General features: G+C 41.3%; 2 protein-coding genes across 12 annotated transcripts; both read left to right on the top strand.

Annotated features, from left to right (window-relative positions):
• The first annotated feature begins 2,859 nt into the window (after positions 1 to 2,859).
• On the top strand, positions 2,860 to 22,691 carry LOC112242985 (NACHT, LRR and PYD domains-containing protein 12). Of its 5 annotated transcripts, none has more exons than XM_042314299.1 (12): positions 2,860 to 3,134; positions 10,521 to 10,699; positions 10,809 to 10,972; positions 11,112 to 11,153; positions 12,130 to 13,957; positions 16,031 to 16,204; positions 16,764 to 16,955; positions 17,118 to 17,291; positions 17,951 to 18,124; positions 21,346 to 21,516; positions 21,605 to 21,679; positions 21,799 to 21,924. In XM_042314299.1, coding segments are annotated over exons 2-12 (3,153 nt in total). In that variant the 5' UTR covers positions 2,860 to 3,134; positions 10,521 to 10,541; the 3' UTR covers positions 21,800 to 21,924. The 5 variants fall into 5 exon arrangements, with proteins under 5 accessions (XP_042170233.1, XP_042170231.1, XP_042170230.1 ...); XM_042314297.1 differs by having other exon boundaries at positions 2,865 to 3,134; positions 16,764 to 16,940; positions 21,605 to 21,654; positions 21,799 to 22,691; XM_042314296.1 differs by having other exon boundaries at positions 2,865 to 3,134; positions 21,605 to 21,654; positions 21,799 to 22,691.
• A 6,970-nt stretch (positions 22,692 to 29,661) lies between these two features.
• LOC112238547 (B-cell receptor CD22-like) lies at positions 29,662 to 50,796 on the top strand. 7 transcript variants are annotated; one of them, XR_002951635.2, is made up of 8 exons: positions 29,829 to 30,796; positions 31,362 to 31,413; positions 35,209 to 35,489; positions 39,908 to 39,991; positions 40,379 to 40,554; positions 40,660 to 40,771; positions 45,500 to 45,637; positions 45,838 to 46,004. XR_002951635.2 is itself a non-coding variant. In XM_042314300.1 (5 exons), the coding sequence occupies exons 1-5, from the start codon at positions 29,689 to 29,691 to the stop codon at positions 50,629 to 50,631; spliced, it is 699 nt and encodes a 232-aa protein (XP_042170234.1). In that variant the 5' UTR covers positions 29,662 to 29,688; the 3' UTR covers positions 50,632 to 50,796. The 7 variants fall into 7 exon arrangements, 2 of the variants coding, with proteins under 2 accessions (XP_042170234.1, XP_042170235.1); XR_002951636.2 differs by lacking the exon at positions 45,500 to 45,637 and having other exon boundaries at positions 29,833 to 30,796; positions 40,422 to 40,554; XR_002951634.2 differs by lacking the exon at positions 45,500 to 45,637 and having other exon boundaries at positions 29,833 to 30,796.
• Positions 50,797 to 72,089: the final 21,293 nt, after the last annotated feature.

The raw sequence follows: 72,089 nt of genomic DNA, 5'->3' as shown, positions 1-72,089 counted from the left end.
AAATCCATGATTATCGGAAACTTCAACAAGCATTTCTCAACGGCTGGCCATGCCTTCCGCCTGGCTACTCCAACCTCGGCCAACAGCTCCGCCCCCCCCGCAGCTACTCGCCCAAGCCTCTCCAGGTTCTCCTTTACCCAAATCCAGATAGCAGATGTTCTGAAAGAGCTGCAAACCCTGGACCCGTACAAATCAGCTGGGCTCGACAATCTGGACCCTCTATTTCTGAAACTATCCGCCGCCATTGTCGCAACCCCTATTACCAGCCTGTTCAACCTCTCTTTCATATCGTCTGAGATCCCCAAGGATTGGAAAGCTGCCGCAGTCATCCCCCTCTTCAAAGGGGGAGACACCCTGGACCCAAACTGTTACAGACCTATATCCATCCTGCCCTGCCTATCTAAGGTCTTCGAAAGCCAAGTCAACAAACAGGTCACTGACCATCTCAAATCCCACCGTACCTTCTCCGCTGTGCAATCTGGTTTCCGAGCCGGTCAAGGGTGCACCTCAGCCACGCTCAAGGTACTAAACGATATCATAACCGCCATCGATAAAAGACAGTACTGTGCAGCCGTCTTCATCGACCTTGCCAAGGCTTTCGACTCTGTCAATCGTCATATTCTTATCGGCAGACTCAGTAGCCTCGGTTTTTCGGATGACTGCCTTGCCTGGTTCACCAATTACTTTGCAGACAGAGTTCAGTGTGTCAAATCGGAGCGCATGCTGTTCGGTCCTCTGGCAGTCTCTATGGGGGTGCCACAGGGTTCCATCCTCGGGCTGACTCTTTTCTCTGTATATATCAATGATGTTGCTCTTGCTGCGGGCGATTCCCTGATCCACCTCTACGCAGACGACACCATTCTATACACTTCCGGCCCGTCCTTGGACACTGTGCTATCTAACCTCCAAACGAGTTTCAATGCCATACAACACTCCTTCCGTGGCCTCCAACTGCTCTTAAACGCTAGTAAAACCAAATGCATGCTTTTCAACCGTTCGCTGCCTGCACCCGCACGCCTGACCAGCATCACCACCCTGGATGGTTCCGACCTTGAATATGTGGACATCTATAAGTACCTAGGTGTCTGGCTAGACTGTAAACTCTCCTTCCAGACTCATATCAAACATCTCCAATCGAAAATCAAATCAAGAGTCGGCTTTCTATTCCGCAACAAAGCCTCCTTCTCTCACGCCGCCAAACTTACCCTAGTAAAACTGACTATCCTACCGATCCTCGACTTCGGCGATGTCATCTACAAAATTGCTTCCAACACTCTACTCAGCAAACTCTACTCAGCAAGCACCTTATACCACCCACCACTGCGACTTGTATGCTCTAGTCGGCTGGCCCTCGCTACATATTCGTCGCCAGACCCACTGGCTCCAGGTCATCTACAAGTCCATGCTAGGTAAAGCTCCGCCTTATCTCAGTTCACTGGTCACGATGGCAACACCCACCCGTAGCACGCGCTCCAGCAGGTGTATCTCACTGATCATCCCTAAAGCCAACACCTCATTTGGCCGCCTTTCGTTCCAGTTCTCTGCTGCCTGTGACTGGAACGAATTGCAAAAATCGCTGAAGTTGGAGACTTTTATCTCCCTCACCAACTTCAAACATCTGCTATCTGAGCAGCTAACCGATCGCTGCAGCTGTACATAGTCCATCGGTAAATAGCCCACCCAATTTACCTACCTCATCCCCATACTGTTTTTATTTATTTACTTTTCTGCTCTTTTACACACCAGTATCTCTACCTGCACATGACCATCTGATCATTTATCACTCCAGTGTTAATCTGCTAAATTGTAATTATTCACCTACCTCCTCATGCCTTTTGCACACAATGTATATAGACTCTCTTTTTTTTCTTTTTTTCTACTGTGTTATTGACTTGTTTATTGTTTACTCCATGTGTAACTCTGTGTTGTCTGTTCACACTGCTATGCTTTATCTTGGCCAGGTCGCAGTTGTAAATGAGAACTTGTTCTCAACTAGCCTACCTGGTTAAATAAAGGTGAAATAAAAAAATAAAAAATAAAGTGGGTCTTAGGAATTGCTTTTAAGATCAATTGGATAAAACATGTCTAACAAATCAAAGTTTATTTGTCACGTGCGCCGAATACAACAGGTGTAGACCTTACAGTGAAATGCTTACTTACAGGCTCTAACCAATGGTGCGGGGAAAAAAGGTGTGTGTGTGTAGGTAAGTAAAGAAATAAAACAACAGTAAAAAGACATTTGAAAAAAAGAGTATCAAGTTTATATACAGACACCAGTTAGTCAGGCTTATTGAGGTAGTATGTACATGTAGGTATCATTAAAGTGACTATGCATATATGATGAACAGAGAGTAGCAGAAGCGTGAAAAGAGGGTTTGGCGGGTGGTGGGACACAATGCAGATAGTCCGGTTAGCCAATCATGTTCATTGATTGTGTTAAGACGAACTGTCACTCCAAAACTAGTGGACCAATGGACTCATTGTCTAGGCCTCTCTCTCAACTCCGCCCTTCACGGAAAAATAATGTCAAAACTCACAATCCAAAACATAACTGTTTATTAGTATTTCACACTGAGAAATGATCTTGCCCTAAATATTTTTACATGTTTTATTTTAGTGTGCGAGTGCGTGCTGTTGGAAAATGTGATAAAACTATCATTTGATTAGATATTTGAAATGTTAATTAGACGTTGAGTTAGAGGAAATATGAATACTGCTTATGTAAGAGAGCTTTTGGGGAAAGAAGAGAGTAGGTCTGTTGTTGCAACAGGAAATAACACTTAGGGGTATACTGAGAAAATGTATGTTGTACACTTAGAAAAACAGTGAATCAGTGTTTTCTACCCAGAGAAATAGTATGTGCACACTTAAAAGATATCTAATAGAATATAAAGTGCACTAGCCAAACAATGGACCATCTGGAACTCTGTACTGTTGGAGACTTTTTGAGAACGGCGCTTATCTTCGTAGAGATTGTTTGCTGACAGTCCTGCTGTGCCCTGATCTAAGATAACAACCTGCCAAGACAGGGTTTCTCTTTCTCTTTCATTCTCGCTCTCTCTGTCTTTCTTTCTCTCTCCCACACACACAATAACATGACATTCACACCGCAGTAAATTTCTATTACCAGAAAGGTAAGGGTCTTCTTTTAATAATTACAATATGTTCGATTTGTTTTGGAGTAACTTCTGAAGTAAATCTTTGTTGAACCGAATATTTAGATTCACCTTAAGGAGGAATGGAAACACTAGGATTTCCAACACCAGCTAACTGTAAATCGCCATATTGGCATTGTTGCGTCACTGGCAGGAGAGAACATGATGGAACTCCCAAAAATGGCTGAATTTACCAAGTAGCTCTGAGTCTGAGAATTAGTTTATTACAGAGAATGAAATTATGTTAGTTAGGGAGCCAATAAACCTACTGAAGCCGTTTGTTTGAGCCGACCATTGCCCGAGATCAGAGTTCGTTTTCGTAGCAGTAACAACACAGATATGCCGACTGAAACACCTCAGCTAGAGGGTATGCGTAGCAAAACGAACAGGTGTGAGTGGGGATGCTGCCAGATAGATGGTGGCTGCAGTCAGAGGTTCCAGTCAGTCTGTCTGGATGGTGGCTGTAGAGAGATGGTGTCTGTCTGGATGGTGGCAGCACAAAGTCAGAGGTTCCAGTCAGTCTGGGATGGTGGCTGTATTACATCCAGTCAGAGGTTCCAGTCAGTCTGTCTGGATGGTGACTGCATCCAGTCAGAGGTTCCAGTCATCCAGTCAGAGGTTCCAGTCAGTCTGTCTGGTGATGGTGACTTCCAGTCAGTCTGTCTGGATGGTACATCCAGTCAGAGGTTCCAGTCAGTCTGTCTGGATGGTGGCTGAATTACATCCAGTCAGAGGTTCCAGTCAGTCTGTCTGGATGGTGACTGAATTACATCCAGTCAGAGGTTCCAGTCAGTCTGTCTGGATGGTGACTGTATTACATCCAGTCAGAGGTTCCAGTCAGTCTGTCTGGATGGTGGCTGAATTACATCCAGTCAGAGGTTCCAGTCAGTCTGTCTGGATGGTGGCTGAATTACATCCAGTCAGAGGTTCCAGTCAGTCTGTCTGGATGGTGACTGTATTACATCCAGTCAGAGGTTCCAGTCAGTCTGTCTGGATGGTGGCTGTATTACATCCAGTCAGAGGTTCCAGTCAGTCTGTCTGGATGGTGGCTGAATTACATCCAGTCAGAGGTTCCAGTCAGTCTGTCTGGATGGTGGCTGAATTCAGAGGTTCCAGTCAGAGTTCCAGTCAGTCTGTCTGGATGGTGGCTGAATTACATCCAGTCAGAGGTTCCAGTCAGTCTGTCTGGATGGTGGCTGAATTACATCCAGTCAGAGGTTCCAGTCAGTGACTGTATTACATCCAGTCAGAGGTTCCAGTCAGTCTGTCTGGATGGTGGCTGTATTACATCCAGTCAGAGGTTCCAGTCAGTCTGTCTGGATGGTGGCTGTATTACATCCAGTCAGAGGTTCCAGTCAGTCTGTCTGGATGGTGGCTGTATTACATCCAGTCAGAGGTTCCAGTCAGTCTGTCTGGATGGTGGCTGTATTACATCCAGTCAGAGGTTCCAGTCAGTCTGTCTGGCGATGTATTTATTGGACGTGTCACTAATCGTTATGAAGGACTTCCTGGCTGAAGAGGTTTCTCGACCAGTCTGCAGCCGATATGCCAGTTAAATAATTGGTGACATTTTGCTTGATTATAAATTGTTTAAGGTTAATATCTGTAGTGGGTAGGTGCTCAATATATATAATCAGTATCCTATAAAGATGTTTAATCATCAGCGCTATGGTAACACATTTACCTTTAGATTAGACGACCGGAGTTGGAATCGCAAACATCATGATTCATGAAATCTCTTTCTAACCAAATATGGGACGTGCTCATTATGTGATTTAGTTTCGATATCAGACTAACTTTTCTTATCATTTTTCCAGTTCACCCTATGGGCACAGGGGAGAATTGGACGAGGTGTACGGAATCTCATCCCTGAGTGTGTCATTTCTTCTATTTGTAAAAATAGTATTAGTTAGCTTGTCCGGTATAAACAACAGGTTCAAGCGTAACCAGATAAAACTACTTTCAGTACATACTGATCCCATGTCCCTGCCGCTAGAGTGACTTCAACCAGCTTCCACTGCCATCTATTGGAAAGGAATGGTAACTACGCTGGGCAGCTAGTTGACAGAGTTAACTTCTTGGATATAGGGGGCGCTCTTTTAATTTATGGATAAAAAAAACGTGCCCGTTTTAAGCGCAATATTTTGTCACGAAAAGATGCTCGACTATGCATATAATTGACAGCTTTGGAAAGAAAACACTCTGACGTTTCCAAAACTGCAAAGATATTATCTGTGAGTGCCACAGAACTCATGCTACAGGCGAAACCAAGATGAAACTTCAAACAGGAAATGAGCAGAATTTTTGAGGCTCTGTTTTCCATTGTCTCCTTATATGGCTGTGAGTGCGCCAGGAATGAGCCTGCCCTTTCTGTCGTTTCCCCAAGTTGTCTGCAGCATTGTGACGTATTTGTAGGCATATCATTGGAAGATTGGCCATAAGAGACTACATTTACCAGGGGTCCGCCCGGTGTCCTTTGTCTAAATTGGTGCGTAATCTTCAACTGGAGGCATTTTCCCATGAGATTCAGAAGAGAACGCACACTTCCACGAACGATATATCATCGAAGAGATATGTGAAAAACACCTTGAGGATTGATTCTAATCAACGTTTACCATGTTTCAGTCGATATTATGGAGTTCATTTGGAAAAAAGTTTGGCGTTTTGATGACTGAATTTTCGTTTTTCTTTGGTAGCCAAACGTGACGCACCAAACGGAGCGATTTCTCCTAAACAAATAATCTTTCAGGAAAAACTGAACATTTGCTATCTAACTGAGAGTCTCCTCATTGAAAACATCCGAAGTTCTTCAAAGGTAAATGATTTTATTTGAACGATTTTCTGGTTTTTGTGAAAATGTTGCCTGCTGATGCTAACGCTAAATGCTACGCTAGCTATCAATACTGTTATGCTTGTTTTGCTATGGTTGAGAAGCATATTTTGAAAATCTGAGATGACAGTGTTGTTAACAAAAGGCTAAGCTTGAGAGCTAGCATATTAATTTCATTTCATTTGCGATTTTCATGAATAGTTAACGTTGTTATGCTAATGAGCTGCGGGGATAATTACACTCCTGGATACAGGTTTTTTTCGTAGCTAAACGTGATGAACAAAACAGAGCGATTTGTCCTAAACAAATAATCTTTTTGGAAAAACTGAACATTTGCTATCTAACTGAGAGCCTCCTCATTGAAAACATCTGAAGTTCTTCAAAGGTAAATGATTTTATTTGAATGCTTTTCTTGTTTTTGTGAAAATGTTGCATGCTGAATGCTACGCTAAATGCTATGCTAGTTATCAATAATCTTACACAAATGCTTGTTTTGCTATGGTTGAAAAGCATATTTTGAAAATCTGAGATGACAGTGTTGTTAACAAAAGGCTAAGCTTGAGAGGTAGCATATTTATTTCATTTCATTTGCGATTTTCATGAATAGTTAACGTTGCGTTATGGTAATGAGCTTGAGGCTGTATTCACGATCCCGGATCCGGGATGGCTACAATCAAGAGGTTAAAGTAGACTTCAACCAGCTTCCACTGCCATCTATTGGAAAGGAATGGTAACTACGCTGGGCAGCTAGTTGGCAGAGTTAAAGTAGACTTCAATAATATATGCCATTTAGCAGACTCCTTTATCCAAAGCGAACAGGGTACATGGTAGTGGAAACAGATCAGAAACAGGATTACAATTTTGATATCATGGATGGTCAGTCCTTGCATCTATAGCTCTGTCTATGAATTTGTGAGTGGTTACATTTCTCCAGCCCCGTCCCTCAGCTTTTTACCGAATAAGGAGCAGGGAGACACTTATTGTTCCTCCTGATGATTCCCACTTTAAGAAAATAAGATGCAGATTAAATACACATCAAAATATGTTACAGATACTATAAATGTCCCATCACTCAGACAGTTAGTGAATACACAGCATCCAGCACAGCAAACAATCATTCAAACGTATTTTACAAAAGCCCTTTTTACATCAAAATAATAACCACAGTGGTTATAGAGGGTGCAACAGTTCAACACCTCAGGAGCAAATGTCAGTTGGCTTTTCATAGCTGAGCATTCATAGGTTGAGAGAGAGTCGAAACAGCAGGACCGGGACAAAGTAGCACATCCATTGAAACGGGTAAAAAAAATCTGTGGAAAAACAATTCCACTCCGATTCCCTTTATGGATGGGTGTATCTTTGAATTTGCTGTTGAATGGCCTGCTCCTTCTCAGAACACCAGCCCGCTCCTCCAAAGTGATTGATAGTATATATTGGCTCGCTCTGTGATGATTGTGATTCTGAGCTCTCAGGTTCACACAGCGAGTTCTGGTCTTCAATGATCTCACTCTCCGTCAACTCCATCTGTGGCGTATAGGGGACTCAGTATACAGGACTTGGTTGTATACTGATGGTTGTGAGCGCAATCTAGCTGGGCCCTGAGTTCTTTAGTGATGGTCCCAGGGGACCTCTTCTCCACCGCAGCACAGGAACACTCTGGCACCCAGGGGTCAGTTTGGCATGCTGTACTAACCGTTCTTTCCTGTTGGTAGATAACAAATAAGGCATCTATTAGGCTATAGTTAGTTGAAGTCGGAAGTTTACATACACTTTAGCCAAATACATTTAAACTCAAGTTTTTCACAATTCCTGACATTTAATCCAAGTAAAAATCCCCTGTTTTAGGACAGTTAGGAACACCATTTCATTTTAAGAATGTGAAATGTCAGAATAATAGTAGAGAGGATTTTTATTTAAGCTTTCATTTATTTCATCACATTCCCAGTGGGTCAGAAGTTTACATACACTCAATTAGTATTTGGTAGCATTGCCTTTAAATTGTTTAACTTGGGTCAAACATTTTGGGTAGCCTTCCACAAGCTTCCCACAATAAGTTGGGTGAATTTTTGCCCATTCCTCCTGACAGAGCTGGTGTAATTGAGTCAGGTTTGTAGGCCTCCTTGCTCGCACACACTTTTTCAGTTCTGCCCACACATTTTCTATAGGATTGAGGTCATGGCTTTGTGATGGCCACTCCAATACCTTGACTTTGTTGTCCTTAAGCCATTTTGCTACAACTTTGGAAGTATGCTTGGGGTCATTGTCCATTTGGAAGACCCATTTGCGACCAAGCTTTAACTTCCTGACTGATGTCTTGAGATATTGCTTCAATATATCCATCTATTTTTTGAAGTGCACCAGTCCCTTCTGTAGAAAAGTACCCCCACAACATGATGCTGCCACCCCCGTGCTTCACGGTTGGGATGGTGTTCTTCAGCTTGCAAGCCTCCCCCTTTTTCCTCCAAACATAAAGATGGTCATTACGGCCACACAGTTCTATTTTTGTTTCATTAGACCAGAGGACATTTCTCAAAAAAGTACGATCTTTGTCCCCGTGTGCAGTTGCAAACCGTAGTCTGGCTTTTTTATGGTGGTTTTGTAGCAGTGGCTTCTTCCTTTCTGAGCGGCCTTTCAGGTTATGTCGATATCGGACTCGTTTTACTGTGGATATAGATACTTTTGTACCTGTTTCCTCCAGCATCTTCACAAGGTCCATTGCTGTTGTTCTGGGATTGATTTGCACTTTTCGCACAAAAGTACACTCATCTCTAGGAGACTGAACGCATCTCCTTCCTGAGCAGTATGATAGCTGCGCGGTCCCATGGTGTTTATACTTGCGTAGTATTGTTTGTTCAGCTGAACGTGGTACAAAATTGCTCCCAAGAATGAACCAGACTTGTGGAGGTCTACAGTTTTTTTCTGAGGTCTTGGCTGATTTCTTTTGATTTTCCCATGATGTCAAGCAAAGAGGCACTGAGTTTGAAGGTATGCCTTGAAATACATCGCAAAAACTATAGTTCGTTAACAAGACATTTGTGGTGATTGGAAAAACAAGTTTTAATGACTCCAACCTAAGTGTATGTAAACTTCTGACTTCAACTGTATATTCAAAAATCACTACATAAACTTGAAATAAACAATAGCCTTAGAGATTTGCATGTACCTCCTCTGCCTCCTGCAGTCTCCTCCAGGATGAAAACATGTTCGGGAATGAAGATGTCATCCTGTAAAACAAACGTTTTGTTCAGACAACTGAACCCCAACTTCAGTTGGTATCAACAAGCTACCTGTTATGTATGCTTTGTCAACAGACAGACAGACAGACAGAGACAGAGAAATGTATTTTTCATCAAACATTAGCTATGTCAACTTCAGTCTAGCTAAATGAGGTGGAGCTAACAAAACATTACAACAACAAAAAATCTGTCAACAAAAATATATTACAGTAACGTTACTTGGCCTATCAACTCCTGAGATTAGGCTGGTGTAACCGATGTGAAATGGCTAGCTAGTTAGCGGTGGTGCGCGCTAATAGCGTTTCAATCGGTGACGTCACTCGCTTTGAGACCTTGAAGTAGTGGTTCCCCTTGCTCTGCAAGGGCCGCGGCTTTTGTGGAGCGATGGGTAACGATGCTTCGTGGGTGTCAGTTGTTGATGTGTGCAGAGGGTCCCTGGTTCGAGCCCGGGAATGGGCGAGGGGGCGAGGTAAAGTTTTACTGTTACATTGATGCTGTTGACCCGGATCACTGGTTGCTGCGGAAAAGGAGGAGGTCAAAAGGGGGGTGAGTGTAACGGATGTGAAATGGCTAGCTAGTTAGCGGTGGTGCGCGCTAATAGCGTTTCAATCGGTGACGTCAGTTGCCGCATCGAAAGTGCCCTTCATCGCAAAGTCTGCCTCCGCGAAGTGCTGTCTGCACATCCTACAAGCTCAAGCTGGCATGTCCTTCCTCTTTGGGACATGAAGCCACTTCTTCAAAAGTTGTGGGTCCTTGGGCAGCCGATGGTAGTTTACCAAGGGATTCTTTTGGAGCCAATTCCTATAGCCTGGCGCTATACAGTTCATGTTTGAATGACTACTTGTTGTTGCCATCTTCGTTGTCCGCACCTGACCTCACTCTCTTCAATTCACTCTCCGCGCGAAAGCTCAATACCACAGACAATTTGCTCTGGCAATTTAAAATGGCGCTGACCATAGCTCAAATAAACCTTGTCGGTGATCAAAATACAAAAAATATAGATGTTTTTATGTTAAATTAACATGTTTAGTGCTTAGATTTACTTCCTAAACTGTTTCCATTCCCCTTTAAATCAGATGCTACTGATATGGTGGAACAGAAGGTTTAAGTGTTCTCAACCATTTATCAAACTCGAATGGATTGGCAATACATAAGAGTAAAATATATTTGTATCTGTTTTCTAGGTAACAGCTATTGTCTTTCATTTGGTATGGGTTTAGAACACATTTAGCATTTTAGATATTAGGAGTTCTGAAGAATACAACAATATGTTTTCATGAGTTCACTCATGTTCCATAGATTGAGACTTGAGCGAAAGAGATGGGGAGCAATTGCTCCAAAGGGAGGAGAGAAGATGGGGACACAACCACTTTCTCCAAAAATCAAAGTTTGTCTTGGAGAAGAAAAACGGGGTACACTGAAGGGAGGATCGCAGAGGGCAACAGTCTCATTGGTGGTGAAACACCCTGTCAACAAAGGTGAGACCAATTTCCCTGAAAGGGTTTGTCGGTTTTGCCTTGTGTTGTAGTACAAGGGTGAGGACACAGGGGCCAGTGTTACCTCTATTTATCTCTTTGTCTCTCCTAGTCTTCCTAGCCTACAATCTCCATTCTCACCAGCATACAATCCCCAGTTTTCCCTCACAGCTGAGGGTGGAAGCAATCTATGTGCCCCAGTGATCAGCAATAATGAAGTAGGAGGTAGCATCAACATCACTCAGAACATCACTCAGAACGTCATTCAGAACAACGGTAAAAACATAACTCCTTCTTTACATAACTGTGAGGAAAAGGTATCCATCTGCACATTAAATTCATACTGTATTCAATCAAGTCACCTTCAGAACTGTAGGAGAATATCATATATTTTCCTTTTTTGTTCAAATTCTAGATGACTCCTCCCAGGTTGCACAATGCAGTGACACACAAAAAAGGTAAGGTGTCAAACATTTTACTTTAGAGAGTGTGTGTGTGTTTAAAATAAAAGTTGTGGTTGAACCCTCTCTCTCTTTCTGCAGTGAGTTGCATGGTGATCTATTCTACCTGTCCCCAGAGTGCAGAGAGACCCAGAGCGTGTCGAGGAACACACACTGCCATCCACTACCACCACAATATAAAGATAAAGACAAAGAAGACAAAATACATCTTTAATTATAAGCACATATGCATTATTATGATGTATGACATAGGAGCTAATAGGTTATATTGCATTGTGTATTGTGCATATGCATGCACATATAATGCATTATGAAGAGGGTATTCATAGGAGATGTTACCATAGATACAGTATAAGTAAGTGTGGACTCAAAAGGAGTAGGATGAGGAATGGAATGAGTTGAATAAGATGACTACTGATAAAGGAGTATGATGAGGAATGGTGAATAATTAGTTGACTACTGACAAATTAAGAAAAAACTATGAAAACCTCACAGCACCTCACTAGACCTTATAGTGGTTTATTAGTAGGCAGTCTCAATGAAAACCCCACAGCACCTCACTAGACCTTATAGTGGTTTATTAGTAGACAGTCTCAATGAAAACCCCACAGCACCTCACTAGATCTTATAGTGGTTTATTAGTAGGCAGTCTCAATGAAAACCCCACAGCACCTCACTAGACCTTATAGTGGTTTATTAGTAGACAGTCTCAATGAAAACCCCACAGCACCTCACTAGATCTTATAGTGGTTTATTAGTAGACAGTCTCAATGAAAACCCCACAGCACCTCACTAGACCTTATAGTGGTTTATTAGTAGACAGTCTCAATGAAAACCCCACAGCACCTCACTAGATCTTATAGTGGTTTATTAGTAGACAGTCTCAACCGTATGAGTGAAAGGTGGATAAGACTTCTTCTTCATCTTATGCTCTAATAATGAAGCTGTTTTATTCTGACTCTGTCCTTACAGAACTCATACAGAGAGTTAAAGAGGAACATAAAGCCAGTCTGAAGAAGAAGTTTAGGTTTGTGTTTGAAGGCACTGCAGAGGAAGAAACTCCCCTGAACAGCATCTACACACAGCTCTATATCACGCTGGGAGAGAATGAAGGAGTTAATAAAGAACATGAGGTTTGGCAGATTGAATACACATCCAGGAGAGAAACATCGCCGGACACTCCAATCAACTCTAATGACATATTCAAACCCTTAGCTGGACAAGAGAAAGAAGAGAAGAGACCCATTAAAACTGTGCTGACAAAGGGAATTGCTGGCATTGGAAAAACAGTCTCCGTGCAGAAGTTCGTCCTTGACTGGGTCGAAGGAAAAGCCAATCAGGATTTGGATTTCATCTTTGTCCTCCCTTTCAGAGAGCTGCATTCGATCAAAGATGATGACTTAAGTCTTCATGGACTTATAAATGACTTCCACCCTGAACTTACAGAGATAAAAGATGCAAAGATATATGCTACCAGCAAAGTTCTGTTCATCTTTGATGGTCTGGATGAAAAGCGACATCCACTAAAGTTCAATACCAAGAGGGTGACTGATGTTACAAAGACAGGTCACAATGTAGATGTACTGGTGACAAACCTCATCGAGGAGAAGCTGCTTCCCAAAGCGCTGATCTGGATAACCTCTAGACCTGCAGCAGCCAATCAGATTCCCCGTAGATACATCAACCTGGTGACAGAAGTAAGAGGGTTCGATGAGCGACAGAAAGAGGAGTACTTCAAAAAGAGGGTCAAGAATGGGGAAGTTGCCAGAAGAATCATCGCACACATTACAACATCGAGAACTTTCCAAATCATGTGTCACATACCAGTCTTCTGTTGGATTTCCGCTAAGGTTCTTGAGGAACTGTTGAGAGAAAATGTGAATGGAGAAATCCCTACAACTCTGACTGAGATGTACACTCACTTCCTGCTCATTCAAATACAGCTGGCACAAAAGGATCCTGGGCATGAGAGGGATAAACAGAAGATCTGGGAATCAAATAAAGACTTCCTTCTGAAGCTGGGGAAGCTAGCGTTTGAACACCTGGAGAAACGCAATCTCATGTTCTATGAGGAAGACTTGAATGAATATGGCATTGACATCAGTGAAGTTGCAGTCTACTCTGCGTTGTGCACAGAAATCTTTAAAGAAGAGAAGGTGTACAAAAAGAAGGTTTACTGCTTCATGCATCTGACCATTCAGGAGTTTATTGCTGCCCTCTTTGTTTTCCACTGTTTCACAACCAAGAGCCTCAAGACGTCATCGAGCCTCAAGTCTTTTCTGATGGAAGGTTCAGAACCATATCTCAAAGCTATCTTGGAGAACGAGCCTGTAGACCTTCCCTTGGATGAGTTGATGGAGATTACCATGTACAATTCTGTGTCCAGAGAGAATGGAGAGATGGACATGTTCCTCCGCTTCCTTCTTGGAATGTCTATGGAATCCGTTCAGTGCCTCCTACAAGGCCTGCTGCCAAAGACAGAGAACAGTTCAGAGATTGTTAAGGAAATGAAGATAATACTTAAGGAGATGGATCTAATTGATGTGTCCCCTGAGAGGTGCCTCAATCTCTTCTCTTTGACTGAAGAAGTTAAAGACCATTCCCTACATGAAGACATTCAGAGATATCTGTCAGAAAAGGAAGCAGACAGAGAGCTCTCACCCGCTCATTGCTCAGTACTGGCCTATGTACTTCTGATGTCAGAGAAGGTGTTGGATGAGTTTGTCCTGAAGAAATATAAAACCTCCCAAAAGGGGTTTTTCAGACTTCTTCCAGCTGTGAGGAACTGCAGAAAGGCAATGTAAGAAAGATCGTCAAAATTCACACATACCAAATAACAATGAATATACTGAATTGTTATTGTTTTCATTACCCATTACCTCTTTGACCCGAAATGCAATAAGCATGCTGTTGAGAAATCAGCATAGTCTGTATTTGGATGACTGTTAGTATGGAACATATACACACTGGTGTAGCTGAGTTTCTCCGGCCCCCATAAAGTCGTCATTTGGTGGTTAGAGCGTTGGGCCAGTAACCGAAAGGTTGTTAGATCAAATCCTTGAGCTGACAGGGTAAAAATATGTCGTTCTACCCCTGAACAAGGTAGTTCACCCACTGTTCCTAGGCTGTTATTGTAAATAAGAATTTGTTCTTAAAAACTTCTTATGGCTTGCAATCCCGTTAATGGGATCGATATGACAACTGCCAGTGAAAGTGCAGGGCGCCAAATTCAAAACAACAGAAATCTCATAATTACATGTATTTTATACCGTTTTAAAGGTAATCTTGTTGTTAATCCCACCACAGTGTCCGATTTCAAATAGGCTTTACAGCGAAAGCACCACAAATGATTATGTTAGGTCACCACCAACTCACAGAAAAACACAGCCATTTTTCCAGCCAAAGAGAGGAGTCACAAAAAGCACAAATAGAGATAAAATGAATCACTAACCTTTGATGATCTTCATCAGATGACACTCATAGGACTTCATATTCCACAATACATGTATGTTTTGTTTGATAAAGTTCATATTTATATTTTTTTAAATCTCAGTATACATTGGCGCGTTACGTTCACTAGTTCCAAAAACATCCGGTGATATTGCAGAGAGCCACATCATTTTACAGAAATACTCATTATAAATGTCGATGAAAATACAATTGTTAGACATGGAAATATAGATATACCTCTCCTTAATGCAACCGCTGTGTCTGATTTTCAAAAAAGCTTTACGGAAAAAGCAAACCATGCAATAATCTGAGAAGGCGCTCAGAAAAAGAAAAGAAATCATCCGCCATGTTGGAGTCAACAGAAATCAGAAATAACATTATAAATATTCCCTTACCTTTGATGGTCTTCATCAGAATGCACTCCCAGGAATCCTAGTTCCACAATAAATGTTTGATTTGTTTGATAATGTCCATTATTTATGTCCAAGTAGCTACTTTTGTTAGGGCGTTAGGTACACAAATCCAAACACTCGTGCAGGTCCAGCATAACGTCGGACAAAAACTTCCAGAAGTTATATTACAGGTCGTAGAAACATTTCAAACTAAGTATAGAATCAATCTTTAGGATGTTTTTATCATAAATCTTCAATAACGTTCCAACCGGAGAATTCCTATGTCTGTAGAAAAGCCATGGAACGCAGGTCGCTATCATGTGAAATGCGCGTGACCAGGACCTGGCTCTCGGCCAGACCACTGACACAGTTTTAGAAACTTCAGTGTTTTCTATCCAATACTAATAATAATATGCATATATTAGCAACTGGGACTGAGGAGCAGGCCATTTACTCTGGGCACCTCTGGGCACCTTTCATCCAAGCTACTCAATACTGCCCTGAGGCCATAAGACATTTTAACTGACTTGCCTAGTTAAATAAAGGTTCAATAAAATACAAAAATTCCACCTTGAACCGTCAGGTTCGCTCGACCTTATTCATGGTTTCCTCACGCGTAAAGGTGGTGGAATTAAGTCAAGGGCAGAATACGAAATATTTGTAGACACACCTCCACCACACCTTCATTTGATCAAGCTCCACCTCAAATGAATAGTGGGTGAATAGTATAAGGTCAAAAATCACATAAAAAGGGAATTCCATTCCATTTAAGCACGCTTAACTCAGGTCAGAATCGGGGCCTGTGTGCAAACAGAAATTATGGAGAACTGTGCAGATCCAAATCTTCACAGGAATAATTAGGGCAGCAGGTAGTCTAGCAGTTAAGACTGATGGGCCAGGAACCGCAAGGTTGCTGGTTCGAATCCCTGAGTTGACTAGATGAAAAGCAAGGCCCTTAACCCTATTCGCTCTTGTAAGTCTGCTAAATGACTCAAATGTAGACTAAATGTAATTTTCCTCTGTTTCTGCAGAATTGAAGGTGTTTATCTGGATAGATGGTACTGTGCAGCGTTGGCCTCAGCTCTCCAGTTACCAAACTCACCATTGAGAGAACTGCACCTGATAGATTCAATCTTGATGGATTCAGATGTGGATGTGCTCTGTACTGGACTGTCTAGCCAAGACTGTAAACTGGAAGCACTGAGGTAATTGAAGAGATTTTTTATTAGATTTTTTTAAAATAGAAAAATACATTTTATGTCAGCAAGTGCCGTTGAATGATGAGGTAACATTTTCTTTCTTGTATGTGTTAATATTTTCTTTGTCACTACTATGACCATTTAGGCAAACATTTGCCTCAAATTGACTTATGCCGTGTTCACGTGCTAGTCGCAACTAGGAAACTCTGAAATCTTTGACTTGCTAACTAACTGGTTGTAGTTTTACGCGTGCCGCGTTCAATTAGTTAGCAAGTCGGAAATGTAATAGTTTCCTTCTTCTGACACGTGAATGAGGCATTAATCGAGCATCTGATGCAATTATGATTTTAGTTCTGGGTGTCCAAGATTACATGTTACTGCAAACCATGTGCTAATGCCACACCGAAACAAACTTTCTCATTAGTCGTCGCACCAGTCTGGCATCGATATCAGTTATGTTACGTGCATCTGTCCACAAGATATAATAGCATGTCTCACAAAACAATCTGCCTCAATGTGTTGATGAAACAAGCTGCCTTAAAATGCATTATATCTGCAATTGCAGTCTCTGCGGGAATGGACTCGTAAAAAAGGGCCGTGATAATTTGGTCTCCTCTATAAAAACAGTTCTCAGCTGCCACCTGAGAGAGCTGGGCTTGAGTAACTTCACACTGCGGGATTCTGTAGTTGAGGTACTCTCTACTGGACTAGGGAGTCAACACTGTAAACTGGAGATACTGAGGTCAGTCGTTTTTCTGTAAGTACATCAATTTGGACTGTGAATTCAAAGTCATTAATTTCTTTGTCAGGGGTTGTTTCATTTACTAAATAAATGCAGGCGTTTTGATTTAGCATGTTGGGATTTTGAATTACAAACAAAATGCATGTTATAATAAAATGAAATAAATCTTGTGTACAGGCTGAATCGAAATACACTAACAGACAACTTCTGTGAAGTACTAGTCTCAGCTATCAGCTCAAATTCCTCTCATCTGAAAGAGCTGGACATTGTTCACTGTGACCTGATCGATTTAAGAGTGGAGCTGCTCTCCACTGGACTCAAAAGTCCACACTGTAAACTGGAGAAATTGAGGTCAGTATGTTTCTTGTTCTCAGGTTTGTATTTCTTGAAGGACATAGGCAGGGTAGCCTAGTGGTTAGAGCGTTGGACTAGTAACCGAAAGGTTGCAAGTTCTAAATCCCCGAGCTGACAAGGTACAAATCTGTCATTCTGCCCCTGAACAAGGCAGTTAACCCACTGTTCCTAGGCCGTCATTGAAAATAAGAATTTGTTCTTAACTGACTTGCCTAGTTAAATAAAGGTAAAATAAAAAATATAGCCTGATTATTTTCACTGATCTCCACAATCAACTCCACACTTTCAATGTTAAATAAATATTATGGAGTATTTCTGAAACATCCCATGGACATTGTGGACAGGCAGTGATCAGGGGGAGGTTGTACCAAATTCCAAGACACTAAGTACATATTCCTTGGAGCAAGGTCAACATAACAGGTTAACAGGGATGTCATTAAGAGGCCAATGTTGATTTTAAGACAGCTACAGAGTTCAACAGCTGATATAGGAGAAAACGGTGCATGGATCAAAAACAGATCTGGGACACAGGATAAAAGGTTTGGGCCAAATCCAACTAAACAGGTCACTGAGTAAAACAGTTTCAATCGTGATGGTGGCTGGCAGGGACTGGGGACGTTCTGTCTTCATATGTTTCTTTGAAATGTTTCATTTAGGCTCTATCAATGTAATCTCAATGATGAAAGTTGTGAAGCACTGGCATCAGCTCTTCAGACCATCCCCTCACACCTGAGAGAGCTGGATCTGAGTAACAATGACCTGAAGGACTCAGGAGTAAAGCTGCTGTCTACTGCACTGGGGAATCCCCACTGTAAACTGGAGACTCTGAGGTTGGTAGGCTACTCTCTTTTCTATGTTTTGTTATTATATTGATCAAATAATAACATTTGAAAATAACTCATTTGCATATACATATGAGCTTAATTTAATAAATTAGCACGTCATTTCTCTCTATCCAACCAACTCTTTCTAAGGTATCGGCCCAAAGAGAATTTTTAACTGCCCCATCACAATCTCCTGTCAACTTTTACCATGGCTTTTACCCAAAGACATGTGACATTAGGCTACTTATCCATGATTGGTGTCATCTAGGGCTCTATTCAAACTGAAGCCTTACAGATTCCTTGAAAGAAATGTGAAGGTCATTTCCGATTCCGCTGACATGCAGTGTGAATGCATTATCCGCTCAAGCGGGAACAAAGCCTTGACATTTCAACCCTGCTGGTAACATGTTTAGTAGCCTATCGTCGGGTAAAACTTGGGCCTTTTATAAACGCATTTCATGCAATTCTATGTCATTTTACATGACTGGAGACTTTGGCAGAAACTTTTGTTTTTATACTGCACAAATGATCGAAATGGCAGGCTACTTTGACACTGACAAACCGACCGAGGTAAAGTTTATATTCACACATTCAGACATTCAACAGACATTCAGACATTCAACAGACATTCATCAGACATTCAACAAACATTCATCAGACATTCACCAAAAGCCATTTAAAAATCAATAACTAATTCACCGTTTGTCACAGAATCATCAAACTAGATATGATTTATTCTATAAATGTCTAACATACTTTTACAACCTTTGCTTTAAGTAGAAATTCCAGTTTCAATTTGATAGAAATACATCAAATCTCAAATATTGCCCTTAAAGATGAAGAAATCAATAACTAATGCAGTGATTACGCAGAAAAAAAGTGAAAATATGCATATATTTGCAATAACTTTAAAGAAATGTTCATTTCAAGTGCAATTTGTTCTATATGAAGTTGTACAATGTTTACAAACTTAAATTGTATGCCAAATCAATGTTTGCATTTTTAGTGCAACAGTTCCACATTATAAAGTAGTTAAAAGGCACAACAGTTATTTATATGTCTCTAATTTAACAGCAAAGAGCCCCCTTCCAATCATTTTCTATTTGGGCTTTGTTGAAGTCCTTAGTTGTCATCCCAGACAAGCTGAATGGTACTATCTCCTGAGGTAATAGATTCAACTGTTCAACACTTACAGCCAAATGTTTAGTACCCCGGGTATTCCCAGAACACATTCTGGAACGTCTATAGATTCAGTTGTCACTTTATTAGGTACCCCCTATGCATCTGGAACAGTGTGAATTCAAAACAGTTGATGAAACTGGGAAAGGAGATGGTGTTCATGTTTTTATGTCCACTTTGAGTTTTTTTTACAGTCAATACAAGCTGAGTGTTGGAATTATAAAAATAAAAAAACATTTTGGAACTTTTCTGAGTTACAAAAGACCATCACAGACTGCTGTCATTTTGCACATTCTAAAGTTCAAACAAAAACAGAATACCGGAATACTTCTCTGCATGCTTTAGTGTCTAGCAAGCCAAGACCACTGGACTTGGTGTAAGTAGGAGCAATTTATTTTCGTGAATAGGGTGATGAACCTAATAAAGTGGCAACTGAGTGTAGATATCACAAACAACTCCTTTTGAGCAGTGTCTGTCTGTTATACGTTTGATCAATGGGTATAATGGTAAATCTGATCCCCAAGCTCCTCATAGGCTCACTTGGATATATAGAGTTGGAGGTAAAGAAAGAAATATGAAACTAGGACATTAAAACACTGCAGAATTCTTTCATCCACATACAATATGTATTTTAAAGTATAAATACCCTTCTAAGACCACTGTCTTTCTGGATGTTTTGAAAGGTTTACAAGTAGTTATTTCTGCAAGAAATGTGCATTGAAAGGTATTTGGTAATACTTATGAAGGTGACGTAGTTTCTACACTGGTATAATGGGTATAATGTGTGGTAGTTGCACACATCCCTGCTGAATTATGTAGAGCTGATTTGGGCCAGTTTATATTTTTTTCATGCTCTTTTGTGAAAAACCACATTTTCACAGAGGCTTTGTGCTAGCAGTTTAAGAGAGAAAGAGAGCAAATAGCATAGGGACAGCCTGGTTGAAGTCCTAGTTTTAATGGTTCGTGCCAGTAGATTGCAGAGGGGTTCACATACAGTTCAGAGGTAAATCATAATGTAAACATTCAGACCAAAAACAAAACATGTACCGTCCCCTTCTTCTATTAGTGTTTCTATTGTTATCCACCCTCTAGTATATTTCAATACCCATGCTAATATATATATATATAGTATATACGTACACTACCGTTCAAAAGTTTGGGGTCACTTTGAAATGTTTTTGAAAGAAAAAAGCAATTGTTTTGTCCATGAAAATAACATCAAATTGATCAGAAATACAGTGTAGACACTGTTAATGTTGTAAATGAATATTGTAGCTGGAAACGGCTGATATTTAATGGAATATCTACATAGACATGGATCGCTTTTATTATAATTTTTACATTGCAAAAAGTTTAAATAATTTTTCAGGAGAGGTATCGGATCCGGTCCAATAGGTTCCAGAACACAACCGTCTAAAACGGAGAAGATTAAACACAAGGCGGAAATGTTTTGTACCAAAAATTGCACCCAAAAGTTGTGAACGTCAATATACATCGCTCTAGAATTAACCAATGCATGTAGTTGACAATAGGAGAACGATAACAAATTGCACGAATGATTTAGATTTTTCGTGTCAGCTTTCTTTTCTGACTGACGAGTTTGTTTAGGCTACATGATCATCTGATCAAACATCAACACTGTTCTATCCCACCAAGGGGAACACTTAACGTTACTGTAAGTAGACCGTTTTCTCTTGTCATGTAGTCTCCGTGTCAGTATGTTTAATCCCCATCGATATATCAACTTTGATAAATAAACACGTGGGTCCGAACTTTTTGTTCCATGTCTACAATTTCCAACGATACCCCCCATCCTTTTCAGACATCGTTTCACACTTTTCCCCGATAGTAAAGTACAGGAGAAAAGGTGCTTTGCAAAGGTAATCCTATGAATATTGTCTATTTCTATTTCGAAAGCAATCCTATGGCAGATAGGTGTATCATAAAGTTGGTGTGTCTTGAATCTTGTAATTTGGTCTCATGTCTGAATCTGCTGTGAGTAATAAAAGCAGGATTTATGCCCAAGGATCGTCATTACCTCTTTGCAGGCTACCATTCTGTAGAGTCACAAAGGAAGGCTGTGATTATCTGGCTTCAGCACTAACGTCAAACCCCTCCCACCTGAGAGAGCTGGACCTGAGCTACAATTACCCAGGAGACTCAGGAGTGAAGATGCTCTCTGCTACTATGGAAGATCCAGCCTGTAGACTGAACATCAAGTAAGTGCAGTTGATGAAAATAATGCAAGATACTCTAGTAAGACCTTAGTGTGAATATACTCAATCTGTTCTCCTGCCTCTCGCACAGTATTGACCAGAACGATGAGTGCTGGGTGAAACTGGAGCTGCTGAAGAAGTGTAAGAATACATTATACTTGATATGGTACATAATAAAGTATTATACTACACATAAACATAGTTTTAAAATAGTTTGACAGCCCTGGTAACAATACACTCCTGATTTAATCCAGCTGATCCTCTCCTCTTACCTCTTGTCAACAGATGCCTGTGATCTCACACTGGACCCAAACACAGCAAACAAACACCTCTCTCTGTCTGAAGGAAACAGAGTGGTGAGATATGAGATTAAGAAACAGCCATATCCTGATCACCCAGAGAGATTTTATGACGCTTTTCAGATTCTTTGTAGAGAGGGTCTGACTGAGCGCCATTACTGGGAAACGGAGTCAAGTGATGACGTTGTTCTCGGAGTGACGTACAAAGGAATCAAAAGAAAAGGCAGCATCTCCAATGACGTTGTCATTGGACACAATGACAAGTCCTGGTGTATGGAGTACAAAACACATTTTTGTCATAATGGCGCAGATATTACATTCCCCCCCTTTAGGAACCACTCTAGGCACAGAATAGGAATGTATCTGGACTGGCCGGCCGGCACTCTGTCCTTCTACACGGTCTTCTCTGAAACATTGACCCATATGTACACATTCCACACCACATTCACTGAGCCCCTCTATCCAGCTTTTGGACTAGGTAGCTGTAACCCTTGCTCAGTGTCCTTGTGCCAGGTAGAGTAGCCTTCTCGGTCCTGGAGGATAACCTGGGTCTCCATGACAACAGTCACACACACACACAACTGTGTGACTTGATGCGGTTGACAGGGGTCATGACTTCAGATATGGACATTAATACATCAGATGATTATATTATATTCCTGTGACTGTACATCCATGTTCTGTAATGTTAGTGCAGTTATGTGAAATGCTTTTGACTTTGAATAGGATACAATTTATTGTTAAGTGTGATCAAATACTTTGTAAATATTAGTTTGTTAAATATGTGTTGCTTCAAACAGTAACCACAACACACCCGTCTGTCTGTGTACAGTAGGCCAGAGTTTCTCAAGAGAAATAAAGCTTTGGTTTAGACACTCATTTAATTTTAGCATTGACTGATATTGGTCAATGTTGGTGGTGAATATTGAAGTGAATTTGGTGGATAAACACACAACCTTCTGGACCAGATAGAGGTATAAACACACAACCTTCTGGACCAGATAGAGGTATAAACACACAACCTTCTGGACCAGATAGAGGTATAAACACACAACCTTCTGGACCAGATAGAGGTATAAACACACAACCTTCTGGACCAGATAGAGGTATAAACACACAACCTTCTAGACCAGATAGAGGTATAAACACACAACCTTCTGGACCAGATAGAGGTATAAACACATAACCTTCTGGACCAGATAGAGGTATAAACACACAACCTTCTGGACCAGATAGAGGTATAAACACACAACCTTCTGGACCAGACAGAGGTATAAACACACAACCTTCTAGACCAGATAGAGGTATAAACACACAACCTTCTAGACCAGATAGAGGTATAAACACACAACCTTCTAGACCAGATAGAGGCATAAACACACAACCTTCTAGACCAGATAGAGGTATAAACAGACAACCTTAATTCCTATTGATTATTTTTTTATACATGACAGGTTAGGAGCAGAAGCAGGGAGACTGAGTGGAGGGAATAGAAATGCGTATATGGTCCTCATATGTATTTTGACAGTAAAGCTACAATTTGGTTCTATAGTCCAGCATTTCTGGATTTGAGATCAAATATTTAATATGATGAGACAGTGTAAAATGTCACCTTATTTTTGAGGGTATATTTTATGCATATCTGTTTCATAGTTTAGAAATGAAAGCACGTTATGTATCTAGTCCCCCCATTTGAAGAAGTCATAAGTATTCTGACCAATTCACTTAGAGCAGTGTTTTCCAACTCCGGTCCCAGAGTAGTCTACTCCCAACAGCACACATTTGGTTGTTTCTCCGGAGGTACTCGAGGACCGGAGTTGGGAAACACTGACTTAGAGTGTATTGAAGTAGACAAATCTTTCATATTTAGTCCCATATTCCTTACACGTAATAACTACATCAAGTTGGTGACTCTACAAACTCGGATGCATTTTCTGTTTGTTTTGGTTGTGTGTTGGATTGTGTTTGGCCCCATAGGAGCCTGAAATGTAACCTGTTAGAAATGAAGAACAGTAAAAAAAGAAAATGACCTGCTGCTTTACCACAGACAACAGTAACACATCGGTTATCACAAAATGAGCACTACACAATGTTTAGTACTCAAAATAGTACAAAACCACAACCACTTTTGGTTCAATGCAACTGAGATCTTCTAGATTGAAGACAGACAACAATGACAAGACACATTTCTACAAAAATAATAATATAATAATCATCTGCCATTTAGAAGACACTTTTATCCAAAACAACTTAGGAATCCCAGGAATCGAACCCACTATCCTGGCATTGCAAGCGCCATGCTCTACAAACACAACTCCATTTAGCGACTTCCATTCAACTAAATATTTCCATTCAACTACACACTGACTTTGCATTCAACTAAAGTAGGCAAAAACAACCACACATCACAATCATTGCAAGTAAAACCTTCAAGAAAATAGCAGCTATCTGAAGGGATACGTTTTTCAGACAGATGGGCAGACACTGCTGTTCTAAACATCAAGGAAGGAAGTCACACGCCTCATGATTCCAACAATTTAATACAACCATTGTTGAGACTCCCTTTCTTTCTTTGGATACTGTTTACCCTCCGTTACTCAGCAACTCTACAAACATTTAGCGGTGTGCCTCAGCCCATGCTTTTTAAGGGACTGCTGCTCTGACAGCTTGGTTACTGGGGGGTTGAACTGGCAACATCTAGTTTGTGTGTGTTAGTGTGTGTAGCATACAGTGGGGCAAAAAAGTATTTAGTCAGCCACCAATTGTGCAAGTTCTCCCACTTAAAAAGATGAGAGAGGCCTGTAATTTTCATCATAGGTACACTTCAACTATGACAGACAAAATTAGGGGGGAAAAATCCAGAAAATCACATTGTAGGATTTTTAATTAATTAATTAGCAAATTATGGTGGAAAATAAGTATTTGGTCACCTACAAACAAGCATGATTTCTTGCTGTCACAGACCTGTAACTTCTTCTTTAAGAGGCTCCTCTGTCCTCCACTCATTACCTGTATTAATGGCACCTGTTTGAACTTGTTATCAGTATAAAAGACACCTGTCCACAACCTCAAACAGTCACACTCCAAACTCCACTATGGCCAAGACCAAAGAGCTGTCAAAGGACACCAGAAACAAAATTGTAGACCTGCACCAGGCTGGGAAGACTGAATCTGCAATAGGTAAGCAGCTTGGTTAGAAGAAATCAACTGTGGGAGCAAATATTAGGAAATGGAAGACATACAAGACCACTGGTAATCTCCCTCGATTTGGCGCTCCATGCAAGATCTCACCCCGTGGGGTCAAAATGATCACAAGAACGGTGAGCAAAAATCCCAGAACCACACGGGGGGACCTAGTGAATGACCTGCAGAGAGCTGGGACCAAAGTAACAAAGCCTACCATCAGTAACACACTACGCCGCCAGGGACTCTCATCCTGCAGTGCCAGACGTGTCCCCCTGCTTAAGCCAGTACATGTCCAGGCCCGCCTGAAATTTGCTAGAGAGCATTTGGAAGATCCAGAAGAAGATTGGGAGAATGTCATATGGTTAGATGAAACCAAAATAGAACCTTTTTGGTAAAAACTCAACTCGTCGTGTTTAGAGGACAAAGAATGCTGAGTTGCATCCAAAGAACACCACACCTACTGTGAAGCATTGGGGTGGAAACATCATGCTTTGGGGCTGTGTTTCTGCAAAGGGACCAGGACGACTGATCCGTGTAAAGGAAAGAATGAATGGGGCCATGTATTGTGAGATTTTGAGTGAAAACCTCCTTCCATCAGCAAGGGCATTGAAGATGAAACGTGGCTGGGTCTTTCAGCATGACAATGATCCCAAACACACCGCCCGGGCAACGAAGGAGCGGCTTTGTAAGAAGCATTTCAAGGTCCTGGAGTGGCCTAGCCAGTCTCCAGATCTCAACCCCATAGAAAATCTTTGGAGGGAGTTGAACGTCCGTGTTGCCCAGCAACAGCCCCAAAACATCACTGCTCTAGAGGAGATCTGCATGGAGGAATGGGCCAAAATACCAGCAACAGTGTGTGAAAACCTTGTGAAGACTTACAGAAAACGTTTGACCTTTGTCATTGCCAACAAAGGGTATATAACAAAGTATTGAGATAAACTTTTGTTATTGACCAAATACTTATTTTCCACCATAATTTGCAAATAAATTCATTAAAAATACTACAATGTGATTTTCTGGATTTTTTTTCTCATTTTGTCTGTCATAGTGGAAGTGTACCTATGATGAAAATTACAGGCCTCTCTCATATTTTTAAGTGGGAGAACTTGCACAATTGGTGGCTGACTTAATACTTTTTTGCCCCACTGTATGTGTGTCTACCTGGTACAAAGCACATCCTCATGGAGAGAGCCCTGACAGCGTTGACACTGTGTCCACAGGCGAGAGAAGCGCTCCTCCAGAGTACTTAAGTGGAAGATCTAGAATTCAAAGAGATTCACCATTTGTAAGTATTAATCAAAGAGATTCAACATTAGTAAGTACCAGTCAGAGATTCACCATTAGAAAGTGTCCTGAACAAAAATAAATGCAACATGCAACAATTTCAAAGATTTTGCTGAGATACAGTTCATATAAGGAAATCAGTCATTTGAAATAAATTCATTAGGCCCTAATCTCTGGATTTCACATCATTGGGCAAGGGTGAAGCCATGGGTGGGCATAGGGCCACCCACTGGGGAGCCAGGCCCAGCAAATCAGAATGAGTTTTCCCCCACAAAAAGGGATTTATTACAGACAGAAATATTCCTCCACACACCCCCTGCCCCCTCTGATAATCCCGCTGGTGAAGAAGCCGGATGTGGAGGTCCTGGGCTGGTGTGGTTACACGTGGTCTGCAGTTGTGAGGCCGGGTGGACGTACTGCCAAATTCTCTAAAATGAAGTTGGAGGCGGCTTTTGGTAGAGAAGTGAACGTTCAATTCCCTGGAAACAGCTCTGGTGGACATTCCTGCCGTCAGCATGCCAATTTCAAGTTCCCTCAACTTGAGACATCTGTGGCATTGTGTTGTGTGGCAAAACTGTACATTTTAGAATGGCCTTTTATTGTTCCCAGCACAAGGTGCACCTGTGTAATGATCATGCTGTTTAATCACCTTCTTGATATGCCACGCCTGTCAGGTGGATGGAATATCTTGACAATAAGGATCAAAAGCTTACTAACAGGGATGTAGAAACATTTGTACACATAATTTGAGAGAAGTAAACTTTTTCTGGTGGAAAGGAGAGGGGGTTGGTAGTGCGGGACTGGAGGAGAGGAGGTGGTGGGGGACTGGAGGAGAGGAGGTGGTGGGGGACTGGAGGAGAGGAGGTGGTGGGGGACTGGAGGAGAGGAGAGGGGGGTGGTAGTGCGGAACTGGAGGAGAGGGGGTGGAGAGGATGGTGGAAGGAGTATAGACTAAACACCACCCACAAAACTTTGCCCTGTCTGGCAATCCCGTACTTGACCTGTTTCTGCCTCCCACGGAGGTAAGAATTGAGTGGAACAGCATCAACCTGTAACATGAAAACATGTTCAGTTTACTTGAGTGGCCTGCTCAGTTCCCAGACCTCAACACAATAGAGCAGGGTGTCAAACTCATTCCACAGAGGGTCGAGTGTCTGTGGGTTTTGGGCTTTTTCCTTTCAATTAAGATCTAGACAACCAGGTGAGGTACAAGGTTGGAGCGAAAACCTGCAAACGCTCCGTGGAATGAGTTTGACAAGTGCAATAGAGCATCATTGGAATGAGATTGAACGGGCTGTTCACAACATGAATGCACTGCTGTCCAATCTGCAGCAACTGTGTGATACCATCATCGCGTCAGCATGGACCAACATCCCTGTGAAACGTTTCCAACACCTTGTAAAATGCCCCTCATAATTCAGGCTGTTCTGCAGGCAAAGCGGGTCTGACCCGGTACTAGATGAGTGTATCTAATAAACTGTCCAGTGAGTTTAGAGCACTTCCACCCTCAGCTGTGAGGGCAAACAAGGATAGAAGAACCAACACGCAAACACATTTGTTATTGTGAAATAACTAGGAAAAAACGTTGACAAAAATAGAAGAAGAGAAGAGGAAGTCCATCAATGTTCGTCTACGTGTTTCTACTGTTCTAGTGACGGTGAGAAAGAGCTCCCACTGGACTCCTGTTTACCATGGTAAGAGTCTCTGTTACTGGACTCCTGTTTAACATGGTAAGAGTCTCTGTTACTGGACTCCTGTTTACCATGGTAAGAGTCTCTGTTACTGGACTCCTGTTTACCATGGTAAGAGTCTCTGTTACTGGACTCCTGTTTACCATGGTAAGAGTCTCTGTTACTGGACTCCTGTTTACCATGGTAAGAGTCTCTGTTACTGGACTCCTGTTTACCATGGTAAGAGTCTCTGTTACTGGACTCCTGTTTACCATGGTAAGAGTCACTGTTACTGGACTCCTGTTTACCATGGTAAGAGTCTCTGTTACTGGACTCCTGTTTACCATGGTAAGAGTCTCTGTTACTGGACTCCTGTTTAACATGGTAAGAGTCTCTGTTACTGGACTCCTGTTTAACATGGTAAGAGTCACTGTTACTGGACTCCTGTTTACCATGGTAAGAGTCTCTGTTACTGGACTCCTGTTTAACATGGTAAGAGTCTCTGTTACTGGACTCCTGTTTAACATGGTAAGAGTCTCTGTTACTGGACTCCTGTTTACCATGGTAAGAGTCACTGTTACTGGACTCAAATCAAATCAAATTTATTTATATAGCCCTTCGTACATCAGCTGATATCTCAAAGTGCTGTACAGAAACCCAGCCTAAAACCCCAAACAGCAAGCAATGCAGGTGTAGAAGCACGGTGGCTAGGAAAAACTCCCTAGAAAGGCCAAAACCTAGGAAGAAACCTAGAGAGGAACCAGGCTATGTGGGGTGGCCAGTCCTCTTCTGGCTGTGCCGGGTGGAGATTATAACAGAACATGGCCAAGATGTTCAAATGTTCATAAATGACCAGCATGGTCGAATAATAATAAGGCAGAACAGTTGAAACTGGAGCAGCAACACGGTCAGGTGGACTGGGGACAGCAAGGAGTCATCATGTCAGGTAGTCCTGGGGCATGGTCCTAGGGCTCAGGTCCTCCGAGAGAGAGAGAGAGAGAGAGAAGAGAGAATTAGAGAACGCACACTTAGATTCACACAGGACACCGAATAGGACAGGAGAGGTACTCCAGATATAACAAACTGACCCTAGCCCCCCGACACATTAACTACTGCAGCATAAATACTGGAGGAAGGGTATAACCCCACCCACTTTGCTAAAGCACAGCCCCCACACCACTAGAGGGATATCTTCAACCACCAACTTACCATCCTGAGACAAGACTGAGTATAGCCCACAAAGATCTCCGCCATGGCACAACCCAAGGGGGGGCGCCAACCCAGACAGGATGACCACATCAGTGAATCAACCCACTCAGGTGATGCACCCCTGTTTAACATGGTAAGAGTCTCTGTTACTGGACTCCTGTTTAACATGGTAAGAGTCTCTGTTACTGGACTCCTGTTTACCATGGTAAGAGTCTCTGTTACTGGACTCCTGTTTACCATGGTAAGAGTCTCTGTTACTGGACTCCTGTTTAACATGGTTAGAGTCTCTGTTACTGGACTCCTGTTTACCATGGTAAGAGTCTCTGTTACTGGACTCCTGTTTAACATGGTTAGAGTCTCTGTTACTGGACTCCTGTTTAACATGGTTAGAGTCTCTGTTACTGGACTCCTGTTTAACATGGTTAGAGTCTCTGTTACTGGACTCCTGTTTAACATGGTTAGAGTCTCTGTTACTGGACTCCTGTTTAAACATGGTAAGAGTCTCTGTTACTGGACTCCTGTTTACCATGGTAAGAGTCACTGTTACTGGACTCCTGTTTAACATGGTAAGAGTCTCTGTTACTGGACTCCTGTTTACCATGGTAAGAGTCTCTGTTACTGTGTGTCGAAATCTGCACGGAGCCTTCACCGTGCGCTGCCACTTTAAGAGTGCATGAGCAGTAAGGAAGGAGGAAATAAAGAGAGCTCGTTCAGCTCTTTGGGAAGGGGCTCTTGGGTGGCGCGACAGATTGATTGTGTGTGCTGTGTTGCAGAAGTTTTGTTTGTTTTCAGCGTTTGTAGTTTATAAAGTATTTAACTCAATCATCGGTGTGACAGTTCCAGGTCGTGGTTGTTTTCGTTTGGGATCGCGCCAGTTATGGATCGCATGGATTAGTAGCAACCTTGTTGCGAAGCTTTAATATACATACCAACGGACGGTCAGACAGTACACCGGCACGCCCGAAGACCACAGCTAAGATCTCTCTTGTTCTCTTTCTCTCTTTCTCTTCCCTCTATCGTTCCAGTGCTTTACCCTGTAACAGACTCTCTATTTTTCAAATGCACTTCCCATTGAAGTTCATTAGAGGTGGACTATTATTGCCATGCCAGAAGTATTTGGGTGGACATCTTAGTTAAAAGGGAGGTTGCTTGCAAGTTGTGTATTATGTGAACTGTATTGAGGTGGGGTGTACTAATGACATGTGGCCGAGAAGATTTTGGACATTTTTAAGGCCTTTGGTGTCTATGAACACCCCCCACATTCATACCCTCTGCACTCCTCCACTGGAAGATAATACAGATTACTGCAAATCCTCTGTTGATGACTGGGTTCTTTCTTGTATGAAGTTGCTCTGCCATAATGAATATTATTATTGTATGAGGTATTCTTGTTGGGGTTACCCCTGTGCTGTGATGTGGGTTTTATATGGTGTGTATTCTCTTTTCTCTCCACTGGCTATCTGGTAAACAGGCTACACTCTAGGCAGTCTCTTCTGCTGATGTGTGTGGGTCTGGTAGTGTTACTCTCTCTATTCTACTCTTTTCGGCATGGTTAATACCTGCCTGGCGCCCGAACAAAATTTTTCGTTACCCCTCAAATAAATACCGCTACAACTGGACTCCTCTTTCAACATGGTAAGAGTGCTTCTATATTATTTTATCTTCGTTCAACTAGTTCATTGGCAGGTACTAAAATAGATACATACATTGGAAGGATTTGGTTAGAGATCTCACACAGTAGTATAAATACACACAGTAGGAGGATCTGAATCACCATGAAGGGTATTTGATAGTCCCTTGTGGTGGTCTGGATGTGAAGACCCCACTATTGAGAAAAGAGAACTTGTAGTATTAGAATGATTTGTTAAAACAAGGTAGGTGCTACAGTCTTCAGAGGTGGGGAGAGATCTTTGAGAGGGGAAATTGACAGATGGCCGCAGAGTGAGGGACTAATTATCCTGCAGATGACTGTTAGGAACTTTTAATGTAATAAGCCAATTAGTAGTATATATGTTAGTATTATGTATGTTGTAATTATGAACAGGTGTTCCTCTTATCAGGCCTTGTGTGTCGTCTCATACTTTTCATATCATAGTATTTCTTCTCATATAAATTTTTCATTGAGTATACTGCATATGAAGTATGTTCTGTCATGATGATGATGATGCTTTTGTATCTTCTTCATCTTGTTTCTCTGCAGGGTGCTGGAGCTCAACACTCCAACCTGGTAATCGTCCTGCTCATGACTACAGGTACACTAGTTGAGATTAAATTACATTTTAGTTGTACTTGTTTGTTTACCCCCTGAAAAAGAATGATCTGGATTCATCAGTGTGTACTGTTTCCATTTGAAAACTAAACCTCCCAGTACTTCTCTTTCTGTGGTTTCACTTGGATCTCTCCTGGAGCAGATGGCACAGATTCCAACACCGCATGTAATTCTTACTTCTTGGAACTTCTTTTTTAGTTTGTCAGTTAAAAACAAATTCACCAAAAGGGGTTGACATCCTATAGTATATAGTGTGACCATCTTCAGTATCAATTAATTTAACATGGAATTATGATTCAGCATCCTGATGTGTGACCCTAGGATGCATAGTAAACCTGACGTCCCAAGAATGCATATGAATTTTGTAGAACATCAATATTTTGAGTGATGATTTGGACCTTTTCAATAATTATTTTACTGTTTGAAATGGTTTTAGTCTCTCTTCAACAGTTTGATACACATTTCAATGATAACATTATGATAATTCATAACGGCTATTGGAAATATTAGCATATTTTTCTTGTAATTAATATAATTGTGAATAACAAAACAAAAACTACCTTAAACATGTTTTATAAAATTTCAAAACATTTATTTGAAAATCCAAAGTTTATGATCAATATAAATGACATCACTAACAATTGAATTTAGAAAACATGAACACTAAAATTAACTGTCTGTGTGTGTCATGCTTACTTATGCTGTCTTAGTCCATGCATTTGTTACAAAGCATGTGACTGTGCTCTTTGCAGACGGGTGTGTTGCACTGAGATCAACCAGCAGCTGACTTTTCTATCCTTTGCACTTGGGTAGAGCTGGCACCTCTTCCTCTGAGGGCCCTGGCTGCTGTGAGTGGTAGTGGCATGGCTCTCTCATCACCCTACATCTTTCCACTGCCTCAGTGATGACCTTTGGTATGTTGCAACAGCCTTCTATGAGCCTCTGCATGTGTGGGATCACAAGCTCTTTGACCAGCTCCTTGAGCTGTCGGGTGCTGTTCACACCTACCATGAAGTTGGGCTTCTGTGCCATAAATATGGGGTAAGCATTGAGGGTGGCAACATCCAGCAGGTTGTACCACAGCACCATTGGCCACCTCCTTGACTGGCGTTTGCATGTGTAATTACGCACCATCTGATCCATAATGTCCACTACTCCTTTTGTGCAGTTATTGTATTGGATCATCTCTGGCTTCTTCTTCGCACTGGCCTCATCTACCACTTTGTCGTCATGCAGGGTGCTCAGGAAGGCAACAGCTTTTCGCTGCTTCAGCACATAACTCACCATGGCCAAGTTGCCATTAAAACCAAACTCGGAGCAGTCTTGCTGGGCATGTACTGTGTGAACCTGCTTCTGCCCCGGAGTGGCACAAGCTGCTCATCCAGTCGCTGGGGATGAACCTTCCTCTACAGTTTACTAGGGAAAGGTCCCACACATACTGGAAGGCTGCCAGGTGACCCGTTGCCTCTCTGAACACTCTGGTCCTCTTGTCATCCAGCCTCCGGTAGCAACGGATATCCTCATATCTTCTGACCGACTTGGTGACATTATACATTGGATTCTGTAGTGGATCCAAAATGTGGCTCCCGTGTGGAGACATTCCAGCTGTTCTCCTTGCCGTGTGGAGACATTCCAGCTGTTCTCCTTGCCGTGTGGAGACATTCCAGCTGTTCTCCTTGCCGTGTGGAGACATTCCAGCTGTTCTCCTTGCCGTGTGGAGACATTCCAGCTGTTCTCCTTGCCGTGTGGAGACATTCCAGCTGTTCTCCTTGCCGTGTGGAGACATTCCAGCTGTTCTCCTTGCCGTGTGGAGACATTCCAGCTGTTCTCCTTGCCGGCGAGGAGGGTTAAACACATAAAGGCCTTTAGTTCCTCTTTGTTGACTTCTCGCCACTCTGTTCCTTTTGCTGTCGCGTTTCTCACTCCTTCTAAATTTCTACACTTTAGGACCTCCTCAATGATGTCACTAATGAACAGCTCGCAGGCATCTTTTGGTGATACAACTGTTGACCCCGGCACAGGCCCTGGGCAGCTCCTCAGGATGTTATGGCTTCTGGTCCTGCCTTTTAGTGGGGGGGGGGGGGTTCACTCCAGTAAGACTCCTTTTTACTCAGTCTATTTGACTGGTTTTCACTCTCCTCAGAGGAGGAGTCCTCCCCATCTGTAGAATCATCTAGGACAGCTGGACTACCAGGTGCATCCACAACTCCAACTTGACCCACAGGCACATAGTCTCTGTCATCTGAATTGGATACCTCAGATTTTGAGTCGGAGGCACCAATGGCTTCCTCATCCAGCATCTGTAAAACCATGTTGGTTGTATATTTGGCAACAATCTTATGAGCCATTTACAACACAGTGAATAGTGAAACACAAAAATGTAGACAGTAGTTGTATACGCGCTTCAATCATTTGAAAAGTAGGTAAAACTCATAAAACATATTGTGGTTTTACCAATACTCCAATTATTTTAACATTAGTGTGGCTAAGTTTAGACCCCCCTTCCCACATACTTCTAGTCATCTTCCAACTACTCCCCACCCCTCTCTGATTAGCTGGCTGATTACATTTTTTGGGGCAAAACATTATATCCGATCAACCAACAAACAGACTAACTTATACTAGCTAGCTGGCTAAGATCAAGATCAGGCTAGATGGCTATTATTATTATAATATAGTATACATTTCTCTCTAACTTCTGTAATGATGGACGTGCAAAAGTTATAGAATATTTTTTTATCTAAAGACATGTTTTGTAAGTATTTTACAAAAATTTGACCTCACATGTATCAGATGAGCAAAATTGTCTTCCGGTATTGTGAAATTGTTGACTGCAGATGTGTTGTCCACTGGAAATATATTCCTGACTGGAAAAATGTACTAGAATCAAAGGTTCCTATCAAATTCCATGAGAAATGTATATGGGGAAAAAATGTATCTGACATATGCAACCTTGGGGTAGTAATGCAAAAACTCTGTTAATCAATGAGTTAAAAAGGAGAAAAGAAAACGGTGGTTAACAAACATTAAAAACAAGATATTTAATAAATACTTTATTAATTCCACTGATTTTATTGTTGCAGCAAAAAGAAAGGTATGTTTCAGTGCAATGCAATGAATTCCATAGGAAATACCTAGGTCCATATTTGACCCACATATGAAAACTAGGGTTAGTCATGCAAAAACTATTTTTACTTCATTTAAAAAATAAAAAACAAAACTATGATGTTGGAACGTTAAAGACACATTGTTTAAGGAATTCCTGGAATATTAGATGTCAATTTTGGGGGGAATCAATACAGGAAAAAAACCATATGAATCCTCGGTTTTTAAAGGGCTCTTCTGTGACCATGCCCTGCTCTTACACGCTGAGAATCAGACCTAAGAAAGAGCAATTCAGGCACCTACAGCTTCCTGTTTGGGACTGACGTCACTTCTGGGGGGTGGACGGGGAATCCAGGGGTTAAATGTGACAGGTAAATCAACAGAATTAATTAATCCATGTGAATACAGATAAAATCCTATTATCCATTCATCATTGTCCATTTTTCTCCATCAAATGTTCAACTTAAGGCAGCTATTTTCGGACGAGTTGTATTCACACAAAGACCAACAAAAGCACGGATTACTCCGTAATTTAAGGACACAATAAGAGGAGAAGCTTTGGGGGGAGACTCTATTTTGCTTTACGTTACTGTCTGTTATTTTACTGGATTGACTTGATCTAATAAAGCTATTTTGTTTGAAATCAAATCAAAATGACCCCCACTCTACCCAGGGCTCCGTGTTGATTTGACCCCTGACCTAGTTGTGGACGGTGAGTGGGCCGTCCTGACCTGTGGCTCCTGCTTCATGAGCGAGAATCACACCTACAACTGGTACAGGGACACAACCTTTGACCTATACCAACAAGGTCAAGGTTATGGCCAACTACCTGGAACTAGACCCGGTAGGCAGGGAGGATTCAGACAGCTACTCCTGTGTGGTGAGCGGCAGAGAGGATTCCCCTGGTCCGGCAGTGATCACTTGACTCTGCACCTGTGCATCTCAGTATAGCAGGTAAGATATCCATTTAATTAAGGCAGAATAGACCGGCCATACTGTAGGTCGGGCAAATGTCAGATGCGCTGGTTTATATTTCTCCTAGTGGGCCGGTCTAAATGATCATTATTTGGCACGTAATAGACGCCTTCAGGAAAAAAGTGGGCCGGTGTGTTAGTAAAAAGTGGGCCGGTGTGTTAGTAAAAAGTGGGCCGGTGTGTTAGTAAAAAGTGGCCCGGTGTGTTAGTAAAAAGTGGCCCGGTGTGTTCGTAAATCCCTGGGCTGATTTCTGGTCCCAGTCAGTCCTGCATTAAGCACTCTCAACTTGTCATCTTCTGAAGGTGGTCACCTTCACCAGGGTTGTCAGTTAAATCTTTTGATGTGAGTAGAAGTTGTCTTTATCTGGTAGTCGTCCTCTACCAGGTAAACCAGTGTTTACAACTGTGGCTAAATTATGCTTGGGTAGTATTTTCAATTATGTCATTTATAGAGACAGGAGTAGGGTGAGTGGGACACCTGGCAAAGTGGGACACACAAGCTTTGTAATGGATATCTTTGAATGTGTACATCAACATAACCAACAACCAACGCCTGTGTGTTAGTAAGGATGATAAAAAAACTGGGTTCAGTGGGTATGACGTCATCACGATGGGCGTGGCATCCCGTGTAATGACGTGTTTCTAGAGGCATAATGCTATGTAAAATAATATTATTTACCTCAGAACCCAATGTCAAGGTTAGAGAAATAAAATGATAATTACTGTCTCATTACAACATATTTTGTAATGGGATGTCATTGTCAATCAAAATGACTAAATGGTTTTCTTACTACTCTCAACTTTTTAAAATATTGACATTTTGAGAGTACACCTGCAAGCAATGCAGGTGTAGAAGCACGGTGGCTAGGAAAAACCCCAGCCACTTTATTGTTAAGCCAATGGGTTTTTGGTTTGAGTTTGTCTTGCCTTCACCTACTCAACATGGCATCTTATTGGCTGGTTTGCGTAGCTTGCTTACGAGGGGGGATGTTCCAGTTAGAATCATCCCAGTGAACAAGCACCAAACCAGCGGTAAGTTGTTGGTTGCCAAGCACTGTACATCAAAAGCGATTCTTATACTCTCAAGTGATTTAAATGTACAATTTATATCAAATTGTTTGTAAATGTTATTCGAACATCACACATAAGATGCAGTGGTTTTTGGAGAATATTTGTTGTGCATTTTGTTGTAAAGAATTCCCGCCAGTACTAGCTAGCAACTTACTGTGTCTGGTGTGGGGGGGGTTCATATATTTTGTACAGTGCGTGAGTGCAGAGTTGGATGGTGAGACGTGCATTGCATGACGTGCAATTTTGTGCCGTTCCTAACAGAATAAAGCTACATGACTGGTGCTACATATTGGAGTTCCGTGTCGATGACTGATTGTACACAACGCAAGAAGAGTACTGTTACACTAGGCAAGTCATTTAAGAACATTCTTATTTACAATGACGGCCTACTGGGGAACAATGGGTAAACAGCCTTGTTCAGGGACAGGGGCAGACGGATAGATTTTTACCTTATCAGCTCGGGGCTCTAACCACTAGGTTACCTGCCACCCCAGGTAGTAAGAACCATTTACAGTCATTTTCATTGACAATTACAAAATATGTTGTAATGAGACACTGAATATCTTTTCTTAGTTTTTTATAACCTTAATGTAATTTTACCATTATGCCTCTACAAACACGTCATTACACGGGATGTCACGCCCACCATGACGCCATATCAATTGAACCCATTTATTTTTATCATCCTCACATGCTTCCTCACTAACAGACAGGCATTGGTTGTTGGTTATGTTATTGTACACATTCAAAAACGCTGTGCCAATTGTGCACCGCCTTATGGGATTCCCAACCACCGCTGGATGTGATACTGACGCCTCTTGCGCTAAGACGAAGTGCCTTAGACCGCTGCGCCACTCGGGAGCCCAAAATGGGAAAGGGTGCAAATGTGTGAGATGCATCAAAAGTTCAGAAAAACATCAGGGAAGCTCATCAGGTAGACTATAGGACTTGTGTGTGTGTGTGGAGAAGATCTGCGTTGCTTTTAGTTGCTAGACGAATGATCATGAACTCACCTCAATTTAGCTAACATTTCCCAGCCTAATTGAAACCAAATATCCAAACGGAGATTCAGTGAAAACAAAAATCTGACATTGATTGATTTATCCATATGAGTTCTCATGCTTGTCTCAAAGCAGCGCGATGACTCTGTCCCAATTAAAACGGTGCTGGAATTAACAATTGACCACATGGCAATTGCTTTACATTTATTACAACCAGTTTTAGGTAGCCTACCGGAGCACCATTGTTTTTAAATTACTATTAAGACATCATTTCTGAATTAAAGTTGATAACAAGTCTTCATGTTGGATAAAATAATGTTAGAATGTAGGCTAAATACAACGCATCATCCAAATTACACGATTGCCTACACATACTGTAAGTGGCTAAAGGAAAATTATATTTTTTAAATTTTAAAACACCAAATTAGGCCTACTTTATATTCGGTTTGTTGTGTATTTTTAAAATAAATTACATGGCGTTTTTGGCATAACAGTAGCCCGACATTATCATGCTGTTATATTCGGTTTGTTATGTAGATTACAAATTAATCATGAAGTGATCTGGCGAGACATGGCACCATTCTCCTGACTATAACAGTTGGAAGACTTCGGGAGTTGCATGTAAGCACCGCTCTATGAACTAAGAGGCGCGTTCAGTATTTTTCTAATTAAAAAAATATATACATTTAACTTTCTTTTTTTTTTTACACCGTTGAAGGAACGAAAAGATTCGGGGCTGACGCAAACTTATTCGGGGCTAAAGCCCCGAAAGCCAGGTCCTGGTGATGTCCATGCTACAGCAATAGACATTTGTTGTCCAAACAGTTTCTCCGCGATTGTATTTTTAAATGTTGCGATATGCCTGGCTGGCTCTCTGCTTTTCACTGACAGTCGCAACTCGACAATAATTTATTTGTCATTTGCAGCACTGTTGAAGGCTATGCGATTTAAAACAATCCACAGCTTTTAAAAAAAGAAAAGCTAATGATCCTCTGTGGCCAAATCATGCTTTCTGGTGTAGTAGTTCATTTAGAATGATTTCATAAATATATCGACACGAGTAAGCTAATTAGCTATGTCATTTTGGCAATTTAATTACATTTACTTTAGGAAAATCTCAGCTTAACCTTATGGACACGCCGCCTCTGTCTTTTAATGTTTCATAAACAATCACTTAACGAAGACGCTCTTCTTGTAGGCTAACCGCGCACATTCATCCACTCACAAAATAATTACAGCATCCAAACCCCAACAGTCCACTGTGCACCTAAAATTTGATGAATTGAAATCGACATCTGTTACAAAACACCTATGTGTATTGTAATGACATTCTGCGATTGTCATTAGGCTTACACTTGTAGCCTGAATTGATGCGTCCAATGTCCACCCGTGCCTCGGTCTCCGACACTCCTCTCCGCCTTATCCGTGATTCTCTGCCACTCATCTCCACCTTGACAAAATGTATGTGTTCTCCTCAAACCACAACGCAATTTGGAGCGTATACCTCCCGGTTTCCAGTCAAAACTGACAGTTAATTAACATAAAACAGGGTTAGCGTCTCCTGGCTTCAACACATATCTTACAAGCCACTGACGCAGACCTTTGGAATATCTACATTTTAAAAAGACTAATCCATTTGATATAGCTCACACCGTCACAATCAATCTTTTACTTATTTTAGGCGGGTCTAAAGAAACATTATGACATGAAGAAAATGTAGCCTGTGTCAGAACAACAGAATCATATTCTGACATGTCGTTATGTTAGGCCCTGATCTGGCTATGCCATATGGCTGTGGGCCACTAGTTCATTTAGCAGGAAAGATGTGCTTATATGTGGTATTATTTTATAGTAAAAACAAAATTGAACATAGTTTACTTAAAAAATAAATTATATTTTTCCCCAAACGATTTAAGGGAGTGCGCACATGCAGCTATTCTGTGTTGAGCGGTTAACGAAGAAACGTGTCCTCCTATATGCTTCATTTAGAGTTACGTATGCAACTTTAGTTGTGACGCAAATGTTTGCCTACATGTTGAAGTCTAATGCATAAAGGCTGCGAGATGCGACGAATGATTTGAAAAAAGTCGCATCAAAGGGAAGGCTCTGCTCTCTGTGCTGGCTCTGTTGTGCAGTCTCGAATTCACATTTTTACATGCATTTTACAATATTGTCACGCTATATTCTCAATTGAATCTGGTCTTTACGTATAGCCTAATAATATATGTGTATATACTTTCGATTTAGAATTTCTGAATATTTTTTTTTTTTTTTTTTTTTTTTTTTTTTTTTTTTTTTTTTGCGCAACGATGTGCCTAAACGTCAGAGGGAGGGGTTCTCAGGTTTTAACCTTCCAACGCAGTCACATCCTCACCATATTTCACACTACACGGTCAATTTATCATAGAAGGTAAGAATTTCCCTTAATTACATTAGATTCGTTTTGGTGTAATATTTGGAGTAAATCTTTGTTGAACCTATTTCTGTGTACTTGACAATTTATCAAACTGGGATGGATTTGAAATACTTTGAAGCTTCAAAGAGATTTAGGAAATATGTCATACTCTAAAATAGTGTATGAACATACCTAGTGCTTTGTAACATTTGGCATTTCACCCTACAGTGGAAATTGTCACCCTTTATACACCATTTTATAAAGTATGAAATATGCTTAGATTTGTGAAGCATTTATGGAGTGCTTATGAAGGCTTTATGTACACTATATAAAGCCTTAAAGTTGTACTTTGTTTAAAGTGAGACCAAAATATGTTCTCATGAGTTCAGTCATGTTCCATAGATTGAGACGTGAGAGAAAGAAATGTGGTGCATTTGCTTCAAAGGGAGGAGAGAAGATGGGGACACTACCACTTTCTCGAAAGAGAGTTTGTCTTGTGGAAGAAAAAAGGGAGACACTGAAGGGAGGATAGCAGAGGACAACCGTCTCATTGGTGGAGAAATGCCCTGTCAACAAAAGTGAGGACGATTTCGATTAAATGTTTGAGGTCAGAATTTTACCTTGTAATACCAGGGTAAGGACACAGGGTTACCTCTTTCTCCCCCTCTCTCTCCCCTGCACAGACCAACCTACAATCCCCAGTCTACCATCACAGTGCAGGGTGGAAGCATTGTAATTGCCCCAGAGATCAACTCCACAGTAGGAGGTGACATCAACATCAACATTGGAACAAAGGTATAAACTTGTAACTCTTCCACTTTCTATAAATGGCTGTGAGGAAAAAGGTATTGGGGTGTCAGGAAGCCTAGTGGTTAGAGCAAAGGGCCAGGAACTGAAAGGTTGGTGGATCGAATTCCTGAGCTGACAAGGTAAAACAAATCTGTCGTTCTGAGCATGTCAAGTTAACCTATTGTTCCTAGGCCATCATTGCAAATAAGAATTTGTTCTTAACTGACTTGTTCAGTTAAATAAATAAAACCATTGCAGACTGAAAAAGCCATCAGCAGCGCAGGAAGAAACTTTCAGACCAAAGTTTCCTGTGTAAAGGAGAAGTTGTTGTTAAACTCTCAAACAGTGCAGTAATATCTAACAATTCCCAACAACTACCTAATACACACATCTAAAGGGGTGAATGAGAATATGTACATATAAGTATATGGATGGCCAAGTGGCATAGGCAAGGTGCAGTAGATGGTATAAAATACAGTATATACATGTAATGTAAGATATGTAAACAATATTAAAGTGGCATTATTTAAAGTGCCATTGTTTTAAAGTGACTAGTGATCAATGTAAGTGTCCAGTGATTGGGTCTCAGTGTAGGCAGCAGCCTCTGAGGTAGTGATTGCTGTTTAACAGTCTGATGGCCTTGAGATTGAGAAACAGCTTCTATCTCGCGGTCCCAGCTTTGATGCACCTGTACTGACCTTGCCTTCTGGATGATAGCGGTGTGAACAGGCAGTGGCTCAGGTGGTTGTTGTCCTTGATCTTTTTGACCTTCCTGTGACACCGGGTGCTGTAGGTGTCCTGGAAGGGCAGATAGTTTGCCCCCAGTGATGCGTTGTGCAGACTGCACTACCCTCGAGAGCCTTGCGGTCGAGGGCGGTTCAGTTGCCGTACCAGGCTGTCATACAGCCCGACAGGATGCTCTCGATTGTGCATCTTTAAGAGTTTGTTCGGGTTTTGGTTGACAAGCCAAATTTCTTCAGCCTCTGGTTGGACCATTTCAGTTGGTCTGTGATGTGTACGCCGAGGAACTTAACTTTTCACCTTCTCCACTGCTGTCCCTTCGATGTGGATAGGGCGGTGCTCCCTCTGCTGTTTCCTGAAGACCACGATCTTCTCCTTTTGTTGAGGTTGAGTGAGTGTTTTCCTGACACTACACTCAGAGTGCCCTCACCTCCTCCCTGTAGGCTGTCTCGTCGTTTCTTGGTGATCAAGCCCACTACTGTTGTGTCGTCCGCAAACTTGATGATTGAGTTGGAGGCATGCATTGGCCACGCAGTCATGGGTGAACAGGGAGTACAGGAGAGGGCAGAGCACACAACCTTGTGGGGCCCCAGTTTTGAGGGTCAACAAAGTGGAGATGGTTTCCTATCTCCACCACCTGGGTGTGGCCCGTCAACGTCCAGGACCCAGTAGCACAGGGAGGGGCTCAGACCCAAGGCCTCCAGCTTGATGATGAGCTTGGAGGGTACTATATTGTTGAATACTGAGCTGTAGTCAATGAACAGCATTCTTACATAGGTATTCCTTTTGTCCAGATGGGATAGGGCAGTGTGCAGTGCGATTGCATCATCTGTGGACCTGTTGGGGCGGTATGCAAACTGAAGTGGGTCTAGGGTGCCCGGTAATGTGGCTGTGATATGATCCTTGAATAGCCTCTCAAAGCATTCCATGATGACAGATGTGAGTGCTACGGGGCGGTAGTCATTTAGTTCAGTTATCTTTGTTCCTGTACCCAATAAGGCAATGGTAGGCATCTTGAAGCATATGGGGACAACAGACTGGGATAGGGAGCGATTAAATATGTCTGTAAACACACCAGCCAGCTGGTCTGCGCATGCTCTGAGGACGCTAGGGATGCCGCCTGGGCCAGCAGTCTTGCGACGATTAACATGTTTAAATGTTTTACTCACATCAGCCACTGAGAAGGCGGGGGGGCGCGCAGTCTTTGTTAGCGAGTCGCAACAGTGGCACTGTATCTTCAAAGCGCACAAAGGTGTTTGTCTGGAAGCAAGACGTCGGTGTCCGTGACGTGGCTGGTTTTCTTTTTGTAGTCCATTATTTCCTGTAGACCCACATCTTGTCTGAGCCGTTGAATTGAGACTCCACCTTGTCTCTGTATCGGAATTTAGCTTGTTTGATTGCCTTGCGGCGGGAATAACTACACTGTTTATATTCAGCCATATTACCAGACCTCTATCCATGGTAAAATGCAGTGGATCACGCTTTCAGTTTTTCACGAATGCCGCCATCCATCCACGGTTTCTGGTTAGGGTAGTTTTTAATAGTCACCGTGGGTACGACATCTCCAATGCACTTATTTATAAACTCACTCACCGAGTCAGCATATAGATCAATGTCATTCTCAGAGGCTGACCGGAACATATTCCAGTCTTGGAGCTTGACTTCCAATTGGTCAGACCAGCGTTGACTGGTTCTCGCCACTGGTACATCCTGTTTGAGTTTCTGCCTATAGGCTGGGACGAGCAAGATGGGGTCGGATTTGCTGAAGAGGGGGCTTTGTATGCATCGCGGAAGTTAGAGTAGCAGTGGTTGAGAGTATTAGCCCTAAGTGTCGTGCAATCAATATGCTGATAAAGTTAGGCAACATTGATCTCACCTTTGCTTTGTTAAAATCCCCAGCTACAGTAAATGCAGCCTCCGGGTATATAGTTTCCATTTCACATAGAGTCCAGTGAAGTTCCTTGAGGGCCGTCTTGGTGTTCGCTTGAGGGGGAGGGGGGGGATGTACACAGCTGTGACTACAACTGACAAGAATTATCTTGGTAGGGAGAATGGCCTGCATTTGATTGTAAGGAATTCTAGGTTGGGTGAGCAGAAGGACTTGAGTCCCTGTGTGTTTTAATCACACCATGAGTTGTTAATGATAAATCATACTACCCCGCCCTTCCGCTTCCCAGAGAGGTGTTTATCTCTGTTGGCACGATGCATGGAGAAGCCTGGTGGGTGGACCGATTCCGACAACTTATCCTGAGAGGCATGTTTCAGTGACACAGAATGTTAGTCTCTGTCTCTCTGGAAGACAACCCTCGCTCTAATGTTGTCTAGTGACTGGACATCGCTCCCCGCTCCCGAGTATTCTACTTGCCAATGTGTCCGTTTATGAAGCCTGACCAGAAGACCACTCCATCTGCCCCTTCTGCATTGCAGTTGGTTTTGTCAGCTGCTGGGATTTGATCCATTGTCCTGGGTGGTGGCCCGAAGAGAGGATCTGCTTCTGGAAAGTCGTATTCCTGGTCATAATGTTGACGTTGCTTTCTAAAAAAATATATATACACACACACACACACACACACACACACACACACAATGCAAGGTCGCAATTGTAAATGAGAACTTGTTCCAACTTGCCTACCTGGTTATATAAAGGTGAAATAAAAAAAATCCATTCCCCACCCCCAAGAACCTCCCAATGCACCAACAACCAAGAAAATTAACTAAAGAGAGAAAGAGAGACTGAAAACAACAATGCAAAAAACAAAAAGGACAACAAGGACAACTAAAATCATAATAGCAATGCCAACTGTATATGTCTGGCACTATTACATGTATGTGTTTTGTATGAGTTTATTTGAATGAGAATGTGTGTAAATGCATGTGTACAAACACCTACACATCAGCCTCGCCCATACCCGGGCGCGAACCAGGGACCCTCTGCACACATCAACAACTGACACCCACGAAGCATCGTTACCCATCGCTCCACAAAAGCCACTACTTCAAGGTCTCCGAGCAAGTGACGTCACCGATTGAAACGCTATTTAGCGCGCACCACCGCTAACTAAGCTAGCTATTTCACATCCGTTACACAGGCAAGCCGGCATTAGCTGTAAAAACACTGCCCCTCAGTGTCATTCAAACATACTTTTTTACTCATATCTTAGAATGATGATCAATCTCCCGCACAGCAACTCTACTCCCACTTGTCTCTAATTCCACATCCCAACCCTCAGCTTCCCTTAGCCCATCCCACTTATCTCTGCTGGCCACCCTCTTCGGATTTCTATGCAACATCTTTCAACTATGCTGTGATGTTTAACATACATTTTCTATCTAATCGAAGAGCATCCACAGATTGCGAGTTGAAGATAAATACGTTTACTAAGAGTAATAATTTACTGACCCGGTCTCTCCAGATCTCCTAACAGTACTATTTCTAGGGTCAATTTTACATCAATGCTATGCATTTTCAGCCGTTCCTGAACCAGAGACCAGAAACGGGCTACATGAGGGCAATACCAAACTAAATGGTCTATTGATTCTGTATTACAACAAAATCTGCAGAGCTTCAATGATTTTATGCCCCAAATATTCAACATTTTGTTGGTGGCAAGAATTCTATGTCATTTTAGCTGAAAAGCACGAAGTCTTGAATCTTGCGTCATTTTATATATCAACTCATACACCCTGTACCATGGAATCAGTACATCAGAAATCTCTACCCAACTATTTTGCAATCTGTATGGCACAGTTGTCAACATCCTGGTCCTCAAATGAAACTGGTATACTTTCCTATTGATGCTATTTTTATTATGTTTGTGTTTGTGAACAGAGCCCCAGGACCAGCTTGCTTATCTCTCTCTAGGTGATGGCTTTGTTGTGGAATGTATGGGAATCACTTCCTTTTAGGTGGTTGTAGAATTTCACGGCTCTTTTCTGGATTTTGATCATTAGCGGGTATCAACCTAATTCTGCATTTATTTTTGTCTTACTGAGATTTACTGTCAGGGCCCAGGTCTGGCAGGATCTGTGCAGAAGATGGGTGCTGCTGTAGGCCCTCTTTGGTTGGGAACAGAAGTACCAGATCAGCAGCAAACAGACATTTGGCTTCAGATTCTAGTAGGGTGAGGCCAGGTGCTGCAGACTTTTCTACTGCCCTCGCCAATTCATTGATATATATGTTGAAGTGGGTGGGGCTTAAGCTTCCTCCCTGTCTCACCCCTCCCCCCCACCCCTTTGTCTCACCCCTCCCCCTGTCCCTGTTTTTTGCCAATTTTAACTGACCACTTGTTTGTGTACATGGATTTTATGTCGCTCTCTCTCTCTTCCTGCAGTGAGGTGTCCATGTGACCTGTCCCCAGTGTGAAGAGATCCAGAACACATTGGGGAACACTGTCATCCAGCTGTTAATAAATCATTGACAATAATTCTCTAATTCGTTTCATGTTGTTACATCAAGGAGAGAACAAACATTCAATAAAATTCACAAGTTGATTTAAAACCTGTTTAATTCTCTCATTCTTGACAGATTTGTCAAATTGTGACACAGAAAAATCACTTTCCGTGCGTTCATGGCAGTGTTGCTTGTCGACATTTGGCTTCTGGTGAGGGGAAAACCATTCACGTGTATTTCAGAGTGGGTCTGTGTAACATATGTTGATGTGGGTCTGTGGTAACTGTCCAATGTCAGTGTATGCTGCTGGTACAGACATTGCACTTTTAGGTGCATTAAAGGATTCCTGCACTGCCTATTAAGTGAATATAGAGCATCTATATTCGTTCTGAGCCCTCTCATGTACTCCCTGTTCACCCACGACTGCGTGGCCACGCACGCCTCCAACTCAATCATCAAGTTTGCGGACGACACAACAGTGGTAGGCTTGATTACCAACAACGACGAGACGGCCTACAGGGAGGAGGTGAGGGCCCTCGGAGTGTGGTGTCAGGAAAATAACCTCACACTCAACGTCAACAAAACTAAGGAGATGATTGTGGACTTCAGGAAACAGCAGAGGGAACACCCCCCCCCATCCACATCGATGGAACAGTAGTGGAGAGGGTAGCAAGTTTTAAGTTCCTCGGCATGCACATCACAGACAAACTGAATTGGTCCACTCACACAGACAGCATCGTGAGGAAGGCGCAGCAGCGCCTCTTCAACCTCAGGAGGCTGAAGAAATTCGGCTTGTCACCAAAAGCACTCACAAACTTCTACAGATGCACAATCGAGAGCATCCTGGCGGGCTGTATCACCGCCTGGTATGGCAACTGCACCGCCCTCAACCGTAAGGCTCTCCAGAGGGTAGTGAGGTCTGCACAACGCATCACCGGGGGCAAACTACCTGCCCTCCAGGACACCTACACCACCCGATGCTACAGGAAGGCCATAAAGATCATCAAGGACATCAACCACCCGAGCCACTGCCTGTTCACCCCGCTGTCATCCAGAAGGCGAGGTCAGTACATGTGCATCAAAGCTGGGACCGAGAGACTGAAAAACAGCTTCTATCTCAAGGCCATCAGACTGTTAAACAGCCACCACTAACATTGAGTGGCTGCTGCCAACACACTGTCAATGACACTGACTCAACTCCAGCACTTTTAATAATGGGAATTGATGGGAATGATGTAAATATATCACTAGCCACTTTAAACAATGCTACCTTATATAATGTTACTTACCCTACATTATTCATCTCATATGCATACGTATATACTGTACTCTATATCATCTACTGCATCCTTATGTAATAAATGTATCACTAGCCACTTTAACTATGCCACTTTGTTTACATACTCATCTCATATGAATATACTGTACTCGATATCAGCTACTGTGTCTTGCCTATGCTGCTCTGTACCATCACTCATTCATATCCTTATGTACATATTCTTTATCCCCTTACACTGTGTATAAGACAGTAGTTTTGGAATTGTTAGTTAGATTACTTGTTGGTTATTACTGCATTGTCGGAACTAGAAGCACAAGCATTTCGCTACACTCGCATTAACATCTGCTAACCATGTGTATGTGACAAATAAAATTTGATTTGATGTGATTTGATCTCCCATTTCGGAAATGTCACCTATTTATTTACCGAAGTTATCTTTAGCTTGTAAAACAAAACTTGGAGCTTGACATCACTCTGGGAGTCACATTAACGATGTACCTGAACATTACACTCTGGGAGTCACATTAACGATGTACCTGAACATTACACTCTGGGAGTCACATTAACGATGTACCTGAACATTCCACTCTGGGAGTCACATTAACGATGTACCTGAACATTACACTCTGGGAGTCACATTAACGATGTACCTGAACATTACACTCTGGGAGTCACATTAACGATGTACCTGAACATTACACTCTGGGAGTCACATTAACGATGTACCTGAACATTACACTCTGGGAGTCACATTAACGATGTACCTGAACATTACACTCTGGGAGTCACATTAACGATGTACCTGAACATTACACTCTGGGAGTCACATTAACAATGTACCTGCACATTACACTCTGGGAGTCACATTAACGATGTACCTGAACATTACACTCTGGGAGTCACATTAACGATGTACCTGAAAAGTAACTTCAATAAAACACACCTGTATACCAGTTGTGTGTACCTGGTACAGAGTACATCCTCATGGAGAGAGCCCTGACAGCGTTGACACTGTCCACAGGCGAGAGAAGCGCTCCTCCAGAGTACTTAAGTGGAAGATCTAGAATTCAAAGAGATTCAACATTAAGTACAAATCAGGAGAGATTCACCATTAAGTATACTGAACAAAAATATATACGTAAACTGCTACAATTTCTAAGATTTTGCTGAGCTACAGTTCATTAAAAGGAAATCAGTCAATTTAAATGAATTCATTAGGCCCTAATCTATGGATTAACATGACTGGGCATGGGGTACAGCCATGGGTGAGCCTGGGAGGGCTTAGGGTCACCCACTGGGGAGCCAGGCCCACAAAAGGGCTTTAGACAGAGATACTCCTCCGCACCTTCCTGTAGTGTTGAGAATGTAAGTCAACACATTAACCACGAGGTTAACATCCCATAGTATATAGAGTGTGAGCATCTTCAGTGTCAATTAATTTATGATGGAATTACAATTCAGCATCCTGATGTGTGACTTACACCCCCAAGAGAGTCTGCTACTTAAAGGTCTCTTCTGTGACCATGCCCTGCTCTTCCACACTGAGAATCACAGACCTGAGAGAGCGATTCAGACACCTACAGCTTCCTGTTTGGGACTGATGTCATTGCTAGGGGGTGGATGAGGAATCCAGGAGTAAGGTTAAATATGACAGGTAAGGCCACGGCATGAATTCATCCACATGAATACAGATAAAATAGTATTATCTATTAATCATTGTCCGTTTTTGTCCGACAAATATTCAACTCAAGACAGCTATTTTCTGACAAGTTGCATATGCACAAGGTTTTTTTAGGCCAACAAAAGCACATGCTGTTTTTGACTGACAATCATTTCCTCTGTCCGTCATCCGTCAGCAAATGACTACCGTTGAAAAAAGCATTGGCTTCATCTGTAATTTTAAGAAAACAAAAGAATCTTCTGGAAGCTTTGGGAGGAGAATATATTATGTTTTATGTTACTGTCTGTTATTTTGCTGGATTGACTTGATCGAATAAAGCTATTTTGTTTGAAATCACTCTACCCAGGGCTCCATGTTGATTTGACCCCTGACCTAGTTGTGGATGCCGAGTGGGCCGTCCTGACCTGTGGCTCCTGCTTCATCAGCGAGAATCCCACCTACACCTGGTACAGGGACAAACAGCCTTTGACCTATACCAACAAGGTCAAGGTTATAGCCAACTACCTGGAACTAGACCCGGTAGGCAGGGAAGATGCAAACAGCTACTCCTGTGCGGTGAGCGGCAGAGAGGATTCCCCTGGTCCGGCAGTGATCCTTGTAGTGGGATGTAAGTAGTGTATAGAGAGGATATTAGAAATGTATGAATTTCATCTCTTATATGTCACTATCAAATCATCTATTAGTTCTGAGAGTCAGCGACCCAAATATGGCTTTGTTTACTGACCTACATCTTAGCATTAGCTTGAAAAACAACAAAGGGGTATACTACAGCTAACTTTGATAAACAACTAGAAATAACCATTGATGTTCTGATTCATTAAGAAAGCTAAACTTCAATGTGTGTTTTTGGTTGTTCAGTCAATTAGACCATGTCATTTTAAGCTTGTTTTCTATGAATAAAACATTATTTTAGAATATTTAGTTAGCTGGCTAACTCATCGACCCTGCTTCATCGTAACCCCCTCTGGAGTGGAAGGACCCCAGTCAGCATGTGCTAAATAACACGCCATGAACAGCTCAATGTCACCACAACATGAGCTGTGGGTGTTAATCTAGATGTCACAAACTCTCTTCATTTTCTCCTCCAGACTTCCCAAAGAACACCTCAGTGTCAGTCACAGTCAGTCACTCTGGTGAAATAGTGGAGGGCAGATCAGTGACTCTGACCTGCAGCAGTGATGCCAAGCCACCAGTGGACAAATACACCTGGTACAAGAAGAATGAAGAACAGACGGGGTTCTCAGAAACAGGATCAGGGCAGAGTTACATCATCCTTAACATCAGCAATGAGGACAGCGGGCAGTACTTCTGTAAGGCTGAGAATCAATACAGACCACTTGACTCTGCAACTGTGCATCTCAGTGTAGCAGGTAAGATATCCATTTAATTAAGGCAGAATAGACCGGCCATAATGTAGGTCGGGCAAATGTCAGATGGGCTGGTTTATATTTCTCCTATTGGGCCGTTCTACATGATGATTATTCATTGTCAGATATGCTGGTTTATATTTGGCCTAACAATAGGGGCCTTGAGGAAAAAAGTGGGCTGGTGTGTTAGTAAATCCCTGGGCTGATTTCTGGTCCCAGTCAGTCCTGCATTAAGCACTCTCAACTAGTCAACTTCTGTAGGTGGTCACCTTCACCAGGGTTGTAGGTTAAATGTTTTGATGTGAGTAGAAGATGTCTTCATCTGTTAGTCGTCCTCTCCCAGGTAAACCAGTGTTGGCAGCTGGATCTCTCCTACTCATCTTCTACGGCACACTGAAGAAGAGGTGAGTCCATTAGGATAGCAGGGTTGGACAGGGCCGTCACCATAGTTTCGTAACATTCGGGGCTCAGTCCTGAAGACCAGGTGCTGAGGGGTTTGTAGGTCTGAGAAATAAATGTGCCTTTTCTAAATAATTTCCTGCAATTCTACATCATTTTACATGACTGGAGACATTACATTCATATTTTTTATACCACACAAATGATCAAAATGACAAGCTACTCTTAAATGTACATACTGAGATCAATAAAACGAATGACCAATGTCTTAAATGCAACCAATAGTATAGACCAATGAAAAGAGTGGACCCACAGATCTCAGGCCTAAAGTATGAGGAAATTACAGTCCATCACCTTTCCAGTGCCACTCCCCTATTCATACAGATTCTTCCCTCAATTGTATTTTGAAAAATTGCCAAAACTTCCAGATACCACGTGCTGTTAATTGACAGCCACAACTCAACAACCAGCTGTTTTATATTTGCACGGCTGCCCAATTGCGTGATTCACGACTGTTGGCAAAACACCATCTACAGCAATTAATTTAAATTATGCTAAATTATGCTGGTGTAGTATTTTCAATTATGTCATTTATTTATAGAGACATGAGTAGGCTGAGTATTGGTTAAGTGGGACACCTGGCAAAGTGGGACACATAAGCTTTGTAATGGATTCTTTAAATGTGTACAACAACCAATGTCTGTGTTAGTGAGGGAGCATGTGGTGATAAAAATGGGTTCATTTGGTATGACGTCATCATGGTGGGCGTTGCATCCCGTGTAATGACGTGTCTGTAGAGCCAAGATGGTATGTAAAATGACATTGGGTTCTAAGGTAAATAATGTTAAGGTTATAAAAACTAAGAAAGGATATTCAGTTTCTCATTACAAGATATTTTGTAATGGGATGTCATTGTAAATAAAAATGACTAAATGGTTTTGTTACTACTCAACTTTTTTAGAATATTGATATTTTGAGTGTCGCAGTACGTCAACCGCCTACTGTCAAACTGGGAACCCCTAGGCCATTTTAATGCAGAAAAAAATTAAATACATTTTCTAAATAGGATCATATGTTTAATTTTCTTCAAATCTGCTAAAGCTGCATTTTACTTAAAGATATTACCTCACCAACATTTAAAAAAAAATCGTAGTTATATTCATAACCATACAGGTGTATGATGACTAAAAAGTCGTCATGCACCAGATGAAAACATCATGACTGGTTTTGTTTATGCCACATTAAAATGCATTGGCGGCGTGTCCATAAGGTTAAGCTTTTCCTAAAGTAAATTGAATTAAATTGCCAAAATGATAGCCTAATTAGCTAACTCCTGTCTATACATAAATATTTGAAATCATTCAAAATAAGCTACTACACCAGAAAGCATGATTTGGCCACAGAGGATCATTAGCTTCTTTAAAAAGCTGTGGATAGTTTTACTCCTACAGCCGAGCCGGCAGGGCCCGCAATTTGGGAAGCGGGCTGCAAATGAAAAATGTATTATTGTTGAGTTGCGACTGAGACCCAGCCAGGCATATCGCTATATTTAAAAATACAATCGCGGAGACGCTGTTTGGACAACAAATGTATATTTCTGTACAATGGACATCAGCAGGACCTGGTTTTTGAGTCAGTCCGGAATCTTTAACGTTGCTGCAATGGTTATAAAAAAAATGTGCCGCCGGAATGCGCCTCTTAGTTCATAGAGCTGTAGTTACATGAAACTCCCGAAGTCTTCCCGAATGTTATAATTAGGATTGTGGTGCTGCGGGTGCACAGCAGAGCGACGCTCCAAACTTCTCAGAATTGTGCCATGTCTCGCAAGATCACTTAATGATTAATAAGGATTCAACATAACAATCCGAATACAATAGCATGATAATGTCAGGCTACTGTTATACCAAAAACACCATGTAATTTCTTACGACAATTTAGGATGATTGTGCTGAAATGTTGGATTGTATTTCTCATGCGGTGGCTGTTTAACTCCATGTGCTCAGTGTGATTAGTTAGGCCGGTTAGTCACTCTTATTTACATCATTCAAGACGATCGAAATACATATTCCCATAAAACTAATTGGGATCAAATGGTTGACTGCATGCAGCATGGACGTTTCACCTGTAAAACGTGAAGAATTATCATTCGGGATTGACAGTGATGATGACCTAATTTATAATAAAGTAGGCCTAATTTGGTGTTTTAGGATTTAAAAAATAGAACATGTTCATTTAGCCACTAACAGTATGTGTAGGCAATCGTGTAATTTGGATGATGCGTTGTATTTAGCCTACATTCTAACATTTTATCCAAAAGTCTTCATGTTGGTATCAACTTTCATTCAGAAATGATGTGTTAATACTAATTTTAAAACAATGGTGCTCCGGTAGGCTACCTAAAAAAATAACAGTAACTGGTTGTAATAAATGCACAGCAATTGCCATGTGGTCAATTGTTAATTCCAGCACCGTTTTGAATGGGAAGCGTCATTGCGCTGCTTTGATACAAGCATGAGAGAACTCATATGGATAAATCAATGTCAGATTTTTGTTTTCACTGAATCTCCGTTTGGATATTTGGTTTCAATTAGGCTGGGAAATATTAGCTAAATTGAGGTGAGTTCTCATGATCATTCGTCTAGCAAATGAAAGCAACGCAGATCTTCTCTACACACACTAGTCATATAGCCTACCTGATTAGCTTCCCTGATGTTTTCCTGAAATTTTCATTACTTTTCTGATGCATTTCAGTCACTTAGCCTACCGATGCGAACACACATGTGCACACTTTTTACATTTTGGGCTCCCGAATGGCGAAGCGGTCTAAGGCACTATCTCAAGAGGTGTCACTATAGTATCTGGTTCGATCCAGGCTGTATCACATCCGGCCGTGATTGGGAGTCCCATAGGGCGGCGCACAATTAGCCCAGCGTCGTCCGAGTTTGACCGGTGTAGGCCGTCATTGTTTTTTAATTTGACCTTTATTTAACTAGGCAAGTGAGTTAAGAACAAATTCGTATGTTCAATGGCGGCCTAGGAACAGTGCCTTGTTCAGGGGCAGAACGACAGATTTTTACCTTGTCAGCTCGGGGATTCGATCTTGCAACCTTTCGTTTTATAGAAGAATTTATTAACTGACTTGCCTAGTTAAATAAAGGTTACAGAAAAAATAGGCTTAAAGTTTATTTGACATATTGTTTTATTGTTTCAAAAGGTAATCGTTTCAATAACTATGTAGCTGAAACCAATATCGGCTTCATTGTCATACTGAATTGATTCTCGTAATTGTAGGCTAGGCTACTTTCTGATAGATTATTTTAAATATTGTTGTTACTTGACCACAAGGGATGTAATTAATAAGAATTGTTGATTCATTTATTAGGCTTTGGGGAGAGCACAGCGCATGGAAGAGAACATAGCGCAGCAGAAAGGGGTGCTGGAAGTGATGCAGAGAATTTATATTATTGGTAAAGTGGGACACTTTCTGAGAATTCGTTTTCCGGAACACCTTACAGAATCATCCCATTGTCTTAACCCCCAACATGATAGTATTCTAAATAGCTTAAAATCTCTACTACACTAAACAAACAAATGTATAAATATATAAATATTAAACACCGGTTGAATTACTTCTTCAAACACAAATTGTGCGAAGACTACATTTTTTAAGTCGATAAGGGCAAATTGGGACACTTTGGTTGGAAAAGCGGGACAGTTAATTATGTATTGTAAAGAAGGATATATGAGTAATTTCAATAGTTGAATGATAAACTTCTATTATTAATACAAATGAAATGTATTAAAACATTATTTATTTTTGTGGAACATTAAGAATGATCATGTATTGTTATTGTGATTATCATTATTATGTATTATAAATATTATGTGTTATTATAATAATAATACTTAATTATAATGATATGATAGTCTGTATGTAATTACAGCATATAATTAAAATACAGGGAACTTTATCTAGGCCTATCAGCTCAAGACTACAAACACTAATGGAAATTTTATAGAATGAAACCAGAAAGACCTTACCCCTCAACAATTGCAATAACTATTTTATTGTTTTGTATTGTTTTATTGTAAAATACAGCAAAATAAACGTTTTAGTCATCATACACCTGTATGGTTATGAATATAGCTAGTTTTTTTTTATGTTGGTGAGGTAATATCTTTCTAAGTAAAATGCTGCTATAGCAGATTTGAGGAAAATGAAATTAATCATTTGATCCTGTTTATAATATGTATTTCTGTTAAGCAAACATGCATTTCATAATCCCCCGAAATATATATTTTTTTAGCACTAAAATGGCCTAGAGGAGATTCCCAGTTTGACAGTAGGCGTTGACATACTGCGACACTCTCAAAATGCCAATATTCAAAAACAGTTGAGCATTAAGAAATGTATTTATAGTAACTTTGATTGACAATGACATCCCGTTTCAAAATGTTATGAATATAATTTCTTCGTTTTTTATAACCTTAACATTATTTACCTGAGAACCCAACGTCATTTTACATTCCATTATGCCTCTACAGACAAAATCATCACACGGGGTGACACGCCCACCATGATGACGTCATACAAATTAAACACATTTTTTTATCATCCTCACTAACACACAGGCATTGGTTGTTGTACACATTCAAAGACGCTGGGCCAAATGTGCGCTGCCCTGTGGGACTCCCAATCACGGCTTGATGTGATACAGCCTGGATTTGAACCAGGTACTATAGTGACGCCTCTTGAGATAGTGCCTTAGACCGCTTTAATTTTACATGAACCATTATGCCTCTACAAATACGTCATTACACGGGATGCCACGCCCACTATGATGACGTCATGCCAGTTGAACCCATTTTTTTTATCATCCTCACTAACACACAGGCGTTGGTTATGTTATTGTTATGTACACATTCAAAAACGCTGTGCCAATTGTGCGCCGCCTTATGGGATTCCCAATCACCGCTGGATGTGATACTGACGCCTCTTGCACTAAGACCAAGTGCCTTAGACCGCTGCGCCACTCGGGAGCCCAAAATGGGAAAGTGTGCAAATGTGTGTTCGCATGCGTAGGCTAAGTGACTGAAATGCATCAGAAAAGTAATGAACATTTCAGAAAAAACATCAGGGAAGCTCATCAGGTAGGCTATAGGACTAATGTGTGTGTGGAGAAGATCTGCGTTGCTTTCAGTTGCTAGACGAATGGTCATGAGAACTCACCTCGATTTAGATGACATTTCCCAGTCTAATTGTAACCAAATATCCAAACGGAGATTCAGTGAAAACAAAAATCTGACATTGATTTGATTCTCAAAGCAGCGCAATGACGCTTCCCAATCGAAACGGTGCTGGAATTATCAGTTGACCACATGGTAACTGCTTTACATTTCTTATAAACAGTGGTGTAGTGCTGTTTGTTTAGGTTGCAGGTAGCCTACCGGAGCACCATTGTTTTGTCATTATTATTAACACATCATTTCTGAATGAAAGTTGATACCAACATGAAGACTTTTGGATAAAATAATGTTAGAATGTAGGCTAAATACAACGCATCTCCAAATTACACGATTGCCTACACATACTGTTAGTGGCTAAAGGAACATGTTCTATTTTTTAAATCCTAAAACACCAAATTAGGCCTACTTTATTATAAATTAGGTCATCATCACTGTCAATCCCGAATGATAATTCTTCACGTTTTACAGGTGAAACGTCCATGCTGCATGCAGTCAACCATTTGATCCCAATTAGTTTTACGGGAATATGTATTTCGATTTTCTTGAATGATGTTCCTAGGCCGTCATTGAAAATAAGAATTTGTTCTTAACTGACTTGCCTGGTTAAATAAAATGTAAACACGGGTGGCTAACCGGCCTAACTAATCCATCTAATCCCATGGAGATAAACACAGCCACATTTCAGCACAATAACCATAAATTGTCATAAGAAATGACATTGTGTTTTTGGTATAACAGTAGCCTGACATTATCATGCTGTTATATTCGGTTTGTTATGTAGATTACTACTTAATCATGAAGTGATTTTGTGAACAGCACCATTGAGAAGTGTCGGAGCGTCGCCTTGCTGTGCACCCGCAGCACTACACCCTGATTATAACAGTCGGAAGACTTCGCGAGTTTCAAGTAACCACCGCTCTATGAACTAAGTGGCGGATTCAGGTGACAACAGTTGGGCTCCGGAGCATCTCAATGCTTAAGGGATCACTACAGACACCCTGATTCGAATCCAGGCTGCATCACAACCTGCGGTGATTGGGAGTCCCATAGGGCGGCGCACAATTGGCCCAGTGTCGTCCGGGTTTGGCCGGTGTAGGCAGTCATTGTAAATAACAATTTGTTCTTAACTGACTTGACTAGTTAAATAAAGGGTCAATTAAACAAATTCGACTACAATTTGTTTTACACCATTACAGCAGCGCAAAAGATTCGGGCTGACCCAAAATCATTCCGGGCTAAAGACCCTAAAGCTAGGTGCTGGTCCATGCTACAGCAAGACATTTGTTTTCTAAACAGTTTCTCCGTGATTGTATTTTTAAATATTGGCATAGGGATATGTCTGGCTGGGTCTCTGCTTTTCACTGATGTCAAAACCACACAAATCATAATCTGTGTCATTTGCAGCGCCCGCCGCCAAATTCCCGACCGTAGGCTTTGCGATTTAAAATCATCCACAGCTAAAGAAAGAAAGAAAGAAAAGCTAATGATCTTCTGTGGCCAAATCATGCTTTCTGGTGTAGTTGTACATTTACATTTTTTAAATTTAGCTAATTAGGCTATATCATTTTGACAATTTAATTCAATTTACTTCAGGAAAAGCTTAACTTTATGGCCACGCCGCCTATGCATTTTAATGTGGCATAAACACAACCAGTCACGATCAGATTGTCAAACAAGACGCTCCTGTAGACTACCGGCACACATGTGTCCACTCACAAAATAACGTCGGCATCAAAATCTCAACAGTGCACCGCAATTTGATGAATTGAAAGATACATCTGTTACAAAACACCTACGTGTACTGCAATGACAATCTGCGATGTTCATTAGGTTTACACTTGTAGCCTGAATTGATGCGTCCACTGTTGACCACCTGTGCCTCGGTCTCCAACACTTATCTCCGCCTTGTCAGTGATCGTCTGAGCCACTCATCTCCGCCTTGACAAAATGTAAGTGTTTTCCTCAAACCCCAACGCAATTTGAAGCGTATACCACCCGGTTTCCAGTCAAGTCGCGATCACAATTAATACATGTCCAAACAACGACAAATTACACCATTAAATAATATTACTGCATCTCAGCCGCAATGTTATTTCATGATGTAATAGCCTGTAGTTGTTTGGACAAGTATTAATTGTAATCGGCTGGCGTTTTACCGTTACCGCATACCCACACTATTTATTTTTATAACCTTCATTTAACTAGGAAAGTCAGTTAAGAACACATTCTTATTCACAATGACTCCTCCTGTGGCTGCCCGTTGGGACCGGGGCCTGGGATTACAAATAAAAAATACAATATAAATACCAACAAAACCCACAGGGCGACGCTCCGCCACTTCTCAATGGTGCTGTTCAACAAGAGACAAAAACACTACATAAAGAGACCTAAGACAACATAGCAAGGCAGCAACACATAACAACACGGCATGGTAGCAACAACAAAACATGGTAAGTCAGGAAAGCGAGGTATGTCTGTGTGAATCGAACCCATAACCTTGGCGTTATAAGCGCCAACTGAGCCACACGGGATAATGTTTATAATGTTTGCACTGCTTATTCCACCACTTGGTAATGTGACTACATATGGTCATTGGCAGTTCATACATTTAGGCACTCTGTCAAGCAAACGTTCATATGGATCAATCTCAGACTGTGTGTGGAAATGACCCCACACCTGGTTTAATACACACAGTATTGTGCCAACGAATGATTGATACGCTCCCAGAGATGCTAGTCCCGTGTGGCTCAGTTGGCGCTTATAACGCCAAGGTTAAGGGTTCGATTCACACCGACATACCTCGCTCTACCCTACTTTATTATTTTTTTGTACTGGTCAGTACAAAAAAGCGAGGTATGTTGTCACAATTTTCACGCTGTCTAACATTTACTGGGCATAATACATCACAATGGTATAAATGTCATACCAAATGAAAGACGGAAGTCTTGGGAATATATTTTGCATTCATTACATCTTCATATCTTATTTCAGTACGAAGTTGTCGACCGTTAAATAGAGTGTGCACTATTTATTTTTCCCCATCAGCGGGTACATTGTCACATTGGATTATCAACAAATAAGAACTAATTCATTGTGAATATTTATTTTAATTTCAACTTCATTAAAGGACTCAAAAAACCAACAATCATGCCTTTCACTCAAAAACAATAATGTTGGCAGAGCACACATTAATTAAGTGTCACGACCACTTTACTTAACTTTGAAATCGAACGTTCTCTGCCGTGCACATAGATCCACGGTAAATGTTGGAATCGGAATGGCATGTAAATGCTGCAGATAAGACTTAAAACATTTAAAGCAAGTTAACAAAACAGACGTGATGTTTAAACACACAAATGCACGGTTTTGTAACAGCCTATACGACATACATCCCTATCAGACTCATCTTCAGAGTCACAGTTCTGGCACACATACACTGCCTAGCCTGAGGTGCAAGCATTGGCCCATTTGTTGCAAATGGCTCCACACAGACGAGGCAGAAGCACTCCTCTTCATCTGATGATGACTCTTCTACGATTTCTTTTTTTTTAGCTGTCTTCTTGTTCTTTGCAGTTCCGGATTTAGACTCTCCTCCTTGCTTCCTTTTCTTCTGAAACAGCCTTTTGCTATATTGTGCCTTATTCTTTTCCATTTCTAGTGTCTGCTTCACTGGTGTGTCAGTTAGAATTGCTGTTTTTCTCAGTTTTCTTCCTTTGCAAGCTGGTTTTCAGGGGCCAGCTTTTGGATATGGCCGGATGTCCTCTGGAGCTGGTAGTCTGCTGTCAGTGTAACGGATGTGAAACTGCTAGCTTAGTTAGCGGTGGTGCGCGCTAAATAGCGTTTCAATCAGTGACGTCACTTGCTCTGAGACCTTGAAGAAGTGGTTCCCCTTACTCTGCAAGGGCCGTGGCTTTTGTGGAGCGATGGGTAACGATGCTTCGAGGGGTGACTGTTGTTGATGTGTGCAGAGGGTCCCTGGTTCGCGCCCGGGTATGGGCGAGGGGACGGTCTAAAGTTATACTGTTACATCAGCAATGGCATTGCTAGCATAAGAACTAGGCAGGTCTGTGTCTGAGCTCGTGCTAGGCAGGGTTGGAATGGTGCTGGGGCCTGGCAGGGCCATTTGCACACACATATTTTCTATTGGGTTATTGACTGTTTATTCTATGTGTAACTTTGTGTTGTTGTTTGTATCACACTGCTTTGCTTTATCTTGGCCAGGTCGCAGTTGTAAATGAGAACTTGTTCTCAACTGGCCTACCTGGTTAAATAAAGGTGAAATAAATCAAATAAAAGGGCTGGAATGTTGCTGGGGCTTGGCAGGGTTGGGTTCTGAATGGGGCGATCTTTAACGTAGGATGGCGCAAACTCGGTTTCCATAAATACATCACTGTTGTAAGGTTGTACCCCAGCCACCCTAAAGCCAGCCCGAATGTTCAAGGGGGTTGCAGCCAGAGGATAGGGGATTGCCACAATCCCAGGAGTCATACATTGTCTTCCCGGAATTGCCCCTCATCCAGGCATCACACGCAGTGTTGATGTGCCTCTTCAGCAGCCCGTAGACAGACCTGTCTAATGGTTGAAGCCGATGAGAGCAATGGGGTGGGAACGACAGCATAATTGCTATTTTCTTTGGCATAATTGAGTACATCAATGGACAGATGAGACTCGTGGTTTTGTCCAAAAGGAGTAAACAGGGCTTCTCCTTTGAGCACTTCATATTCTCAACGAAATGTTTTAGGAAGTCAACAAAGTGCACATCTTTCATCCACCCAGAGGGATTTGCCCCGCCTTTGCGGCCAGGGGGCCTGTTGATCACGGAAGCTGACACTGAGGAATATAAACTATACTATTCCCTGTGGCTGAAACAGCACAGGCCAGTTTGACGAGGGTTCCCTTTTCAGCGGAGGTCAGTGACCCTACTTATTTGAATCCACATCTGCCAAGCACTTTATGTACAGTGGTCACCCCAGTTTCATCAACATTCCATATGTCTCCTGGTCCAAACTGATATCTCTGTAGCACTTCTGCTACACTGCTACAAGAAAGCATGAACCTTTTCTCTGTTGAAGCTACTTGCCCTGACGAGGCTAGTTGCCTCCGGCTTTCTCAGCGACAGCGTTGGGTGCCTTTTCTTTTTCTGCCCACATTGGTACGAACTTCAGCTGGTGTGCCACAGCAAACTGGTAGGCAAGTCTGACCTCACTTGGCAACAGACCAAAATAAATGTCAGCTGACCTAGTAATATACTGAACAATCTGCATCTCCAAATCAGGTGAAAAAACCTGCCGTGGCTTTGATTAGCCAACCACTGTTGTTGGCATGGCTGTCTGACTTTCAACTCCTTCTCTGGGAAACTTTTGACAATACCGAGTCAGATTACAGTAATGTATGTCAAATTCCTTGGCTGTACTCCTAATTTCTGTTATGCAGCCTCACTGCCTTTAACATTATGCCAGGTGGTGTGCTGCCATACTGTTTTTATTTGATCATTTCTATCCATCTTTCCTTCCTTCCAAAATACATTTCCTCATGACATATTCATTACAGGCTTACTACACCCACCTCCCTGTCTACTATCCTTGTTGCCACAATGCAACTCATGACACTGTATGAAGTAGTGTGCATGTCTGTGGATATACTGTCTCATACAGTAGGCATGTAGTGTGTTGCTACACACACCAGAGCCTGTCTTGTGTAGTTCTGGGATATGTCTGCTGCTCTAAACTACACGTGTATATAATAATCCATTTACAGTAACATGTAATACTATTACCAGAGCTGATGTCACCATGGTCTATGTGACTGTATACTATTACCAGAGCTGATGTCACCATGGTCTATGTGACTGTATACTATTACCAGAGCTGATGTCACCATGTTCTATGTGACTGTATACTATTACCAGAGCTGATGTCACCATGTCACCATGGTCTATGTGTCTGTATACTATTACCAGAGCTGATGTCACCATGGTCTATGTGACTGTATACTATTACCAGAGCTGATGTCACCATGGTCTATGTGACTGTATACTATTACCAGAGCTGATGTCACCATGGTCTATGTGACTGTATACTATTACCAGAGCTGATGTCACCATGTCACCATGGTCTATGTGACTGTATACTATTACCAGAGCTGATATCACAATGTCACCATGTTCTATGTGTCTGTATACTATTACCAGAGCTGATATCACAATGTCACCATGTTCTATGTGTCTGTATACTATTACCAGAGCTGATATCACAATGTCACCATGTTCTATGTGTCTGTATACTATTACCAGAGCTGATATCACAATGTCACCATGTTCTATGTGTCTGTATACTATTACCAGAGCTGATGTCACAATGTCACCATGTTCTATGTGTCTGTATACTATTACCAGAGCTGATGTCACCATGTCACCATGTTCTGTGTCTGTATACTATTACCAGAGCTGATGTCACCATGTCACCATGTTCTATGTGTCTGTATACTATTACCAGAGCTGATGTCACAATGTCACCATGTTCTATGTGTCTGTATACTATTACCAGAGCTGATGTCACAATGTCACCATGTTCTATGTGTCTGTATACTATTACCAGAGCTGATGTCACAATGTCACCATGTTCTATGTGTCTGTATACTATTACCAGAGCTGATGTCACAATGTCACCATGTTCTATGTGTCTGTATACTATTACCAGAGCTGATGTCACAATGTCACCATGTTCTATGTGTCTGTATACTATTACCAGAGCTGATGTCACAATGTCACCATGTTCTATGTGTCTGTATACTATTACCAGAGCTGATGTCACCATGTCTATGTGTCTGTATACTATTACCAGAGCTGATGTCACCATGTTCTATGTGACTGTATACTATTACCAGAGCTGATGTCACAATGTCACCATGTTCTATGTGTCTGTATACTATTACCAGAGCTGATATCACAATGTCACCATGTTCTATGTGTCTGTATACTATTACCAGAGCTGATGTCACAATGTTCTATGTGTCTGTATACTATTACCAGAGCTGATATCACAATGTCACCATGTTCTATGTGTCTGTATACTATTACCAGAGCTGATGTCACAATGTCACCATGTTCTATGTGTCTGTATACTATTACCAGAGCTGATATCACAATGTCACCATGTTCTATGTGTCTGTATACTATTACCAGAGCTGATGTCACCATGTCACCATGTTCTATGTGTCTGTATACTATTACCAGAGCTGATGTCACCATGTCACCATGTTCTATGTGTCTGTATACTATTACCAGAGCTGATGTCACCATGTCACCATGTTCTATGTGTCTGTATACTATTACCAGAGCTGATGTCACTATGTGTCTGTATACTATTACCAGAGCTGATGTCACCATGTTCTATGTGTCTGTATACTATTACCAGAGCTGATGTCACCACCATGTTCTATGTGTCTGTATACTATTACCAGAGCTGATGTCACCATGTTCTATGTGTCTGTATACTATTACCAGAGCTGATGTCACCATGTCACCATGTTCTATGTGTCTGTATACTATTACCAGAGCTGATATCACAATGTCACCATGTTCTATGTGTCTGTATACTATTACCAGAGCTGATATCACAATGTCACCATGTTCTATGTGTCTGTATACTATTACCAGAGCTGATGTCACAATGTCACCATGTTCTATGTGTCTGTATACTATTACCAGAGCTGATGTCACCATGTCACCATGTTCTGTGTCTGTATACTATTACCAGAGCTGATGTCACAATGTCACCATGTTCTATGTGTCTGTATACTATTACCAGAGCTGATATCACAATGTCACCATGTTCTATGTGTCTGTATACTATTACCAGAGCTGATGTCACCATGTCACCATGTTCTATGTGTCTGTATACTATTACCAGAGCTGATGTCACCATGTCACCATGTTCTATGTGTCTGTATACTATTACCAGAGCTGATATCACAATGTTCTATGTGTCTGTATACTATTACCAGAGCTGATATCACAATGTTCTATGTGTCTGTATACTATTACCAGAGCTGATGTCACAATGTCACCATGGTCTATGTGTCTGTATACTATTACCAGAGCTGATATCACAATGTCACCATGTTCTATGTGTCTGTATACTATTACCAGAGCTGATGTCACCATGTCACCATGTTCTATGTGTCTGTATACTATTACCAGAGCTGATGTCACAATGTCACCATGTTCTATGTGTCTGTATACTATTACCAGAGCTGATGTCACAATGTCACCATGTTCTATGTGTCTGTATACTATTACCAGAGCTGATGTCACCATGTCACCATGTTCTATGTGTCTGTATACTATTACCAGAGCTGATGTCACCATGTCACCATGTTCTATGTGTCTGTATACTATTACCAGAGCTGATGTCACAATGTCACCATGTTCTATGTGTCTGTATACTATTACCAGAGCTGATGTCACCATGTCACCATGTTCTATGTGTCTGTATACTATTACCAGAGCTGATGTCACCATGTCACCATGTTCTATGTGTCTGTATACTATTACCAGAGCTGATGTCACAATGTCACCATGTTCTATGTGTCTGTATACTATTACCAGAGCTGATATCACAATGTCACCATGTTCTATGTGTCTGTATACTATTACCAGAGCTGATATCACAATGTCACCATGTTCTATGTGTCTGTATACTATTACCAGAGCTGATGTCACCATGTTCTATGTGTCTGTATACTATTACCAGAGCTGATGTCACAATGTCACCATGTTCTATGTGTCTGTATACTATTACCAGAGCTGATGTCACCATGTTCTATGTGTCTGTATACTATTACCAGAGCTGATGTCACAATGTCACCATGTTCTATGTGTCTGTATACTATTACCAGAGCTGATATCACAATGTCACCATGTTCTATGTGTCTGTATACTATTACCAGAGCTGATATCACAATGTCACCATGTTCTATGTGTCTGTATACTATTACCAGAGCTGATGTCACAATGTCACCATGTTCTATGTGTCTGTATACTATTACCAGAGCTGATGTCACAATGTCACCATGTTCTATGTGTCTGTATACTATTACCAGAGCTGATATCACAATGTCACCATGTTCTATGTGTCTGTATACTATTACCAGAGCTGATATCACAATGTCACCATGTTCTATGTGTCTGTATACTATTACCAGAGCTGATATCACAATGTCACCATGTTCTATATGTCTGTATACTATTACCAGAGCTGATGTCACAATGTCACCATGTTCTATGTGTCTGTATACTATTACCAGAGCTGATGTCACAATGTCACCATGTTCTATGTGTCTGTATACTATTACCAGAGCTGATGTCACCATGTCACCATGTTCTATGTGTCTGTATACTATTACCAGAGCTGATGTCACAATGTCACCATGTTCTATGTGTCTGTATACTATTACCAGAGCTGATATCACAATGTCACCATGTTCTATGTGTCTGTATACTATTACCAGAGCTGATGTCACAATGTCACCATGTTCTATGTGTCTGTATACTATTACCAGAGCTGATATCACAATGTCACCATGTTCTATGTGTCTGTATACTATTACCAGAGCTGATATCACAATGTCACCATGTTCTATGTGTCTGTATACTATTACCAGAGCTGATGTCACAATGTCACCATGTTCTATGTGTCTGTATACTATTACCAGAGCTGATGTCACCATGTTCTATGTGACTGTATACTATTACCAAGCTGATGTCACCATGTTCTATGTGTCTGTATACTATTACCAGAGCTGATGTCACCATGTCACCATGTTCTATGTGTCTGTATACTATTACCAGAGCTGATGTCACAATGTCACCATGTTCTATGTGTCTGTATACTATTACCAGAGCTGATATCACAATGTTCTATGTGTCTGTATACTATTACCAGAGCTGATATCACAATGTCACCATGTTCTATGTGTCTGTATACTATTACCAGAGCTGATGTCACCATGTCACCATGTTCTATGTGTCTGTATACTATTACCAGAGCTGATATCACAATGTCACCATGTTCTATGTGTCTGTATACTATTACCAGAGCTGATGTCACCATGTCACCATGTTCTATGTGTCTGTATACTATTACCAGAGCTGATGTCACCATGTTCTATGTGTCTGTATACTATTACCAGAGCTGATGTCACCATGTCACCATGTTCTATGTGTCTGTATACTATTACCAGAGCTGATGTCACCATGTTCTATGTGATGTCATTACCAGAGCTGATGTCACCATGTTCTATGTGTCTGTATACTATTACCAGAGCTGATGTCACCATGTTCTATGTGTCTGTATACTATTACCAGAGCTGATGTCACCATGTTCTATGTGTCTGTATACTATTACCAGAGCTGATGTCACCATGTCACCATGTTCTATGTGTCTGTATACTATTACCAGAGCTGATATCACAATGTCACCATGTTCTATGTGTCTGTATACTATTACCAGAGCTGATGTCACAATGTCACCATGTTCTATGTGTCTGTATACTATTACCAGAGCTGATGTCACCATGTCTATGTGTCTGTATACTATTACCAGAGCTGATATCACAATGTCACCATGTTCTATGTGTCTGTATACTATTACCAGAGCTGATGTCACAATGTCTATGTGTCTGTATACTATTACCAGAGCTGATGTCACAATGTCACCATGTTCTATGTGTCTGTATACTATTACCAGAGCTGATATCACAATGTCACCATGTTCTATGTGTCTGTATACTATTACCAGAGCTGATATCACAATGTCACCATGTTCTATGTGTCTGTATACTATTACCAGAGCTGATATCACAATGTCACCATGTTCTATGTGTCTGTATACTATTACCAGAGCTGATGTCACAATGTCACCATGTTCTATGTGTCTGTATACTATTACCAGAGCTGATGTCACAATGTCACCATGTTCTATGTGTCTGTATACTATTACCAGAGCTGATGTCACCATGTGTTCTATGTGTCTGTATACTATTACCAGAGCTGATGTCACCATGTTCTATGTGTCTGTATACTATTACCAGAGCTGATGTCACCATGTCACCATGTTCTATGTGTCTGTATACTATTACCAGAGCTGATATCACAATGTCACCATGTTCTATGTGTCTGTATACTATTACCAGAGCTGATATCACAATGTCACCATGTTCTATGTGTCTGTATACTATTACCAGAGCTGATATCACAATGTCACCATGTTCTATGTGTCTGTATACTATTACCAGAGCTGATGTCACAATGTCACCATGTTCTATGTGTCTGTATACTATTACCAGAGCTGATGTCACAATGTCACCATGTTCTATGTGTCTGTATACTATTACCAGAGCTGATGTCACAATGTCACCATGTTCTATGTGTCTGTATACTATTACCAGAGCTGATGTCACAATGTCACCATGTTCTATGTGTCTGTATACTATTACCAGAGCTGATATCACAATGTCACCATGTTCTATGTGTCTGTATACTATTACCAGAGCTGATGTCACAATGTCACCATGTTCTATGTGTCTGTATACTATTACCAGAGCTGATATCACAATGTCACCATGTTCTATGTGTCTGTATACTATTACCAGAGCTGATATCACAATGTCACCATGTTCTATGTGTCTGTATACTATTACCAGAGCTGATGTCACAATGTCACCATGTTCTATGTGTCTGTATACTATTACCAGAGCTGATGTCACCATGTTCTATGAGCTGATACTATTACCAGAGCTGATCACCATGTTCTATGTGTCTGTATACTATTACCAGAGCTGATGTCAATGTCACCATGTTCTATGTGTCTGTATACTATTACCAGAGCTGATGTCACCATGTTCTATGTGTCTGTATACTATTACCAGAGCTGATGTCACAATGTCACCATGTTCTATGTGTCTGTATACTATTACCAGAGCTGATATCACCATGTCACCATGTTCTATGTGTCTGTATACTATTACCAGAGCTGATGTCACCATGTCACCATGTTCTATGTGTCTGTATACTATTACCAGAGCTGATATCACATGTCACCATGTTCTATGTGTCTGTATACTATTACCAGAGCTGATGTCACCATGTCACCATGTTCTATGTGTCTGTATACTATTACCAGAGCTGATGTCACCATGTTCTATGTGTCTGTATACTATTACCAGAGCTGATGTCACCATGTCACCATGTTCTATGTGTCTGTATACTATTACCAGAGCTGATGTCACCATGTTCTATGTGTCTGTATACTATTACCAGAGCTGATGTCACCATGTTCTATGTGTCTGTATACTATTACCAGAGCTGATGTCACCATGTTCTATGTGTCTGTATACTATTACCAGAGCTGATGTCACCATGTTCTATGTGTCTGTATACTATTACCAGAGCTGATGTCACAATGTCACCATGTTCTATGTGTCTGTATACTATTACCAGAGCTGATATCACAATGTCACCATGTTCTATGTGTCTGTATACTATTACCAGAGCTGATATCACAATGTCACCATGTTCTATGTGTCTGTATACTATTACCAGAGCTGATGTCACAATGTCACCATGTTCTATGTGTCTGTATACTATTACCAGAGCTGATATCACAATGTCACCATGTTCTATGTGTCTGTATACTATTACCAGAGCTGATATCACAATGTCACCATGTTCTATGTGTCTGTATACTATTACCAGAGCTGATATCACAATGTCACCATGTTCTATGTGTCTGTATACTATTACCAGAGCTGATGTCACAATGTCACCATGTTCTATGTGTCTGTATACTATTACCAGAGCTGATGTCACCATGTCACCATGTCACCATGTTCTATGTGTCTGTATACTATTACCAGAGCTGATATCACAATGTCACCATGTTCTATGTGTCTGTATACTATTACCAGAGCTGATATCACAATGTCACCATGTTCTATGTGTCTGTATACTATTACCAGAGCTGATATCACAATGTCACCATGTTCTATGTGTCTGTATACTATTACCAGAGCTGATATCACAATGTCACCATGTTCTATGTGTCTGTATACTATTACCAGAGCTGATGTCACCATGTCACCATGTCACCATGTTCTATGTGTCTGTATACTATTACCAGAGCTGATATCACAATGTCACCATGTTCTATGTGTCTGTATACTATTACCAGAGCTGATATCACAATGTCACCATGTTCTATGTGTCTGTATACTATTACCAGAGCTGATGTCACAATGTCACCATGTTCTATGTGTCTGTATACTATTACCAGAGCTGATATCACAATGTCACCATGTTCTATGTGTCTGTATACTATTACCAGAGCTGATGTCACCATGTCACCATGTTCTATGTGTCTGTATACTATTACCAGAGCTGATATCACAATGTCACCATGTTCTATGTGTCTGTATACTATTACCAGAGCTGATGTCACCATGTCACCATGTCACCATGTTCTATGTGTCTGTATACTATTACCAGAGCTGATATCACAATGTCACCATGTTCTATGTGTCTGTATACTATTACCAGAGCTGATGTCACCATGTCACCATGTTCTATGTGTCTGTATACTATTACCAGAGCTGATGTCACATGTCACCATGTTCTATGTGTCTGTATACTATTACCAGAGCTGATGTCACCATGTCACCATGTTCTATGTGTCTGTATACTATTACCAGAGCTGATGTCACCATGTTCTATGTGTCTGTATACTATTACCAGAGCTGATGTCACCATGTTCTATGTGTCTGTATACTATTACCAGAGCTGATGTCACCATGTTCTATGTGTCTGTATACTATTACCAGAGCTGATGTCACCATGTTCTATGTGTCTGTATACTATGAGCTGATGTCACCACCATGTTCTATGTGTCTGTATACTATTACCAGAGCTGATATCACAATGTCACCATGTTCTATGTGTCTGTATACTATTACCAGAGCTGATATCACAATGTCACCATGTTCTATGTGTCTGTATACTATTACCAGAGCTGATGTCACCACCATGTTCTATGTGTCTGTATACTATTACCAGAGCTGATATCACAATGTCACCATGTTCTATGTGTCTGTATACTATTACCAGAGCTGATGTCACCATGTCACCATGTTCTATGTGTCTGTATACTATTACCAGAGCTGATGTCACAATGTCACCATGTTCTATGTGTCTGTATACTATTACCAGAGCTGATATCACAATGTCACCATGTTCTATGTGTCTGTATACTATTACCAGAGCTGATATCACAATGTCACCATGTTCTATGTGTCTGTATACTATTACCAGAGCTGATATCACAATGTCACCATGTTCTATATGTCTGTATACTATTACCAGAGCTGATGTCACAATGTCACCATGTTCTATGTGTCTGTATACTATTACCAGAGCTGATGTCACCATGTCACCATGGTCTATGTGACTGTATACTATTACCAGAGCTGATGTCACCATGTTCTATGTGACTGTATACTATTACCAGAGCTGATGTCACCATGTCACCATGTTCTATGTGTCTGTATACTATTACCAGAGCTGATGTCACCATGTCACCATGTTCTATGTGTCTGTATACTATTACCAGAGCTGATATCACAATGTTCTATGTGTCTGTATACTATTACCAGAGCTGATATCACAATGTCACCATGTTCTATGTGTCTGTATACTATTACCAGAGCTGATATCACAATGTCACCATGTTCTATGTGTCTGTATACTATTACCAGAGCTGATATCACAATGTCACCATGTTCTATGTGTCTGTATACTATTACCAGAGCTGATATCACAATGTCACCATGTTCTATATGTCTGTATACTATTACCAGAGCTGATGTCACAATGTCACCATGTTCTATGTGTCTGTATACTATTACCAGAGCTGATGTCACAATGTCACCATGTTCTATGTGTCTGTATACTATTACCAGAGCTGATATCACAATGTCACCATGTTCTATGTGTCTGTATACTATTACCAGAGCTGATGTCACAATGTCACCATGTTCTATGTGTCTGTATACTATTACCAGAGCTGATATCACAATGTCACCATGTTCTATGTGTCTGTATACTATTACCAGAGCTGATATCACAATGTCACCATGTTCTATGTGTCTGTATACTATTACCAGAGCTGATGTCACAATGTCACCATGTTCTATGTGTCTGTATACTATTACCAGAGCTGATGTCACCATGTTCTATGTGACTGTATACTATTACCAGAGCTGATGTCACCATGTTCTATGTGACTGTATACTATTACCAGAGCTGATGTCACCATGTCACCATGTTCTATGTGTCTGTATACTATTACCAGAGCTGATGTCACAATGTTCTATGTGTCTGTATACTATTACCAGAGCTGATGTCACAATGTCACCATGTTCTATGTGTCTGTATACTATTACCAGAGCTGATATCACAATGTCACCATGTTCTATGTGTCTGTATACTATTACCAGAGCTGATGTCACAATGTCACCATGGTCTATGTGTCTGTATACTATTACCAGAGCTGATATCACAATGTCACCATGTTCTATGTGTCTGTATACTATTACCAGAGCTGATGTCACCATGTCACCATGTTCTATGTGTCTGTATACTATTACCAGAGCTGATGTCACCATGTTCTATGTGACTGTATACTATTACCAGAGCTGATGTCACCATGTCACCATGTTCTATGTGTCTGTATACTATTACCAGAGCTGATGTCACCATGTTCTATGTGACTGTATACTATTACCAGAGCTGATGTCACAAAACATACATGTTCTATGTGTCTGTATACTATTACCAGAGCTGATGTCACCATGTTCTATGTGTCTGTATACTATTACCAGAGCTGATGTCACCATGTTCTATGTGTCTGTATACTATTACCAGAGCTGATGTCACCATGTTCTATGTGTCTGTATACTATTACCAGAGCTGATATCACAATGTCACCATGTTCTATGTGTCTGTATACTATTACCAGAGCTGATATCACAATGTCACCATGTTCTATGTGTCTGTATACTATTACCAGAGCTGATGTCACCATGTCACCATGTTCTATGTGTCTGTATACTATTACCAGAGCTGATATCACAGTGTCACCATGTTCTATGTGTCTGTATACTATTACCAG

The sequence above is a fragment of the Oncorhynchus tshawytscha genome, unplaced genomic scaffold, assembly GCF_018296145.1.
Source record: "Oncorhynchus tshawytscha isolate Ot180627B unplaced genomic scaffold, Otsh_v2.0 Un_contig_8108_pilon_pilon, whole genome shotgun sequence".
Classification (NCBI taxonomy): domain Eukaryota; kingdom Metazoa; phylum Chordata; class Actinopteri; order Salmoniformes; family Salmonidae; genus Oncorhynchus; species Oncorhynchus tshawytscha.
Note: the sequence above shows the minus strand (reverse complement) of the source record. Positions and strands in the feature narration are given on the sequence as shown.

What these genes read in the sequence shown, in the direction of transcription:
- LOC112238547 (XM_042314300.1), top strand. Translation starts at nt 29,689, where the DNA reads ATGGTAAGAGTCACTGTTACTGGACTCCTGTTTAACATG. An exon ending in CTGGACTCCTGTTTAACATG is followed by an intron (nt 29,728 to 31,361) that starts GTAAGAGTCTCT and finishes GTTTCTCTGCAG; the next exon opens with GGTGCTGGAGCTCAACACTC. An exon ending in CGTCCTGCTCATGACTACAG is followed by an intron (nt 31,414 to 49,202) that starts GTACACTAGTTG and finishes CACTCTACCCAG; the next exon opens with GGCTCCATGTTGATTTGACC.
- LOC112242985 (XM_042314296.1), top strand. Translation starts at nt 10,542, where the DNA reads ATGGGGAGCAATTGCTCCAAAGGGAGGAGAGAAGATGGGGACACAACC. An exon ending in ATGCAGTGACACACAAAAAA is followed by an intron (nt 11,154 to 12,129) that starts GGTAAGGTGTCA and finishes CTGTCCTTACAG; the next exon opens with AACTCATACAGAGAGTTAAA. An exon ending in ACTGGAGCTGCTGAAGAAGT is followed by an intron (nt 21,655 to 21,798) that starts GTAAGAATACAT and finishes TCTTGTCAACAG; the next exon opens with ATGCCTGTGATCTCACACTG.